Below are 68,233 nucleotides of genomic sequence, written 5' to 3'. Positions count from 1 at the left end.
CAAGAAATATAGAATAATGAAATAAAATCTTTTAAATGACATCGTTCTTTATGACCATTAAGTGTATGCTTTACTCTTCGGCTTGTGTGTGGGTTTTTTTTTTTTTTTTTGAAAATCGGTTCCTGTTAAAAATAGGTGGACGCTAAATATAAAAGAAAATTGGAGTGGTTTAAATAAATGTTTTTGTTGAATAAAATGATAAAACAATGATCAATAAAACGAACAATGAAAACATAACAAACAATTTTGATGCTTTGTTAAAAAAAGGTTATACTCTAAGGAGTTGATTTTTCATTGTGCCAAATGTGTCATTGGAATTGAGAACATCAAAGCATGGGTAGAAATTGTGCTTTGCAGATTAACATGGGTGAATAAACGACAGTAAAAATTGTCATTTACATTTTAATATTTTGTGTTTGTTTCACTCTGATGAATGTTTAGAACTGCATGATAAACACAACAGACAACAGAACACATACTTCATTTTTACAACAACGACATTCAGAAATCAAAGGAAGAATGTGATCAAAATGGTATATCCTTCTACGAGAAATTAATATGATGTTGTCTTTGTGATATGTTGTCAATATGTCAATAGATATGTATTATTTTATTTACTGTATGTTTATGATTAACTAGTTTTTTTTAATGAAACTACATTTTCAATTTATAGGTAAAGATTAAATTATTTTGTCTTTAGAATTTTATTATCAACAATTTTAGTCACAGATGATTAATATGCACTATTCGGATAGATTTATGGATTCTACAGTTATATACCAAATAATTATACTTCATTTTCAATTTATAAGTAAACAGGTAGATTATGTTTTCTTTGGAATCTTTTTGTCTCTTAAATATGCATAACAAATGTACATCGTTTTCATTTCTTTTGTTAAATGACTTGACCTTTAAGCTAAGGTGAGCAAAACACTATCAGTACATTAATTTCTTAAAATCAAAAAAAAATTCTCATTCTTGAATTGGTGGAGCAAAAACTCACAAAAATATTTATGGTTGAAAAAAAAAAAAAACAAAAAAAAAACGAAATTTTAAGAATGAAAAATTCCTACAAACAATACAAATTTGTGAATAGGGCATAGAAACGGATACCTGGAAATTCCAGAGGTAGGATCAGGTGCCTAGAAGGAGTAAGCAGCCTCTATCGACCTGTCACACCGCCATGAGCCCTATGTATTGTCATGTATTGATCAGGGTGACGGAATAATCCGTAGTCAAATTAGCATGAAAACAGTTGTTTAACAATTGGTAAGAAATATGTCCTTAATTCAAAATGCTAACATGAAACTTTATCAAGTTGGTATATTTTTATTGCATGGGTCACAAAGTTGCAGGCGCAATGATACTTCACTCGTCCCATAACATTAAACGCTTTGGATTCATTGTGCAAGATTTAAACATTTTTTTTTTCTACCCTTGTCTTAACATGTTCTGTACATTGCTGGTTATGTTTTCCAAGAAGTTCAAGGTCATTTAATGTAAACATTACAAACAGTTGACGCTATGCCACTTAGTGCATACAAAAAAATCATAATTACTTTCTTATTATCGTTTTGATGTAATTGGTGATAATGAAATATGACAGTCAAACTGTGTTACGTGGGCACCCAGAACATTTAAACTCCGACTAATTTGTCTGAATATTAGTCACAAGACGCTCGGAAGGATTTAAGATAACGGCTGAAAAGTATAACAGACGTCATGTAATTAATTATTCCCTACTTGAAGAAGTCTTTATTGTGTTGGAAAACGTTTACGGTTTGTCATTTTTGGATGTCTGTCGGTCAGGCGTACTTTAAAAAAAATCTACACGACTTCAGTTTGTTGGAATAGACATAATAATAATAATTAAAGTCTCATTTTCAAAGCTATTACAAAGAACAAAAAATCAGACATTCACAAAGAGCATCATCAGAAGAGGATAGATATTCTGATATCTACATTTTCAGCCTTAAATAATACTGACATTCATCTGTTACATAGAACTTATAGAAATTACACAGTCTGACATGAAATATATACAAATGTAACCGGTACTTAAAAAAACGCAGTCAAGAAATTTTTTTGCTTAATGTTTCAAAAATATCAAATAGAGAAAGAAATAGAGGGTACTGGATATGTTTATGTCTGTTTTACGGTTATGGTATTTATTCCTGCCACATGGCACTGATAATATAGCAGACCTGATAAGAAATATACTTTCTAAATATTTGGACCTGAACTTTCAGTGATGAAACGTTTAAAATGTTTAAGCTGTGTGATTTGCAAATACTTATTATAGAGAGAGAATATTCAATGTTTTGTAGTTGGATAAAGAATTTATTTCACGAGTGGGACATGATTTTTTTTTTTTAATATTTCACGAATTCGAAAATCCGTCTCACGAGAGAAATAAATTCCATATCCAACTACAAAACATTGAATGTTCTGTTTATTACCTATTCTTTTGTTCCCTTTTCCTCTGTCTTTTCTTTACACATTGTCGTAGGCTGTAATTTCGTAGTTGAGCAGTTGAGACATCATAGCGTAGCAATATTGTGAGATTGAAAACATTGTAACATGGATTTTAGCATCATATTTGGGAAGAAATTAGCAGTTTTAGTCTCCATCAAGATGGTTAATTTCTATTCCTTTCTTAATATGAAATGTCAGAAATTATTTTTGCTTTCTTTGGAATCCTTTCACACTGTGACAGAATATCACTTGGTATCCTTTCACAGTTTGAAGATGATATCATTTTTATTCAATCAATCAATAAATCACAGTATTTCATTGTTGAATATATATATATATATATATATATATATATATATATATATATATATATATATATATATATATATATATATATATATATATATATAATATTATATATATATACCCGCCTCACGGATTTTAAGTTCTTTTATAAAATGTAATTTTGTTTTTTTTCTTTAATGTCTTCCTCGTGTATTACTTGCATTTGAAATATTTCTAGGTTAATTCCCACCTCATATATTGCTAGAGGCTGTTTAACTTGCGTTTCAGTCGTCTGGCAGTTACAAAGCACGATGTCTGTGGTTTTGTACTAGCATTCTAAGAGATAATCTAACCGAGTAAGAAAATTGTGGTTAAAACGATAATTCAATCTCCATTGATGTATGGATATAGAAGTTCGTCTCAACAGATCAATATATCTTATGAAAATGTACATAAATACCACATCAAACGTTTCCACATTTAGAGATGAAGGTGATTTAAGTACGAAATATAATCAAGATATGCTAAAAATCTTATTATAGTTGCATACATGCATGCTCCAACAGCTGTTTTATGAAATGTTTACACATTTTTTTTTCTTTACTCTCAATATAGATATTGTCATTCAATGAACCAATACTGAGATGTAAAATTATACGCATGGTAGAGAGTTGCATACAACAGAAAATAACAAGGAATATTACTTAAGAAACATACATAAATATAAGATGATTATACATATATGAAGATTGTCCCAAAAAGTCGTAGACAATGTTTATAACTTTGTAAACATTTAAACAATACTTACCAAATTTTACATAATTTATTCAATGTTCCTTTAACTTGTGCATTTTTAAATATATATCTTTAAAAGAAATACATGTAATATCATGACGATTTATAGGAAGGCCGACATGGTCTGTCGGCGCACAAACAAAATCCGGAATAATTTGTGTATGTAACTATTCCATTTGCATTTGTTTCTTTGGTAATATGTAAACGTCAAATTCAAATTCATATAAATGAAATCAGAAACAAATTATTAGTATTATGTCAAATTTTCACGTAAATAGCATAAGAGACATAGGATTGGTGGCGTAATTTTCAAAGTGTTGTTGACGGCGCATGGGGATGAAATAAAATTGCTTCAAATATGGTTTGTCCACTTCAGAGACGGAAAAAAATCATACAGAAGTGAAATAACAAGGTAAAACGCTTGTAGAAAAGTTGTTTTTAAATATTATAATTAAGAGATTCTAGGACGGTTTTTACCTCCCTACTGAAATAGGTACGCCTATAAGAAGTAGAGTTCAGACGATTAGAAATGTTAGGGGTTAAGTTTGACATCAAGCGTTTTGTATTCTCTGCTACCTACATGTACAATGTATGGCGTAGTACAGTTATAAGTAAATTTATATACTTGCGATTTTTTGTCTAGTTTAACTAAAATGCCGACTTGTGAGAATTTGCACTGAAATAGCTTCAGAGTGTTCTTTAAACGGTGTATCTACAAGTTTTGACCCGATAATAAGCACTCATGCAAATCAAAACAATACTTCAAACGGAAATACGTCATAAAGTGGAGGTATCCCATACTACCTTAATGAGTTCCTGAGTCAAAAGTGGTTTCCGCTTAAAAAATAAATAAGAAGCTTAAGAGACGCATGTTAAACACAACGAACAGTATACTTAAAAATGATAATGACGTTTTAAGAGAAAATTACGTTTGCTTTCGCGCGCCGATGTACACTTATATGTTTTCTTCATTTTTAAATTATTTTCTAATTAAATGTGTTATAACCATGAAACTTGAAATTTATGATCATAAAATGTTGCTTTATAAAAAGAAAAGAAATTTAATTTAGCAAAGAAAAACTTAATTGTTTTCCCTGTCTACAACTTTTTGGGACAACCCTCGTATGAATTACACCTGTCAGTACATTGTAATAAATTGTTACCTTTTAATAACATAATAAACCGGTAGCTCGATCGATATAGAGCGCTCACTCCTTAGTCGAATGGTCGCGGGTCGCTTTCCGACCACGACAATTTTAAGTCAATAAAAAATAGGTAGTAACTGTTTTTCGCGTCACTAAAGTAGTGAAAGTTGTTCTTTCGAATGAGGGCGGTCACGGTGGTAGTGGTAGGGCATTCGCTTCGTGAACAGAATGTTTCGGGAAGATTCGATTCGTGTTCGCCGCGCAGCGTCAAACCTAAGTCGCAAACATAAGTAGTGAATGTTTTCTTCCTCAAACGCCCGGCCTTAAAAGTAAAATTCACAAGTCTCTCTGATGAGACCTTAAAAACCGAGGTCCCGTGAACACGTTAGGTTTTTGCACGGTCAAGAACCCTCACTGCTCAAAGAGTCATGGGTGCAAAGTAAAGGTCTAACTTTTGAAGCCCTTCACCGGTATATGGTGATGTCTCTATTTAAGTGAAAAAATTTGAATGGGACGTTAAACAATATACAATAAATCAATTTTTCGAATTAGACGATTAAACCGAGTCTCCGTTTCACGGCAAGGTTTTACAGCTAAAGAACCCTCATTGCTCATTGGCCTTGCCGAGTAAATTTGAAGCCCTTCACCAGTATATGTTGACGTCTAATATAAGAGAAATAATCTCTCAGGGGGCGCAAACAATTCTATTTTTCAAGCTTGTTAAGTTTGTCTTAGGCAAGAGAATCGTCAAAAAAGGAGAAGTATTTTTCTATTCTACCCTTCATATTAGTTGAGCATTAGGTTTCAGCATCTCTTTTTCCAATAAATGACGGCAACACAACAAGATATTGAACCTAATATACATCTTTTCTAGGAATAAATGTACTATTTCTGTCGTTTGTAAATACATTCTGTAGCATTAGAAATTTACATCTTAAAACACGTTAAAGGAAATTCAAATAAAATAGTTTTCTTTATTTTTTTCTGATTCAGAAGACAAAGAAGTCTTCTTAAAGAAATATTCCATTGCTCCTTAGTGTCAAAACATTGAAAATAATTGTAACTTTTATCTGATCTGAGCGAAAACGCGTGAGCTGTTGCACATTTTTCCATTTTTCTAGCTATCTCAAAAACATGGTTAAATAAACAGTTTTTTTAAATGAGGATCATGGTAATATATACCACCTTGATTAATATATTTCTGTTGTCAGTGATAAAACATTCTATAACTCTTCTTATGAGAAAAAAATCAGGAGGTCATTACTTAAACTATTAATAATAAAACCAAAGAGCCCTGTTGTCATTCAAATATATAAAATAGAAATCTTCATGACCACATCTCTATTTTTATATTACCACAATATTTTATTTTCAAAAAATAAACCATTAAAATAAATTGCAATAAAAATGAAAACAAAATCAGCCAAACCCAAAATCAATCATCTGCATTGCAGACGGTGGTATATTCGTTTAATGATCTCTTCTTACTTCAAAGCGTGCAAACTCGTGTTTGTTGAATGATAACTGTATACCACCGACAGTGTTATCGAAATCTTAACGATCAAAAACTGAGCGCCCCGTCACAACCAATCACAAAACAATTTTGCTTTCATAAATTGTGTTCACCTCCAGCGATGCGCGTGTTAACAGGTTCTCCTCATCGACTGTCGTCTGCTACTGATAAGGTCACGTGGGAGGCGGTCGCTGTTTGTCTGCTGCTCCGCAGCAGTTTACCTCCTGCTCAGGTAACAGTGATATAGATATTATCACGGTGAGTAGATTTCACGCGTTCATCTTCCCGCCGTTTTTTACGGCAAGATTATCAATTTATCAATTGTCTGCACTGGTTTACCGGGGGAATGGAGGGTAATAAAATACTAGAAATCTCTAAAGCATGGTGGGTATGAATGTAAACAATAAATGATAGTTTTGCTAATGAAAAACAACAAAAAATGAATACGTAAAAGAGGAAATGCTGTGGGCGTTGTTTTTATATCATTCTCATGACATTAACCAATAATGACCCTGGCCGGACAAACATCTGAATCAAATCGCAAATTCCCAGACTGACCTATGATTATGTTGTTGTTGTCAGATTCTTTATTTCCAGAAAAATGGATATAACCTTGACAATGTAATCAAGGTTATTCCGACTCGGTACATCTTCACAGGAAAAAAATTGAAACACATTTTTTTTTAAATTTAAGCTAAATCTAAGAGAGAGAGAGAGAGAGAGAGAGAGAGAGAGAGAGAGAGAGAGAATTAACAGATGTATATTAAGCAATTTCAAAGTTTCCAGAAACAAAATCATAAATAACGCATGGTATTCAATATTTGATATAAAAGACATATAAACAAACGCCGATAAATGATGATTTGTTTCTGTATGTTTAATGTAGTTTAAATAAAGATTTTTTCGAAGAAATGAAGACATGTTTATAAAACATACATGATAAATTGATGTCACACTTAACATATTTTATTGTTAGCATTTTTTATATTATTATCCTAGAGGGACCATTTATTCGTGTTTTCTGATAGACTTTGCTTTGAATAAAGTTAGTTGATTCTTTGCTGTATCGGTCTTTCCAAGATTTACATATTGATGCATACAAATAATTAAAAAAAAGATCCAAAGAAGGCACACATTACAACATCTCAAGAAATATTCCCCATTGCATGTGTAAAGGCGTGTTAAAGGATTTTAGAACTTGCTTTTAAAAGTACTAAAAATTCAATTCACGAGTTTGGAAAAAATATAATTCTTAACTTTCATTCTGTGGCTATCTTAAATGCATTAAAATTTAACTTTCATTTGATCATTCGTCTTGTGAGTGATTTGATTTGGAAAGGCAAATGAACCGATTGAAAGTTAAATTTGAAAGATTTTTGATTTGAAAGGTTGTTAGATTGTGACAGTGAGAGGTTAAAGAATTGACTTTTTTTTAAATATATTTTTCTATCAACATCTAAATTGATTTCGTCTTTTACAAGTTCTAATTCTTTTATATACTTAAACAATGAAATGTTTTGATGAGATTTTCGAATGAATGCCATTATTTCTGATATTACATAAACTCTTGCTCTAATTTTACTTTCCATTAAAATGAAAAATCCATGAATTTAGCTCATTTCTCTTTCCACCTTTATGTATTATCAACTCTATTGTAAAAGTTTCTTCTATAAATGGGCTTACGAAATTTTTTTTTGATTTAGGTGTCCGTAGTCATTTATACTTGTATTTTTTTTTTTTTTTTTTTTTTTTTTTTTTTTTTTTTGAAAATTGGTATTCTTGTTCTTACTGTCTTCAACGACCCCACCGAAATATGGCTGAAATGGTGCCGACTCGGCATTAAACAATAAACAATCAATCAACTACTAGTTTTTTTCTTTATTTCTTTCATTCAACATTTTATTGTTTAGGCATAAAAAAATCTATAAAAAATAATAAGCAAATAAACTTTCAACCAATCAATTTATCATGTTCATACTACAATATGCAAGCGTGTATATACTGTTTTTAATGCATAAATTAAGTGGATAACCTTTTCCAAATAAAGTCTAGTTTTTTCCCCAAAGAGATTGTAACGATTACGTTACAATTTCTTTGGAAAGAGAATGTAACGTAATCGTTACAATACTGAATTACAACTCATTACTATACTAAATTAAAGTAATTTCCTTTTAGTCCTCCTTTATCATACATTCAGTATTTATCAATGTTGCATCATAAAGGCTTCATTTTAAAAGAAAAACAGATCTCTTGATACTTATGCAGATTGTAAGGGGAAAACATATATCTATCGAAGAGAAAAGAAAATCTTTTCCATGAGTTGCCATTTCTATCGTCAGTGAATATAAGCCTCCCACCCACATATATTTTCATAGTGGCATTTTCTTCCGTACCGATTCTTTATCAGTACTGATATGTATCAAATGTTGACACATTACTAGTGGGTGACGGACGATGACCATGAGTTAATGACCTTAAGTGCCCTTCTACACAAAGGTAGCGATATAAATAATTATAATTTGGAGTCCTTTCTCTGCATTTTAGATAACAAGACGTCATGGACAAATCAATGATTAATTAGCCTAATTAAATGATTGGAATTAATACCCCACAAGTGAAGTTTTTAAAAAGTTTTCCCCCTAGGTAATACAAATGAAAGTAACATTACAATAAGAGTATGTAGCAATTATAATGACTTAAGACTCATTGAATCATCCACAAATGAGACAAATTTTCGTTCACTAATGATAAAAATAAAGACATGTATCATTAACAGATGCAAACGCATTGAATAATGCTACGTTCTATCATGAGTGGATTATATAATATATAGTTACTACAATTGTTTCATTTCACATTGTGTTGCAACCCCTAACCACAGTGTAGTAATTTTTTTTTTGCATTATAATATTCTATTCCAAATTATCACTTAAAATATTGTTAGAAACAAAACAAAATTTAAAAAAAACATAGATCCCTTGAACGCTTTCAGTCAAGTAACTTCTAATGCAAAAATGTCTTGAAACAATAAATATGGATAAAGGATACCCAAATATAAATTCTTAGACAGACAGACATATTATTTTTCATATTACAACAATTCTGACGATTAAAATATACATCAAAGATTGATTGATTAATTGAATGTATGTTGTTCCATTCGAAAATTCTTTACTCATATAGAGACGTACCTATATGCCGGTGAAGGACTTCAAATTTAGACCTATACTCGGAACTAAGGGTCATTGGGCAGTGAGGGTTCTTTATCGTGTCAACGTCTACCGTGACACGGGACCTCGGTTTTTAAGGCGTCATCCTTCTAGTGCCGGTCGCTTCACGAAGGAACAATCACTACCTATGTTTCCGTCTTAGATTTGACGCGAACGAGAATCGAAGAGAACGTCCTTCCACTATGCTACCGTGACCAGTTGAATACATAATCACATATCCACAACAAGGCTTCCAATAATAATTTTAAAGATCCCTCATCTCCGAAAAAAGTGGTGATCGAAATTGTCTAGGTCTAGCACGCCTTTCTTTGCATGGTCGTAATTTCAAAAACATAAAAACTCACTCATAAAAAAGAAGAGTGTAATTAAATAATTCCCCCTGAGGCCAACTTTAAAAAAAATTGTTTGTCGACCGACTGGCTAAATATGGTTCGACTGAAATCTTCTTTTAAACCCCAGAAACAATAATGTTTTCATGCATTCCGGAAATACGATTTTGAAAATTTCGTTCTGATGTTGACTTTTTTGGAAAAAAAACTTTCACACATACCTTCCTTCCCTATTGTTTCATCCTGAGTCGGGAGAGGGCAAAAACATCATTTTAAAGTTGGCCTTGATCTTGGAAGGCTCAAATTATTTTATTTTAGAAACACAAAAAAATTTTCTATCCGAAAAAATTACAGTTTTAGAAGTTTTTATTTACTACTAACAATAAAAAATTATTACAGAGGATTCTGTAAATTGCCTGCGTCGACGAAAGTATTTTCCTCATTATAACTAAAAATATTCATTTTTTTCTATTTACTTACTAGGGTAGACGAAGTAAGTTAAACTTATGCGATCTTCTAAGAATATATTTATATGCATCTGCCGCCAAATCATTTTATTAAAATTCTTATAATCCTCAGCAAAAATTTTATGCAAAGATTATTTTTGCAGCTCACAATGTAAAGACCCTTCCATAAATTTTAAAACAGAAACAGTTGCCAAAATAGTTCAAGAAAGAGGATCTTTCCCCAATGTTTGGATAAAAAATAAAAATTTATGAATAAAATCATGATGATGATGATATGATTTCACATTATTCGGTTGACCTGATTATTGCTCTTGATAATCATTCTTTATATGCATAATTGAACCAAATATATCATAGTATAAGACTCAGAATTTTAAACATATTTTTTGCGTAATTTTTCTGTTTAAGAAACAAAAATGAAAAACTCATTCATGCTTAATATAGAGATGCTTCTGGTTAAGTCTACTTTGAAGGCTGCGATGAAATTATTATGATTATTCTTGTGTGTTGAAATTACTAATTTTTCTTTCTTTATATTAATGATTTTTCTTTTGCATTACTCGTTGCAAAAGACGTAAGTTTACTTAGTACACTGTAAAGAAAACCGTGAAGATGACGAACAGGGATCGATCTAAAAAAAATCAACAAACAATACAAATCTGTGAACAGGGCATAAAACACGGGGCCCCGGAAATTCCGGAGGCGGGATCAGGTGCCTAAGTAGAGTAAACATCCCCTGTTGACCAATCACAATGAACGATATAATCTATATATAATTTTAAATATTGTAAACATAGAAATGGCAAGGAACATTTAAACCAAAATGATTATTGGTGCTCGAAAACATTTAATGTTAAAAATTCATTCATATCAGAGTGTAATTATTATTATTACTTCATACAATTAATACTGTAAAATAACATATTTATATATTATTACTTTATACAATTAATACTGTAAAATCCCATATTGGTATATTATTACTTTATACAATTAATACTGTAAAATCCCATATTCGTATATCATTACTTCATACAATTAATACTGTAAAATCACATATTTCCATGGGGTTAAATTTTTGTGGTGTATAATAAAATTGATTCATGAGGATTTGAATTTGTTGCGTTGGAGAAGAATCAAGATACTGTAGTTTAAAATTTAATATTCTTATAGATCTCTTACGAGGAAATCAACAAAAACTAACCCACAACGAAACTTAAAAATTTCATAGTTTATTACTTCATTTAGGTGATATGGTCATATATACATCTGAGAACTTTGAAGACTATTGAAATATTTGTTTATGCTATTAAAAAGGAAAAAAAGGTTTGGAAAAATTTATTTTAATGTCGACATATGTATAGACATATTATGTTCTACAGGATAATGTTGATGAGCAAAGTTTTTATGAATTTTCATTGTAGAGAGACCTTAGATTGCAGCAGGTGTCACCCTTCCGACCAGTATAGGTGAAACTTGATGAAAAAACCCCAAGGTTTCGTGTCTCATGAAATTTGTTTTTAAATTATATAGTTACTGGACTTTTTTTAGTAACTGGTGTTCTGCAGATGCTTATGGAATGTTTTGATCCTTCATTGTCATTTCTTTCCCATCACATACCGTAAACCATACCAGATAATACTGAATCTCCTTTCGTAACATTCAAACCCCCATGGCAATTTGTTTTGAATCCAAAAGGCTTCCATTACATGACATGTAATAGAATTGCATAATGCCAAAATGTTTCTTTAAGATACACAGTGGGAAATAGATAATTTATTCAATGTACCTCGGATTTTATATGAAATTTATTTTAGATATTACGAGGTAAATTCGACTTTTTAACTGTTTATTTTTTCTTTGGCACATAATTGTTGGTGTTAAAATCAGTGAATATGTGTTCAGCGTACAAATGTATATAAATACCTCTTAAAGTGATCCTGTACTTACTCTTGGTATTTTTTTTTTTTTTTTGTTGAAAAATTGGTTTTTACTTAAGATGTATTGATATTCGTCCAAGAGTACATTTGTAAGAAAATGTTCATTAAGTGCTATTTTTTTTTTTACACAACTTTAAGCAATAAAAATATAATTTGGTAGGTTCATAAGCTAGTTGTGTTTGCATACTAATTTCGACCGTTCGAGCACTGCTTTCTGTCGAACTTCATGACTTCTTAACCTTTTCAATGACTAACGGTCAATCAGATTGATCAGAGCATCAAAACACGAGATCTACTATTTCTTACAAACATCGTATAGACTTAATGAAATTTCTGAAAATTTGCCAGCGATCAGCATCTAAGCCACCCTTGTCGAGAGAATGCACGCGCCAAAATCTACGCTATCTTAAAGAGATTAATGAACGATCTTCATACATTTGTCTCGGGATATTTCATGTTTTCCCACTTGGAACAACCTAAACAAACTTTGAAACTAATAAATAGTACATTTTCTACACGTTGATCACCACATATATTCAGAATATATTAAAATATAACAATTACTTCTCTCTGATTTTCAATTTTTGTATCAATGTTAAACAGAAGTTTTAATCAACTTTACCAAAGCAAAATCATATTTTTGTTAATTGCTTAAGGATAATATTAATATCAAATGGTTTTCTATTTCCAATGCATTCTTATTTATTATGCTTAAGACATAAGAAAACATAAAAGACATGCGACAAAGTAAATAAAGAGAATTCTACCAAAATAATATTGCTTGTGTAACTTTTAGATCATATTATCTCTTCATACTATTTTCTACGAAAAAGGGAGCTTGAATATAATCTCAAGGAGCAGTGTACTCAAATAACACAAAAACCTCTCTGAATAATCTATAAAGTGCAAATCTCTGCTGTCTGGGAGTGTAAAAGTCTAAATAGCTTAGATAAAGATGAAAACATTCGATCTTATTTACGTCTCAGACACAACAAACCTAAAATAAAAAAATAAAAGTAGAGATTATTCCTTTCTTTCTCGCAATTTCAAGAGAAAATAGTGAGGGTTTACTAACCTTCCTGCGTCAGACACATTACGTTTGTGTGTGCTGCTTTTAACAATGAAATGGACTGTTAATTACTGTCGACTTCAGTTGTCCACTGTCTGCTGAACTTTTGATTCCAGGCTTTTAATTAAAAACAAAATTAAACGGTGCTATCAAAAAAAAAAAATTATATAATTTTTAATAAATTGTAGCATAAAACTTATGACAAACATTTTTGATCTGTTAAAATCAAAATCTCAAAGTAATGAAATGAAATTTAAAAAATATGACTAAGTGATGAGAATTGTTTACAAACATCAATAACTTTTACGCAGAAAACACTGAAGAGAATATATATATATATATATAAGACGTATATGTATTTGCACTAAAATTCTCTGTTCCCCAGATTAAACCTTTTATACAGATTAAACAGACTGCTGTTATGATATAAAAACAAACGAAAAAGAATGACAGATCTTGTCAAACTTTAGCCATTCTTCAGATCTTAGTTGGGTCTTGGGTTAGAGCCTGGGAGATAAATATTGTAGATAGTGCAACTATTTAATTCACTCATGTTAGTAACATACAATGTTTGAATATATTTAGAAATTAAGGTTTCCTTTTATTTGAATTTTTAAAAATTTATTTGTATTTTATACATGTATCTTGAAAGATTTTTCAGTTTTTCTACAATGCTTTAATTTACATCTGATATTTATGAAGAAGTACGACAAAATTAAATATTATTTTTAAAAACAAATTAAAACTAAGAAAATTTCTCCTCCTTTTATTCTATTAAAACTATTTCGAAGGTATTCAAACCAAAAGGATGATGCAACAAAAATGATGCAACAATTTTTCTTAGCAGCAATCCGAAGAAAAGAAAAGCTCGTCAATTTCCATACTGCACCACTTTTTGCTCTAATTCAGGAGTACACAATGCAATATACAGCAATTTCCTAATTCACCTGCACCGTCCGCCCTCATCATCACCCGCCAAGGTCAAATCCTATATATTACTGTTATTTCCCTACCACACGCCAGACAGACCACTACTCTATTGACTAATTCCAATGAAGCACTGAATAGGGCGGGACGTTTTCATAAGTTTCTGACCTTTAACCTTTAATTCGCACGTGTGGTGGGATATAGAGGCGGTAATTACAACGCTTATTCATTTGATACTTGAGCAACTGTATTGAAAACAGTGTGAGGAAAAATCATAGCGGTTATTTGTTGAATTTTGCACCACTCATTGACATTTGAGTTAAAGAAAAGACTTGGCAGTGAAACCAGCGATATTCAGAAATCTTTTTGACATATATTTCTACTTTTATACATCAGAGGAGACTTACGTTATTTCTGAGTAAACATTTCATTCCTTTATGATGCGGTGTCCTCCTCTTTGTAAGTTATTGGTGGTTGTGATATTTTATTGTGTGACCCTGCATCGGTTCGTGTCTGGGAATACAACTGAGGAGCCAACGGACCCAGAAACTCCTACAATGTTCACCAGAGAACACATATCTAGAATGCATCAAAGGTACTTCATGTGCGTGTCGTTTTCTTCCATTTATTTTCCTTTTTAAAAAAAAAAAAAAAAAAAAGATATGACGAAAAGGTACTCATAGTCAATAACAATTGAAAGATATATTTTTGAATATTCTAAGATATGACCAAATTATTTAAAGTTTTTATTTTTTATTTTTGAATGTCTTGCTGGCAAAAGTCGGCAAACAATTGTTATAGAGCTCCATATATAATATTAATTGTGTATATTAATCCAAATACTCTAAAATCGTTATTGATCTCTGAATAAAATTCAAGTCTATTGTTAATGACTTATGAGTATTAGAAAGCGATATCTTTTGGATTCCAAATCAAATACTCATAACATGTATTTTACAAAAAGATGTTTTTGTTACATGTAATACTGAACGTTAACTTTATTTGATTTTATCTATTGATTAAGAAATCATAAAAAAAATAATGAGATGTCAAAGTTTTTAAAATACAATTTTTCAATTGAAATTCTTTTCTTTTTACTTAATCTACAAAAGATATCGATCATATCTTGATTATGCATGCTTTAAAATTCTATTCTATCTCTTAAAGTTTAATATTGTTTACTTAATTTTTTAATCGATTTATCTATAAAATCTATCTATAAATTCTGTTTATTTTGTTATGAAAGATTTTTCTCAAGATATACAGTATGAAAGTTTATCTTTCTTTTCTATCTATTTTCATGATTTCTGTTTATGTATATACATATTACCTTAACTTAACATGAAATGTGTGCTGTGGTCTCAAATAAAAGGTTCTTTATACTTTCCTCTTAACCTATCATTCACATGCCTATCTTTTAACAATGACGACGACTATTCTTGAATTATGATACTGTGTATATTTTACTCTTTGAAATCGTTATACAATGTAAAAAGGTTAAGATTACGATCAGTAATACTGAATGCATGCAAGATTACACTTGTCTACATTCGAAGATTTTTCCTCAACTTATAGTTTTTTATATAAAAAAAAAATTCAAGCAAAACTTAGTTTAAGTGCGGGTAGTCGCAATAACGAAAACAATAACACAGAGAAAGGAATGAGATATCTAAATGTTGGACAAATATCTCTATTTGCCTGACAACTCAACATGGGTATGGTAATACCCACCACAAACATCCAGATAATTTTGACATAGACCTGTCATTTTGCAAATTTTAAAATGACATATGGTTCCCTGTCTGAATGTTGACCTAGATAATGATGTATAATGTAAAAAAAAAAGTGCAATATGTACTATTTTTAGGCAGACTTTGCAAATATATGGAAATACAACTGTACTCCAACAAAATGTCTAAAAATATTTACAAAATAATACTGTCTGTAGCATATGAATGAAATATTAAATTTTGAGTGCACTTTCTGCATACCTCATAATTGATATTTTCCTTAAATATGTTCCCTGGGGTATTTCTCTTTCACAAAATTTATTTTTATACATGAATATCATTCTTTAAATTTCCCACTATAATAACCACTTCTTTTGTTCTTGGTGTTGTAATTGTAATCATCATAATATATAGACAAGCTCATACTATTCTCATAGATACTTATAATATTTAAAACTAGAATTAAAAAGAAAAAAAAGGAATTTCCTAAAAACTAAAATAAGTAATTGTAAGTAAAAAATAAGTGCAATAACCCCTAGAAAGCATAAGAAGACACGGCCTCGTTTTCATGTTACAGATCACGTGCTTACAGGAGACAGGAAATCAGAGCCAAGGTATTGGAGTTCCTTGGTTGGACGTCAATTCCTCAAATCAACCCCCGAGACAGAGCGATCATCAACAGCACTCTGGCTAATATTTCTTCCATTAGGATCACCGAACGACAGTGCTTTTCCGCATCCTGTAAGTATAATTACTTAAAATATTCTAAAAATAAATGCTAATAGTTAAAGGGTTAAACTATTAATAATTGAGGATATTTTTGTAATTTTGTATGTTCATAAATCTTTTATCTTATTAAATTCTTTCTCAAACTTTGAAAAAGAACCTAATGTTTTTAGTTAGTTTTTGATACCCCGACTTTTGATTTACTATCATTTGAAACCTCCATTGGTTTGTTTTTATAGTAGAAATTTAGTACTGATGCATAATCTGTCAGGTAATGTTTCAGGTGACTTACCTAATAGAATAGACGAAACCCTGTGGAACGATTCGACTTCTGGAAGTCTTCGGCTAATGTTTGATGTGCTTCCCTCTGATAGTTGGACAAATGCAGAAATTGTAAATGCAACTTTAATGTTACATTTAAAAGAAAGACCCTGTAAGTATATTTATTTTTATCTACATCAAGTCAACTGAGAATCTCTCTTTTGTTTGTTATCTTTTAATACAGTAAAACACGATGTTAACAAATTATGAGGGACGGCCTAGATAAACGTGATGACTTCAACTTTTATATCGCCAACTTCCCTTATTTATGTAGCAATATACCCTTATCACCTGCATATTAAGATTATGTCTCCCAGTTCATTCAACACGCTAGAGCATGCCTTACGTGAAGGTACGAACAATTTCAAAACCTACGCAAGCTATAATTGAAAAAGTAATGACAAACAAGTTGATGAAACAAGGATCAACAGTCTTGTATGAAGTAAACTTTTCACAAGTTCTGCGGCCGATACAATGACCTTGTTATCAAATACAATCTATCAGAAAATGCTGACTGACGTTTTTCATACTTATTATCGGGCCATTTTTTACACACTGAATTGTCTACGGATCTTCCCGTTTGCTCAGTCATGATAATGAGCACACGGCGGATGTGACCGGTCAATAGGGGATGCTTACTCCTCCATGCCACCTGATCCCACCTCCGATGCTTTTAGAGGTCAATGTTTGCTCTGCTCCCGATTTGTATTGTTTTAATGGACTTTTTAGCTTGATTACTTTTCCTTATTTCCATATTTCATATAGCTTCTTAATTATATCTCCAGTTAATTACTTGTAATTTTCTAGTATTGTGTATTTAGTTCATTGTATGCATCAGTTCGGGATATCCCTGTTAACTATAAATATGGTTATTTGTATATTTTCAGTGTGTAACTGTGAAGATGACCATGGAACAGAAAGAATATCAATCAAGGTTCTACAGTACTTGAAGCCTCTTAGACGAAGAAATAGGTCAAGAGGAGGAAGGACTAACCGAAGAAGTAGTAAGTATGCAGCCATCATTTTTAAAATTTGATTAAAGGGGCATGAACTGTGAAAGTGATGGCAACCAATTTTTTTCTTAAATATCTCAGTTGCATAAAAATATATTTTAGTGACCAGTAAAAACAATAAGATCATATAAAAAAAGAGAGACCTTTAAATATATACTAAGTCAATTATATGATTGCTTTTAGTTAAAAGAGATGTATAAGGAAAACTATTACCGTTCAAACCAATTATTATTTAGTATGTGTACATTCTTTGAAGCTAGGATAAAGTGTTTAAAATCATCAAATACTGTTGTCATTAAAGACATGTGTCAGATGGAGCATTTCATAGAATTAAATTTTTGTGAAAAAAAGCCTCTTTTCCCTTTAAATGTTGTAATAAGAAATGATGTGAAAGCATAAGAATATTATGAACAAGCCGAAAAGTTGATAGTAAATGGGTTCTATGGAACATAACAATTTTACATCATTTTATATTAAAGCTGTCCGTCAAAGGATACTTTGGACATCAATAGTTAATTGGACACCAAATACGTGGGTAGCCATTCCTGTCCAGCAGGCTGCTAATGATTGGATAGTAGCAAATAAACGGAACCACGGCTTTGAGGTGATGGTGATTGACCAGTATAATCTCCCTATAAACGCAACCAACGTGTTTTCAAGTATAGAGTGCAGACGTCCTGCAGGTAAAATGATACATACAATTATGTACAATATATTATGTGTAGTTATTTTTCCGCTTTATTTTGATAATATTAATAGCTAATGATAAAACTTGTACAAACATAATGATGCCCATCGAATCCATGAATCTCTACTATAACGTTTGATATGTACAATGTTTTGCATAATTGATGAATCCTTAACTGACAATTTTGTAGATGTTGACTGCATAGATACGATATTTAGGACGCCATTATACGGAGGCACTTCACCCTTTCTTCAAGTTTATAAAACAGAATCGCCATTTGTTAACCAAAGAGCAAAGCGTGAGGCAGGTAGGGAAAGGTATGAAGAGACACTTCAAGGAAGACCAGAGTCGACACAAAAGATAGCTAGGTACATACGTAAAATGTTTCACCAAAAAAGACTTTAAAAATATAAAAATACTTTATGCAACTCCGATAACACTGAATGATATTTTTGCTTGTCATAAAGAAAGTCAATTTGCTTTCGTGTTTGAGAATTTTTTTTTCCATCAGACTGGTGGATTTCTCTTTCACAAATTTTGATTTTTAAAAGTTGAAATAAGTGTAACGTCTTGTATTTATTTTAATTTTCAAAATAAAGATCAATAAACGACAGATTGTCAAAACTGACATATGGATTCGTGGAGATATATATATATATAGTTAAGTCTATATATAAGAACTTTCTTTGTGTAATAGAAAAAAAATTATACTGTATAAAATTTACAAATTTTCATGACTTAAGGAAAAAGTATAGGTTTGTGGGGATTTGATTTCGGGGATGAAGAATTGTTAAATAGTAATATATGTGAAAAATACATTTTGAATTGAACATAAATTCTAGGGTCTCCTTATACATCGAAAACAACGAAAATTAAACCTCCACGAAAATAAGTGATTTCACAGCAGTTTTAATTGTAGGATTAATCCATTTGTCACTTAAGACCATTCTCTTCATTTTTATATGACTTCAATTAGGAAATATATACTTAATTGATTTTCTCTTTTTATTTCAGTGTGCAATAAAGGAGAATTAATTGGGTTGCTTTTACACAAGTAAAAATATTATTAGGAGAAGAGACTTTATGAAAGGCCTATCGCTGCAATTCCTGATAAAAGGAGAAGAGGAAAAGCAACTTAAAGAAAAAATCCTTTATCAAATTACAAAACAAAATGGACATTAAGTGTCTAGCTTATCTTATTTATATTGATAAAAATGCTTAATATTTTAAATTAATTTTTACATGTATATCAATAATGCTAAAATAGGAGCTATCACCAACGTATACAACTTAATCAAAATGTTAATGGTTAGAAATTTTTTATCGGGTCCTTAATGATCCGTTTTTCCGGCAGCTAAATTTATGCCTATATATATATATATATATATATATATATATATATATATATATATATATATATATATATATATATATATATATATATATATAATAAAATATATTATTATGATATTTTAATTAGCGTAATGTCGAGGTAATCTAAAGAAATTCATAAAGCATGTTCAATCCATTAAGTAACCTCTGTGTTAGAACCTCAGAGTATTCGTGTATGTTTAAACTCTACCTCATGCTATCATTATGTAAATCGCAAAGGTGTATATATTTTGATGATCATTTTTATATTTCAAGATTATTGTAAAGAATTGAATAAAATTTGTGAAAAAAAGAGATATATTATTAAAAACAGCACTTGTATATTTTTCCTCCTTGCTTTCCATGTACTTTTTGTTTGTTTTGTTTATTGTTTAACGCCCCTCCTTAGAATTTTTCACTGATATGGAGATGCCACCACTTGCCGGTGGAGGGCTGCAAATATTTACCTATACTCGGCACTCACGGCCATTGAGCAGTGAGGGATCTTTTTTTTTGTGCCAGCACCTACTGCAACACGGGACCTCGGTTTATTCGGTCTCATCCGAAGGACCGGCCTCCACGTCCCGCAGTGGATTCGAACCTGCGTCGCAAGGATTAACTCCTTACATCGCGACTCGAGAGCATATTTTTTTTTTACATTGAACATTTGCCTAATCGACACATATATAATATACAGTTTTTCCCGGTACAGTGGAATTGACAAATGTTTTAGTGTCATGACATTTTCTTGCTCGAAAACTTATTTCCCGACGTGCACTGCGCACCATTTTTTGTCAGGATATTTAAATGTTGGTGAATACAATGATGGCCGAAGAGGATGCAACAGAAGCGGATCAAATAATATACAGCGATTAACTATCATAATTATTGCCTAGAATCTATTTATGTCACACAGAAAACACAAGGACAAACAACTAACAAATTACCTTCTTCCGAAAGTAATATCAAGTTCATATCTGTTCCTAATGGTGTGAACCTATAAGGATTTAGCATGTATTTTAAGGCATTGTTTTCCCCTTACCTGTCAAGTGACCTTAACGCAAAAATTAAAGAATTGAGAAAACTAGGGTCCCCAATCATGATATTGATTTATTTGATATTCTTTTTTTTATCAAATATCCTCAGTAAAGAGTATATTGTTTTTGCAAAAGATTTAAGATTTGAAAAGGATTTTTAAGTTCTGAAAAAGGAAACACATTTAAAATGCAAATATTTAAGTTTGGTATTTTACATTAAAATTTCGATTATTTCATTTATTGCATTGATATCAAAATAGAATTTACGAGCATGATTTTAAAATTGGTTTCAAGGAGCAGATAAATCGAATTTAAATATCTTATATTTTTCTGTTTTGTGGAGGCATGCTTGGAGATCGGAAACGATGACAGTCTAAACCAAACACTCGAACACACTTGATATACATGTTTCACGATTTTGTACAGAACAAAAGATTGTACAAATCATGAAAGCGTTTTCAGTTTTAAGTCTTTAACCTAAATCTGAGTGTCATAGTTTACCTGTTTCCTAACTACAAACGCTTCAATTTCGTATAAAGATTTAAGATTGTTACTAATTTGCAAACAAGTTCTATATGTCCCGTCCTTTGATTATTCTATATGTAACTCTACGATGATGTGATTTTTACAATTTTTAACTATATTGGAATTAGCAGAGGAAACTAGGGCATAAATGTATACAGTCAACAAATACTAAAGAATTCTTAGATAATTCTGTGACATACTGTTGTAAAATATTTATTAATCATATGCTGAAAAAGAAAATACATACATAACCGTTTGATAATCAGAACTGAATTTTATGCACATTTTATACGGGTAACTAGTAAATCTGAAATAGGAGACATGACCACACCACCGATGCAAGAACACTCGAAAATTTAGCTAATGTTTCATCAAGAATACAGAAGTTGGCAAAAAGATTTATTAGTTAGACCAAAGATAGGTAATCAAAAATGACAACTACCTAGTACTGGGTTTCTCTTAAAAGAGCATAGCGGAAGGGATGTCAAACTTATTAGGTACAACTAACATGAGTTTGTTTAATCAATAACTTAAAAAGTGGACCTGATGAAAACGATACTTTTGTGTGTATACCGGTTCAATGACCCAAAACATTCAGCTTCAGTTAATTATTTTATAGCTTGAATGTCAACACGTATATTATAAAATATTCTAAAAATAAAGCATCATATTAATTAAATCGGACGAACTATTATTAAAAAGACAAACAGAAAACATTGAATGATCAAGAACATGATAGCTATCCAAAATATAGACCGATTTGCTGCATTTGTTACGTCCATCCATGTGATAGTTTCCTCGTTTTCAGGTGTTCCTTGAGAACTGTTGTCCTCCATCACTTTATCATCTCTCCCTTTGACTTCTTCTTCTAGGGGACGTATTTTCCGCTGTGATCTCCTGCAGCTTTTGGGAGTAGTTATACGCACAAAAGCCTGCCAACCCCATGATACTGGCAGATCTTTTTGTTGCTTCTCGTACATCCAAAGAGTCAGTATCGTCATCCATACTACACAGCTGCTACTGCTCAGTTGAATAACAACATTGATGTTGAGCAGACTAACTGGAATAGTATTCGGTAATCGATCAGCAATCATATTCAGATACAAAATCAAAGCAAGAAGCATTGTGACTGCATAAGAAATTCGCTCTCCGGAAGATTCCGGAAGAAGAAACACAAAGAAATTCAAAAAGCACAGATACGCAAGTGGGAAAGCAAAGTTCATGAAGAGATACATTGGGTGCCTGGACATGGTAAAAGAAAGAACCATTCTTGAAACGCCATACAATATGTTTGTATCACACTTTACGTCTGTGATTTCCCATTCTTCGTTTTTTATTAAAACTTGTGGGACGTTTGACACGAGATTTTCCTCTGAATTTGGCCTCAAAACCACATTTTCGATGAGTTCATTACTTATAAAATGTATTTCACATCTTTGCACATCCATTGGATAATACAGGATATTGGCATCACACTTGGTTTCAGATAAACCCACAGTGCTTAAACGAATTGTTCCGTTAGGAGACAAAAACACTGTCTGATATTTGTCTTCACTGGTCTTTAAGACAGTTTCCTCAGTAACTGTATTGTAAATTGAAAGCTGTGGACTCCAAATCAATGATATCGGGATGGGTATATCAGAGGTTACCTCTTTTGAAAAATCTGCCTTTATCAATTCATCCGTCCACATCATGCTAACGATAATTAAGGATGAAAGCTTACCAGATCTGTCGTCATAAGAAACAACTGAATGAAGTCGAAGATCAATGAATATGGTTATGGGGAGGCTCTGGTTCCTTACGGGTCGAATATATGACATGTGGTCTTCCTTTAAAGATTTGTAAAATTCCCTCAAAATGTCAATATCTGACGATATTGAAGCTGGCACGCAGAGAAGCAATATAGAACACAATAAGAAAAACATTAAAGGACTTCTCGAACTGCTCATTTTAGTGTTATGGCTATCAATTGTTTGTTAGAATTCCAGCATTGTAACAAATTGTCAAATGTACTGATCAAAATTCGGTTTATATGTTTATCGCTAGTCACGTTGGCGTTTTTGAATTAAAAGAGATCTTTGAGCAGAAAAGGAAATCAATGCATTTTGAAAATGATGAAAGAGAAGAAGCTTGTCCATCGCTGAGGAGGACGGAAATACATTTGAAAAGTAAATATGAGGTACTTTCGTTTAAAACAAAATGTCGATCATCTTGTTTTGCACTCCTTAAACAAAAAGGTCATTGATCTAGAAAAAGTCTGGAAATGCTTTATACTAAAACAGGTTGGGTACAGAGAGGAGAAAACAAAGCAGTCGATGACTGGATTGTTAGCAAAACGGAAATTACAATAGTCATTCTTTTATGTTCGAAAGTAAATTAGAAGAGAGTCATATTCAGTTAATATTTCACACCAATTTTCAGATATACCAAATATTTGATTTTCAATTTTAAAAAGGCTTTATTTTAAAATACATTTTGATTTATATGAATAATATCATTTGAAACAAAGAACAATTATAGATAAGCTTAGATGATATTTGTCAAATCAAATCATCTCAGTATATATATGCTTGGTCTCAGACCAGAGTTCTCTAATTGCCAAATATGGAAACTTTTCGTGCAAAATTTTTTAATTTTTACATTTTTTTTTGTTCTTTTTTGTCAAAAAAAATGTAAAAACGTTACTAGTATTTCTAGTTACTATGAAGTACGAATAAATAAAATGAAAAATAAGAAAATCGAACATTCTATCTACCGGTAACAAAAATTTGCTTCTGTGTTTATTTTTTAAATGCGCTTCTGTTTGACTAGTATCTGGAGAGTGTGATCAACCAGGACCGACAAACACTTGTTTAACAGAAAAAAAAATCGCAGTCTTTTATTGTATGAGTACGTGATCACAGAAGTTTGACAAGGTCACGTGTAAAGTCAAATACGAAATTACGCATCACCTTTTAGAGATAATTATATACTTAAGATGTGCGAGTTTGTCCAGTTTGAAATTTTCTCCGGTAGAGTAGTAAGGTACAATTGCATTTTTAAAGGATGTCAACCAAAAACCCTTGTAGGCCTCTACTACTGCTATTTTCACTACTTTTTTGTGTGGCCTTTTCCATTTCGTCAGATATTGACACTTTAATGGAATTTTACAAATCCTTGAAGACAGACCCTTTGTCTCACATTCGACCTGTAAAGAACCAGAGTCTCCCCATCACTGTCCTTATGGATCTGATTCTCCACTCAGTCGTGTCTTACGACGAAAAGACTGGGACACTTTTATCCTTAATTATTGCAAACATGACTTGGACTGACGAATTGGTGAGAGAATATTTTTCAAAAGAGGTCGTTGATGAAGTTCCCATTCCCATGTCTTTGATTTGGAGTCCAGGTTTCTCTATTTACAATACAGTAACGGAGGACACAACCCTAAAAACTAGTGACAATCAATATCAGACAGTCATTTCATCTCCTGACGGCACAATGCGAAATTTGATTTTGGGTTTATCTACTACAAAGTGTGACGCAGATATGTTCTATTATCCAATGGATGTGCAAACATGCAAAATACATTTTGTGAGTGACGAACCATTGAACAAGGTGGTAATTCAACCAACATCAGACGCATACCTTGGAAGGTTAACTGCTCTGCACAAGAACGAAGAATGGGAAATAACACATGTGATGTGTGAAACAGACATGATTTCTACTTATTCCAAAATGATAATTTCTTTCAAAATGACCAGGAAGCCGATGTATCTTTTCATGAACTTTGTGGTCCCACTCATGTACCTGTGCTCATTGAATCTGTTTCTTCTTCCAGAATCTTCAGGAGAAAGGGTGTCATACGCAGTTACAATGCTTCTAGCTCTCATTTTGTATCTGAATATGATAGCTGATCGCTTACCAAATACTGTGCCTGTCAGTCTAATCAACATCAATATTGCCATTCAATTAAATACAAGTTGCTTTGTTGTGCTGATGACAATCTTGACTCTCAGGATGCATGAAAAGTCACAAAAAGATCAACCAGTACCATGGTTTTGGCAAGTGTTTGTGTCGATAACATCCACTAATTGCCTTCGAAAATCACGGAGTAAGGTACACACCATAGCTGTGAAGGAAGCAGAGGTAAAAGAAGAAAAGGAAGAAGAAAATGACGATGAGGGAGTGCAAGGATCGCCTGATAACAAGCCAACAGTCTCATGGATTGACGTATCCCGTTCAGCAAATAAGTTTCTTTTCTGGATGTTCTTTAGTTTGTTAAGTATTCAGTCTGTTGTATTTTTCGTTCTGATAATGTGTCGTCCTATGTAATTGTATTTCAAGTCAAGTTATGACGTTGTATGATCAGGTGTATACTCCGACACATGAATAACATTGAATCACAACTCCTAGTTATAATGAAGAACATTTTAAGCGTGTTAGCCCAGGAAACAGCTATTTTTCTAACTTGAAACATTGATCAACTGGTTATATGGAGATGGAACAGAAGCAGTCCTTTTCCGTATTTATACTTACTGCTAAAAGACACTTCCTTTTAGGATGCAATATCCAAAGCTTATTTAGACTCTCATAGTTTACTTTCTGTTCTTGAGATTTTTTTTGTTCGTTAAAAAAATGCAACTATGCTCTTGAACAGACCTTGTCATTGACTTTCTTCAAACATAAATTATTCAAACTTTTTTTTCTATATACTTATCAACTTTTATGTTCAAAAAGGAAAATTTAAAGTGTTACTATTTCAGAAATTCATTACTTGTTAGAAAAGTACTTTACTGCTTGATATATTTTTAATGAAGAAAGAAAAATACATTACCATGGTATTGAACTTGTAAAACATTTTGTATTACCTATTGTTTTTGTATTGAATTAGTGCAAAATGGACAAAGTACAATCTAACATGGCAACACCGTTTCTTGGGTATTAATATTTATACATATATATATAGCCATGATGGAACATCCAACTGAAGTAGAAGATACATGTACCTATTGATTATAATTTATATACAGCCATAATCGAAAGTCCAACTGAAATAAAAGACGCCTATTTTACATTGAAAAATGTAAAATTTCAATATAAACCTGTAAGGGTTGTGCAAAAAACTTTTTATGAATCACTGTTCATAAAAAGAAAAAATGCTGACGAAGATAATGGCGCATTAGATTGTGAAACATTTACAATTCAGTTAAATAAAATCTTTAATGTTTTGACTGATTCTAAATTACCTGCCCATTAAATGATGAATTGCACCAGTATCATGGTCCTATAGAACATTAACCAGTTTGAGGATTAAAGACTCAGCTAACTTTATATTTTAAATAATCAAAATATCGAATGTATCAGGTCATCTTCAAAAAAGATTTTTAAACAATTTCATTTCAATCTCAAGATTAACACCAAGGTCAGTACCTATGGTAGTGTTCAAAACACTTCATCCTGATGGCTTATGTGATACAATACAAGATTTGACCTTAACATGTCATCTTCAAAAGAGATAAAGATGTTTAAACTTTCTAGTAATGAGGTCAAAGTTCATAATCAAGGGTAAGGTAAAACCCAAAGGCAGTTTTTGAAGCATGTCGTTCTGATATACCTAATTATACTTGTTAGATTGATTTATTGTATGTTGTTTATTGTCCTAATCGAGATTTTTTCCTCTCATTTAGAGACGGCACTTGCCTTAGGCCACAGACTTTTACTTTTGCATGTCTCAGTAAGGGCTCTTCATCGTGCACGCGCCTACCACGGAACCTCGATTTTCAAGATCTCTTCTCAGTTATTGGAAAAAGACTTTGAAAATCGAGGTTCCGTCGCAATTGCAAAGACCCCTGACTTTCACTTCTAATGCTTTGGCAATAGCGAAGGAACAGTCACTTCCTATATTAAACGTCTTAGGTCTGACGCGACCCCGCAAACGAAAATCGGACGCGGACCTACTGATCACGAAGCAATCGCTGAATCATTAGCTAGCGCGACCAGCACTGTAGATCGTATGGATCAATGTTCGTGGGTAAGCAAAATTTTGATGGTTCATGGAGAAGTAATTTCGTGGATAACTGGTATATACAATAGATTCAATCAATAAATATCTTGACAAAATAATTGTTCAGGGGGATGTAAATTCGTGGATATAGGTGACCCACGAATGAACATTGATTGTTCCTCTGAATTTGATTCTGTTAGAAAGATATTCATATTGGGTCATCCTAAACAGAAATTTTCCATTTCCAGACTTCATGGTCAAAGTTCAAGGTTAAAGTTATCTCCCCTTGGTGACACTCAACAACAAAAACGTTTCATGTAAGAAGAAAATGTTCTGTATAGGTACGCTTTTCACTTACAAATGGCAAGTTCAATCCAATGGAATCATTTTAAAAAAACCTCTTTTACATGCATGTAAAGTTTTTAGATTTTACTTGAATACTGTGAAATCACATATTTTCGTGGGGTCAATTTTTCGAGGTTTGAAGAAAAATTATTGGTTCGGGGGTGGGTGGGGGGATTTCATGGTTTGGGACTTGTTGAGTAGTTATGTATATGAAAATTTCGTGGTGGACATGAATTCGTAGATCTCTTCATACCTCGAAAACAACGTGAATTGAACCCCCACGAAAATTATTGATTGCATAGTATGTCACCAACAATAAACTCAATACTAATTAGGTTATCAAGTAACAAGGTTCACTTAGGGCCTTTTTTGGCCCTGTGAATTTCAGAAAAACTAACACTGCTTGGTTTTAGTTAACAATGCAATAAATATCATTTAGACCTTTTATGACTGCGTATCTATCAAAAATGAAGTAATTTTCTGGCTAGTCAATGCATTGTGACGTCAAGAAATGCGTCATTTTCCTCATATCCTGAAAAATTCTACAAAACAGCTAATTTTTAAAACTTTTTCGATATTTAATATAGAGCGCAACCTCTGATCTAAAATATGCAACTATTAAATGATAGAACTATTTCTGAAGATTACAAAACATGTTTTATTTTTTAGATCAGAGAGTGCGCTCATATTATTCTCTTCTGTGAAAGTACTCAAATATACTTGTTTCCTTAAAATTCAAGAAAATTGCAATACAAATATTACAGTATAGACTTTAGAGGGTTTCATATTATGGGATTAACATATGCAGGCATCATTAAATTAAACCTATCTTGACTGATAACCATCACAGGAAAGACTAGGAACAATTATAGTGTGACTGTTATGCAAGTTTGTTTCATTCTTGTTTTGGTTTGCTTATATGAATAAAAATTTAACTTTCCTCTGTAGAGGTTAGACTACAATTGCTGTTGTCTGTAGTTGTGCTGACAAGGTTATCATTTGGTCCTGCTATATTGCTAAGAACACCTGATATACTCATCGAATCAGACATTTGTAATGTTCCTGAAATATTATTTTGCGTGTCACGGGGTGTGCTTTTTCTATAAAATCACTCTTTTTCTCAGAGAAAGAGAGAGAGAGAGAGAGAGAGAGAGAGAAAGAGAGGGGCATATAACTACATCACATATCATAAGCAAAAACATCTGACATTTGAAAGAGCTTATTATAATTTTGAAGGATATTTTGTTAGATTTCAAGCTTAAATGAAATAACTGTTACAACTGGAGCAAATTTAAAAAAAAAGAACAACAATAACAAATGAATAAACAAATAAATAAATTTAGATTAGCTTGCACTTGATAATCAAGTACATATGTACAATTTAAAAATCTATAGGCTAGCTGATAGATAATTTAACTTTTGGCACAGAATTGTAACGATATCTTGTGAACATATTCTACCTTTAATTCTAGGTACAAATTGTGAATTATGTATGCAACAAAGGCTTTCATATCACATTATTTTCACCAAATACACAAACTTCATCATAATCAAGTGGAAAAAATTCATTTTTCAACTTTTTAAGTACACATGTTAACACATCTATTTATCTTTAACAACTCTTATACCACTCTGTGCCATTAATGAAAATCAAAATGGTTATTGTAACTGAACAAACATTTTATAGCAGACAGTTTTTTTTCAAAAAGAAAATCCAACATTACATTGTACATAATAGAAGAATCTTTAGCCAGCCCACAAATGAACCTGCATGAGCAACTTCAGTGAGCTGAGCATTGCAATTTAGAGAAAAACACCGGTATCACATTCATATATATATTCATATATATATATGCAACTTATTAAACAGTTTTTGTGAAGACCTAGCTAATTCCCGTGTTTCAGTCATACATAACTCCTCATTCCAAGAAAGATAATGCCAAGATATACAGTGTCTGACATTCATTCATAAAAAAATTAATTTTATTGTCTCTGCCATATTATATATGAAAGAAACTTAATAAACACACTAGACAGAATGTAAATCCAAACAACCATTTTAACTACTAGTAATTTGACTAAAAAGCATACTATGCTGACAACCTTAATTAAGTTCCATTATACTAAGAGTCATGTTAGCCATAGATAGATGTACTGATTTTAAAGTCTTTGATTGACTGCTGGTTCATTTGATTTAAGCATTCTACGCATACACTACATGTACTTAACTTTAGTAACCACACATATCTAAATCAAAAGCTTCTTGATGAATACAAAAACTGCTAATATTAATGATCAATATTCATTTTTCATATCATTCAACTTGGACAACAATTTTTTTTCATCTTTTTTCAAGTAAGATCTGTTATTAAAAAAGAAAAAGGGGGAAAACCATCTGATGGTGCCAGAGGCAAGGCTAAAATGTATTACATTAATCGTAACTTCAACTTGACCTTTAACTTATCAAAATCTTACATCCATTCTTGAATAGTTCATACTAAACCAAGGCTTTTGTTAAGACAGAGATAATGCCCAAAACAAATAGATCTCCAATATTGTACATGTATTTTACATTGGAAACCTTAAAAACAATGCTTAAATCTTCATCTTACAGTTTTATATACTTATTGAAATGATATGTTCCTTTTTTGTGTCTGGAGAAGAATTGGCAATAATTTTTCATCAGTCTCTTTCTCATGTTTCTTCATCAGTATCAATCATTATGCAATGTGTAATTAAATACAAATATTACAGTATAGACTTTAGAGGGTTTCATATTATGGGATTAACATATGCAGGCATCATTAAATTAAACCTATCTTGACTGATAACCATCACAGGAAAGACTAGGAACAATTATAGTGTGACTGTTATGCAAGTTTGTTTCATTCTTGTTTTGGTTTGCTTATATGAATAAAAATTTAACTTTCTTCTGTAGAGGTTAGACTACAATTGCTGTTGTCTGTAGTTGTGCTGACAAGGTTATCATTTGGTCCTGCTATATTGCTAAGAACACCTGATATACTCATCGAATCAGACATTTGTAATGTTCCTGAAATATTATTTTGCGTGTCACGGGGTGTGCTTTGGTCATGAGTTTGACTTTGAGATGTTTCTTCAGTATCATAATGAAGTCGATTTATTAAGGAGTTTACACAGTTTTGGTCTCCACCAAAGACCTGATCAGGCATACTGTTCTGAATATCTCTATAACTCTGTGTACTTGGCTGATTTGCCATATCATTCTGCAATTCCCTGGCTTCCATCTCCAAGTTCTTTGCTCCTGATTCATCAGTGGGTTGGACTGGAACTGTAGTGGAATTAACTATCTGACTTCCTGTCTGTTCTTCTCCTTGTCCTCCAGACCCGGATTCTACAGGACAGGATTGGAACAGGTCAGACCCAGAGCTGACGGTTGAGTCCGGGGCAGCTATGGGATTCCCTTCCTCTGTAGAGCCAGCTGTCAGCACCGGAATATTTATAGAATTTCCTGAAGGTCTTGTTATATTTGATGCATTTTCTTGACTTACTTCCTCTAGTTTCTCCCTTAACTCCTTTGCATCTTTGCTTGACCCATCCTGATATGAATCAGATTGTTCATTTTGAACTATGGGTCCACTTGACTGGACTGGAATGTTCATAGAAATTTCTTGAGGCCTTGGTATATCTGATGTACTTTCAAAAGTTTCGTTGTCTAGTGCTTTTCTAAAATCTTTTACTGCTTTTGTAATACTTGACCCCTCCTGATTTGAATCAGATTGTTCAACATGAACAATAGGTCCCCTCTCCTGTATGTTACTAGGATGAAATGTGCCAGCTAAACTCGTCTGCTTTGCATTTTCTTCTGGTCTTGACAATACTGACCCAACATCAAGATTTGGAGCTCCATCATCTAAGCCACGAGTAGTCTCCATCTCTGTTCTATGTCCCGTCACATCTTTTGTACTTTGAATTTTTTTATATAAATCTTCTGGATGATTTAAATTATCATCTAGAAAACTAGACTTTGGTGATGTATGATGGAAGGCTTCAATTTCACAACTGGTAGGTCCAGTCCTGATGGTACTCTCAGTTGATTTTCCTTTACTTTCATCTTCTCTTATTCCACTACCTTTCCTTTCATTTTCTCTTTGAATTTCTTGCTGACTTCTTTTAATGACAGGACTGATATTACTACTCTCTGACTGTACTGATATTGTTACAGATGGAGGCAGTTGATTGTCTTTCTGGCCAGGTATTTCTTGGTCACAAGATGTGAAATCACCTGTTAAAGTGATTCCCGCTGTAGATGACTTCTCTGATTCTCCTGGAATATTTTTTCCTAGAAATTTGTCAGATTTGGATGAAGAGGCTATTTTGGATTGGCTATCAGAGCTAAATTCTTGGGAAAAACTATTGTTCTGTGATCGAGTATATAACAGAGTGTTTTCGTTATTTTGCAAGTTGCTTGTAGAATCATTTCTTGGTGGATATTCTGTATTGTCCTGACCTCTTTCTTGCTGACAGGATATGTTGTCAAGGTTGTTATAATCACCTACAAAATATGTTTCATTTGCTTTCCTATTGAAAGGAATAAAAAAAACAACAAATCTGAGGAAAGTATGGTGTAAGACATGTTAATATCAGAATGCATATCTCAAACAAAAGGCCCATGGGCCATAATGCTCACCTGAGTCACTATTGTCCATATCAGTTCTTCATGATCATCAGCATTTCCCTTCTCCCTTTCCCATTTCCCTTTGTAAAATTTTAATCGCTCTCTATACCACCCAGGGCTCATGATTTTGAGCGAACTTGAATCTACACTATCTGAAAATTTCCATATCAATATGACTAATCATATCATGGCTTTACCATTCTTGAGAGAAAGATTTTTCCTATATATTATCACCCGTTGTGGCTCCTTTCTCTCCCCTTCTACCATCATCAGAACAAACTTGAATTTACACTTCCATACAAATATAACCAATCATAGCCATGCTGTTCAGAGAAAGAAGAAGAATGATTTAAAGATTTTTCATATAAAACTTTGATCCCCCATTGCAGTCCCACCCTATCCCTGGGGGTCAATATTTGAATCAACTTGAATCTACACAATCTGAGGATGCTTCCATACCAATATGACTACTCATGACTTTTCTGTTCTTGAGAAGAAGATTTTCAAAGATTTTTCCTCAATATTCCTATGTAAAATTTTGATCACCAGTTGTGGCTCCTCCCTTTCCATCATGATTCAGGAGTCATGATTTGAACAAACTTGAATCTACACTTCCTACAGATGTTTCCACATCAATATGACTAATCATGGTTTTGCTGTTCCTGGAAGAACATTTTTAAAAAAAATCCTGTATTTTCCTTCGTAAAACTTGGATCCCCAATTGTGGCTCCAGCCTATCCCCAGGGGTCATGATTTTAACAAATTTGAATCTACACTACCTGAGGATGCTTCTATATAAATATGACTATTCGTGGCTTTGCTGTTCTTGAGAAGATTTTTAAATGACATCACCCAATTTTCACTATTTCTTAATTATTTATTTATTTTATCTCCCCTTAGAAGAGGGCAGGGCCCTTCATTTGAACAAATTTCAATTACATTCACCCAGGATTCTCTGTGCCAGGTTTGGTTGAAATTGGTCCAGTGGTTCTGGAGAAGAAGATGAAAATATGAAAAGTTTATTACAACAACGCCAACAACGAAAAACAACGACAGACAGCAGATAAATTTTGATCAGAAAAACTCACTTGAGCCTTTGGTTCAGGTGAGCTAAAAATGCCAGCTCAAACAATGAATTAATTGATCCACTTTTCATATATACATGTACTTTTCATTACCTACATCCCTTCTGATTTGCTGAAGTAGATCTGAGAACATACGCTCTCCTTGTAAAAGTTGCATTAAATCCCTAACCCGGAATCCAGGATTTATTTCTGCAATTAGGTCAAGGACAGCCTCACCTGGGTTTGATTCTGCTTCTGTAAATACAGAGTGAAAATATTAACCTTAATTGCCTCAGTAAGCGTTCAGGCCACTTACAAATTTGGAAATTGAGGGTAATTATCTTTAATAATTCCGTTTTCATGTCAGATCTAAACATGGCTTACAAAGTACATTTGAACAGTCAGGGGGTGAGACTGAAATTCATCATTTTTAAAAATGAAGATTTCTAGTCATAAAGTTGATTTTTAGTACTGACTAAAATTCATCATTTTTTAGAATAATGATGAAAATCAGTCATACCTATTTGGAGTTTATTTTTAAATATAGAGTTACCTGAAAATAAATATGACCTTTTTTCATCATTTTTTATCAAATTGGTAGGTCTGGGCACACTTAATTATCTCATTAGTTTTACAGCGTGCACTTATTTATTTTGGTTTCAATTATTTGTCAAGTTGAATCTCTACACATGGGTCCATGGCAGGATAGTGTACTATATTGTTATTGTATCAAATGGGTTGGAAGAATTAACTTAGGAATGGAAATATGATGAAAGCAAGTCATATTTACAAAACTTATAAAAATAGATACATTATGTAGTTAGCAGAAATGACAATTATCAATCATTTTTCAATATGATGGATTTCAGTCTCACCCTTGACTGTTGAAGACATTGAGGTTTTTATACAAATAGGTTTTTATTTCTCAGTAAAGACTGTTACCATGGATACTGGTTATAAAAACTAGTTAATACAACGTATTAATTAGATTTTCAAAATCAGTTGAAATGGCACTTTTTTTAGTTTGAAAATGACAAGAGAGAGTGCTTTAAATTAGGGACAACAATTAATACTTATGGGACAGTCACAGATACATGTATCATGCATTGTTTAGAACTCTTAAAGCAAAATTGCATTACATGTATTTATCTTGGAAATCTTATTTTACAAAAGGAAATCAACATTGTTAATTTGTTCAGTGAATACTAGTAATGGTATGAGTTTATAGACATTGATTCAGAAGTATTATGCAATGTATGTCTATGTGTTACAAAAGGAAATCAACATGGTGGTGTTCTATATCTTTTTTATCAAAACAAATGTATCTGACCACTAGTTGACCATTAGTTGAATTTCATTTATTTGTCATACATGTACAATTTCAAGAAATTAATTAAAATCCTGGGTTCTGAATTTGTGCACAGCTTTTTCATGACATATTAAACAAGCTCACAGGCCAAAACACTCGTCTCAGTCACCTTGTTTGTTCTTCCTCAGATTCTTCCCCCTCTTTATTCCCATGAAAAATTTTGACCCCATATTGTGACCCCCCCCCCCCCCCAACCCAAGGGGTATTAACTGAAACAAACTTGATTCAAGACATGATGCTTCAGTATCAATATCACTAACATTGTAGTAAAATGGCCTTGCTGTTCCAGAGAAGAATTTTTTTAAGGATAGTTTTCCTGTATTCATTAACTATGCTAATTAAAATTTGATCTTGAGAAGAATTTAGAACATTTTTTTTAATATCTTCCAAAATAAAATTCTTACCCCTACTTATATCCCCTACCCCCAGGGTCCTGATTAAAAATAACTTGAATCTGAACTGCCTTTGGATTAACTTGCATAACAAGAGGCCCAAGGGCCTTGAATCGCTCTTCTGATAAACTGTACAACCTACCACTTCTATTTGAAGCCTCTAAGTATCCTGTATATTTAGATAAAACCTTGAAATTCCAATTCACACTCTGAGAACCCAAGATGATTCTAAGCAAATTAGTACCTGAGAGTTGGTCATGGTGACCTACTTATCACTTGTCATTCTCTGAGGACCCATCAACTAAGTTTGATGATTTTAAGCCAATTAATACCTAAAATATTATTTAAAATTATAACCATAAAATTTTATAAGTAGGTCAAAGTGACCTACTCTTCAGTTGTTGTACTCCAAGGACCCAAGATGCATCAACTGACAAAGTTTGATGATTCTAAGCCAATTAGAACCTGATATATTTAATTAAAGCCATGAATTTTCAAAAGTAGGTCATGATGACCTACTTTTCAGTTGTTGTGCTCCAAGGACCCAAGATACATCGACTGACAAAGTTTGATGATTCTAAGCCAATTAGTACCAAAAATATTTAATTAAAGCCATAAATTTTCAAAAGTAAGTCACGATGACCTACTTTTCAGTCAACCTACTTCGAAGACCAAAGATGCATCGACTGACAAATTTTGATGATTCTAAGTCAGTTAGTACCTGAAATATTTAATCAAAGCCATAAATTTTCAAAAGTAGGTCACGATGACCTACTTTTCAGTCGACCTACTCCGAAGACCCAGGATGCATCAACTGCATGTTACTATGACTAATCATGACCCTGCGTTCTAAGAAAGAGGATTTGTTTAAAAACATTTTTTTCCTATACATTCCCATGCAGAACCACACAAATTAAAAAGAATCTATGTGTGCTAAAAGATGTCAACAAATTATGATTAAAATTTTTGAAAATTTCACTTACGTAGCTCTTTAATTTTTTGCCTTGTAAGACGAAATTTCTGACCCAATTTTCTCCAGAGTTGACCTCTATTGAGTTCAGAAGCCCAACAATCATAAATGGAATCTAGCACCTGTCTCAGCTCTGTCTCTGAAAACAATTGTGATGATCATATAAAATTTCATAGAAATCATCTTCTATAGCTATAGCTACTAACATGATTAAAGAAAGTTTATATTCAAAGTTTCATCAGGAGAAAATGCAGTATATTGGGCTACAGTGATATTTTTTTTAAAATCATAGTTGTGATTCAGATAGCCTGGATATATGGACTGGTGAAGGCATCATTCCAAATATTACACTTAATTATTGGATCTCAATGGACTGATTAATTCTGTCATAATTATTAATAATATATTCAGAATTTCTGAATATAATACTAAACAATTTGTACCTTCTGTTAATGGCTCAGGAGTAGTAGGTTTTGCTGTGTATTCACTATTACGAGTCTGTACAGATGAATATGAATCTTCTTGTACAACAACTCTTGGCGCTGGCGGTGGTTCTACTCTGAGTGCAGATTGATTTCTTGTGCCTGTCAGTGCAGCATTAATATATGGTCTTGGCAACCACTCAGGTTGAATACCACCTATCTCAATTATTTCATTAGCTAAATCTTTGTATTCATGTTCTCGTAAAGCGACGAGAAAACTGTAAAAACATTTGCGGTCCCTTCTTCTGAGTGCATCATACAATCTATCAATAGCTGTCATCTTATTTGTATTGTGCGCAGCTCTTATGCTCTCGATGTCATTATCATTTAGTCCTCTTATATAGGGTATCAATTCTAGTGGTTCTACTAGTCTTTCTCGTAATAAAGGCCATATTTCCCTTAGTAACCTAAAATGATCCATTCTCCTTCCAGATCTTCTGTCTGTGAAATCCGGATCCTACTTTCGTTTTTCCGCCAGTCAAACTCGGCAGGCGTTAAATGTAGTATTGCTGACTCCCGATTCTCTTGGATATATTTTTTTCGTTGATATTCTCCACATCGCTTAACAAATTCGGTTCAAACTTTTCAGGCACATTAACTATGCTGAATTAAATTCACAAAAATAAAAAAAAATATCAAAAAGTTTACGAATGGTGGCGTTTATGGACTAAATTGAACAGGTATCCTTTTTTTGGTTTCTACTTTTATAACTTAGAAGTAGTTTTATAGATGATGGATAGATGATTTATATATGATTATTGTATTTAAATGAAGAAAATGTGTCTGGCAAATATGAAGCGAATCTATACAACCAACAGAGTCGGGAGTCAAAAGTACTAGCTAGTGTTATCGCTAGCCGATGAACTCTTTTGTAGTGAAGGAGCAATTAGTGTACATAGAGGGGTGGATCAAACATGGAATTACCTCAGTCAACCCTAGATGCTTTAACTTTAGCTGGAGACTCCGTTCATGTACCTGATGCACTATTTCCCAATTTTCTGGAGGTAGCTTTTAGAGGTGTCATCAATTCTAGCGACAGAAATGCCATAGAAGGTATCCATATATATATATTTTTTTTCTTTTTTGCAATGCATGGAATACCAGGTTTTTAGTCACATGATTTCCATTTGAAGTTTATCAGGTCCAGTACAATCAGTACATTTAGCTACGTAGCTAAAATTACCTACCGTAGCTTTGTTTACCTACCTCAGGGAGCTTTATTTAGCTATTTCAAGGCAACTTTTCACAATTTTGCTTTTTATCTTAAAAAGACAAAAAGTCGCAAGAAAATGTCTACTAATATTTATTCTAGGTATCATTTACAAAGCAATCTAAAGCAGAGATAGTTTTAACATTGCTGCGTTTGATCACATTTAAGGAAAATATGTATTCCCATTGTTTGAGTAACTGTACACACCTTGTGCGAGATGAGGCATGGATAAGTATGATTACTTCACATTGTGCTCATGTTAACCAAAACTGGTTTTCTTTGTTATTACACTCAAGAAGTAACTGTTAGGTCACAAATTAACTGTTGTATATAGCCCCATAACTTTTAGAACTTTGATTGCAATTGCGCAAAAAAAGACACATCTCCAAGAGTGATTTTTTCATGAATTGTTTTCAGATGAGTTCAAAGTTGAAAATTATCACTGCATCAAAGTGCAATTTTCTGCACTTTCTGGGAAAAATTCATATTTAAGAAATAAGTTTGATTTAGTAGCTAAATAAAGCTACTTCAAGTAGGTAAATAAAGCTATGTAGGTAATTCAAGCTACGTAGCTAAATCTAGTGATTGTACCAGACCTGTTTATTGCATATCTATCATCTATGCATGTCATTTTTATACTTGCACTAACTATAAATTTAAATTAATTTCCAGTGACTTATTGTGTAGGCCAACAACAAGATTTGTATTTTTTTCAAATTTTATTAAATCCTTAGTCAGTTAGAATCTAGTGATCAGGTGATCTTTTTCATTCCACTGTCACATACCACTACCAACAATGATTATATTCTGTATAGTATGATAATTATAAAGTCAATCACCACAGACTAAGCATATATATGTATATTCTAAGGGTTTGATGTATAAATAAAATATATATAAAATGTTCATTCTGAACCCTATATAGATTGATAGATTTACAATTAAGTGCTTGTAGAAATATAAGATTTATGTATCTGCAAGCACATGTACAGTTATAATCCTAATTATTTATGTCTCTTGCATTAATTCTCTTATTCTATTATAATTCTATTATAGTCTCTTCAATAAAAGATATTAAATTATCATGCTTTAACCTGTGAAAAATAAAATTGAAAAGTGTATTACCATCTAATTAAGGTCTTCCGTCTTCAACGGAAGACCTTATTGTTTTCGTTCGGTTTCTTTTTCCCTATTATTAGGGTCTTCCGTCTCCAACGGAAGACCCTTCTATTATTGTATTGTTTCTTTTTCACTTTTATTATTATTATTATTATTCCACTTTTTCTTTACAATTTTTGTGCAGAAGATATCTCGCAAACGGTTCGATCGATTTTCATGAAATTTTCAGGGGTAATGCCTTTTGATCTGAAGATGATCCTTTTTTGTTCAAATCCTTAGAATTCACTTTCGGTCGGAAGTTATCGCCCTTTAATCGATTTTCAGATAACCATTTTGTCGACACAAAATCTAAAAAACGGCAAAAGCTAGAACGCTGAAATTTTCAGCGATTATAGACGACATGTTGAAGTTTTGCACCTGGGTTTTCAAATTTTCCGGAAGTACCTAGTATGGAAGCTCGGTAGGGGTCAAAATTTAGGACATGAATCAGGAGTGAATTTTCGAGACATTTTTTATCATATCTCTAAAACTGTGGAGATTTTCTAAAAACATATTGAATAGAAATTGTGTAGAATTACAAGATCTTTTATATGATATCAAAGAAAAAGGGCTGACTCATCATATTAGGGGCCGAGAGGGGCCAAAAGTCTTTAGTCAATAGCTCTTTAACAATCAAAATTTTGTAATGCATTACTGAAGCAAAAATGTTTATCTCAACAATTTACAACTATATATTATAATATTTACATCATATGTTACATAATTAGGGGCCGTTAAGGGCCAGAATGTAAAATCTTTGACGCTTTTTATTTCAAAAGTGGGAAATATTTTGATAAGCAATATTGAACAAAAGATGTTCAAAATAATGTTCTTAAGAATATGCAACCTTTCATTTTTCTCTAAACGTCCCCATTAAGGAGTTAAAGGGCCGGCCCCTAAATACTTCTTTTGCAAATATCTCGGAAACGAAAAAGAATTTCTGACTAGTTGTTGAACAAAAAGTGTTCAAAATCATAAGAGCTTTAAAGTGGTATGAAGAAAAAGGGGCTGGCCCCTCAAAAAAAGGGCCGAGAGGGACTGAAAATCTGTAATCAATAACTCATTGACAATCAATATTTTGTAATGCATTACTGAAGCAAAAATGTTAATATTAACGATTTACAACTACATATTATGATATTCACATTATATGTTACATAATTAGGGGTCATAAGGGGCCAAAATGCAAAATCTTTAACGCTATATATCTCAAAAGTGTGAAATATTTTGATATGCAATACTGAACAAAAGAAGTTCAAAATAATGTTCTGAACAATATGCAAATTTTTATTTTTTGCTTAACGTCCCCAATAAGGAGTTAAAGGGCCGGCCCCTAAATGCTTCTTTTGCAAATATCTCGGAAACGAAAAAGAATTTCTGAATAGTTGTTGAACAAAAAATGTTCAAAATCATAAGAGCTTTAAAGTGATATGAAGAAAAAGGGGCTGGCCGCTCAAAATAGGGGCTGAGAGAGGCCGATAATCTTTGATGAATAAATCTTTAATGCTCAATATTTTGAAATTCATTACTGAAGCAAACATGTTTATCTCAACAATTTACAACTATATATTATAATATTCACATCATATGTTACATAATTAGGGGCCATAAGGGGCCAGAATGACAAATCTTTGGCACTCTATATCCCGAAATTGGGAAATATTTTGATAAGCAGTGTTGAATAAAATATGTTCAAAATAAGGTTTTAAACTATATGTAACCTTTTCATTTTTGCTAAACACCCCCATTTAGGAGTTGAAGGGCCAGCCCCTAAATATTTCTTTTGCATATATCTCGGAAGCGAAAAAGAATTTCAGAATTGTTGATGAACAAAAATGTTCAAAATCACAAGAGCTATAAGAAGATACCAAAAAAAAAAAAAAAAAAAAAGGACTTGTCCCTCAAAATAGGGGCCAGGACGGGCCGAAAGTCTTTAATCTATAACTTTTTAATGATCAATATTTTAATACACACTACTGATGCGAAATTTTCGTCTTAATAATTTATTTTTATCATTTTATTTGAACAAAAATCTCAGTCAAATTCTGATCTCATCTTATCAAAAATCGGACGGAAGACCCACTCGTTGCTTGCAACGAGATCTCATCTAGTTATTATTATTATTATTATTATTATTCTTTTTTTTTCTTACCGATTTTGTGCAAGCGAGTTCTCGGAAACGGCTCGGTCGATTTTCACGAAACTTTCAGATCTAATAGATATTGATCTGAACCTTATTGGAAATTTTTTATTTTGATGACGTCACTTCCGGTCGTGAGATATGGACGATTTTCCGATTTTCAGAGGGTCGGCTTGTCCTGGCAATCACTCCTAAACGAATAGAGATATTGAGTTGAGATTCACAGTGAAAGTAGAGGAAGGATTGTAGATGTGCTTTTTTGGGTCTATATCTTCCAAGCATAAAAGGCGCCGAAGCTCGCCAGGGCTCGATAAATAGGATCATAACAATCTCGCAAAATTTAGCACTTTTTCTTTCATGTCTTAATACCTGTAAATATTTTGTTAAAACATATATAACAAAAGTTGTGCACAATGATAAGAGCTTTCATTTAATATAAAGAAAAAGGGGCTGATCCTTCAAATTAGGGGCTAAGAGGGGCCAAAAGTCTTTCATCTATAACTCTTTAATGGCCAATATTTTGTTATCAATTACTGAAGCAAAAATGTTTATCTTAACAATTTGCAACTATATATTATAAAATTTTGATTCTATATTGCGTAATAAGGGACCAAAAGGGGCCAGAATGCTAAATCTTTGACGCTTTATATCTCGAAAAGGGGGAATCTTTTCATAAGCAATACTGAACAAAAGATGGTTAGAATAATGTTCTAAACAATATGAACCCTTTCAATTTTTAACAAACGGCCCCATTAAGGACTAGGTGGCCCCTAAATATTTCCATTCAGCATATCTCCTCAAGGAAAAGAAATCTCTGAATAGTTGTTGAACAAAAAGTTTTCAAAATCACAAGACCTTTCATTTGATATCCAGAAAAAGGGGCTGAGCCCTCAAATTAGGGGCTAAGAAGGGCCAAAAGTCTTTCATCTTTAACTCTTTAACGATCAATAATTTGTGATGCATTACTGAAGCAAAGATGTTTATCTTAACGATTTACAACAGAATATGATAAGATTCTGATCATATGTTACGTAATAAGGGGTCACAAGGGGCCAGAATGCTAAATCTTTGACGCTTTATATCTCGAAAAGGGAGAATATTTTGATTAGCAATCCTAAACAAAAGATGGTCAGAATAATGTTCTTAACAATATGCACCCTTTCAATTTTTGTCAAACGGCCCCATTAAGGACTTGGAGGGGTTGCCCCTAAATATTTTCATTCAGCATCTCTCCACAACGAAAAGAAATCTCTGAATAGTTGTTGAACAAAAAGTCTTCAAAATCACAAGACCTTTCATTTGATATCAAGAAAAAGGGGCTGACCCCTCAAATTAGGGGCTCAGAGGGGCCAGAAGCCTGTCATCTATAGCTCTTTGATAATGTTATATAAATCAAAAGAATGTAATCTAATTAGGGAAGTCTATATATTATTATCTTTTAACAAAGATCATAGTCAAAATCATATCTCATCTTATCAAAAAATCAGACGGAAGACCTACTCGTTGCTCGCAACGAGATCTCATCTAGTTAGGGTCTTCCGTCTCCAACGGAAGACCCTTCTATTATTCTATTGTTTCTTTTTCACTTTTATTAGGGTCTTCCGAGCTTCCTTCGGAAGACCCTACTGTTATTCTACTGTTTCTTATTATTATTTTATATTTTTTTTCCCGCCGATTTTCAGCAGGCGATTTCTCGGAGACCTTTTGTCCGATTGCTATGAAACTTTCAGGGTAGATACAATGTGTTATTGCCTAAAAACGGTTTTTTCAAATTTTTGATATCTACCCCTGTTCATGAGTTATTGCCCTTTAATCGATATTTGGAGGGTCTCTTGTCCAGTAGAATTCTCAATAACGACACATGATATTTGCATGAAAACTGGAGAACTTGTAACTAATACATTGCAGATGCGCAGAACATTAAAATTGTAGGCTAATTTTTTTAAGTTCGGAAGCTATGTGACGGCAAGTTTTAAGAATTATTTTTCCATGAAATTTTGCTGCTTTTTGTTTAATAACTTTTAAACTGATAAAAATTTGGTAAGACATATAGAATAAAAGTTGTGTGTAATTACGAGAGCTTTCAGATAACATCAAGAAAAAGGGGCTGGCCCCTATATTCAGGGGACAGCAGGTCATAAAAGTATTTTTTGGATAGCTAAAAATATGAAAATATTATGAAAAATTTTGAATGACATAATTTCTAACATATTAAATCTTGTCATGTGGTATAAAGAGAAACAAGCTCCGTGCTATATTTTATTCTATTTTATATAATAATTATTCGAGAATCGTATAGGAACAAGTTGTCTACAAACCAGCCACGCCTTTTAGGGCATCGTAACACATGCTTGTACGGTTTTAGATAGTTGTTGTGTTTTAAATAAATTGTTTTGATTCGATTTCTCTGTTTTCTGTTATATAAATCGTTTATAAATGCAAGTTATTTACACAAGTAAAGGTAAATCAACATTTTCAAATGCATCCGTATAGAAAGAGTCTTAATCGGGGCCTCTTGTTTGTAACCTGGATGTAAACAATCACGAGCGGCATTGTGGGAAGAAGACACTAAAGACCCGATATACGAAAAACGTGAAATGATCTGATGGTTTGTTGGCAAATATTTAAAAAAAAGTGTAGTTTAGTATAGCATAATGCTTCATAATCAATAATTTTTAAAAATAAATCATGTATAACACTCAATCTGATTATTTTATTTTTTGAAAAATCATCAGGTCGAATATCAGGTTCCTTAGTATATCAAGTCTTTAGTACGTCCCCGGAAGTAGCCATGCAAGTCGGAATTACAGACAGAAAATGAGAAGAAAATATGTGACAGTTGTACATTTTCTTAACGTACGAGCCGTATGTAGACATGCACGTTTAATCCACATCTACGAAGCACATAAAATCCTTGGTTGCGTACAGGGAGCATTAGTTTTAAAGGGATATATATATTCTTGCGCAAATTGTTTACGAGGAAATTCTGACGATCACATTAACAGCGATGAACAGTCTTGTGTCGGAGTTTTCTGTGATAAATGTAGCGAGTGATGAAAGAGTTCACGGTGACATTTTAATATATGATTGGCGTGGACCATGGAAATGAAGGTTAGAATTTTTCTTATCTAAAATTTAACAGCTGCTTACAGCACTGATGTTACATGTATATGCCAGCAAATGTATAAATGTACGCACAAACACTGATGTATGTTATCTATTTTATGGTTCAGTCTGTCTGTTAGCCCTGACATGACATTGTCAAATCCCCATTGCTTTACCTTATATTTAAATGCATGAGAGCATGTAATTTCACCAAGACTTATTTTTTTTATTGAAACAAAAAAAAAATGCAAAAATTCAACAATACACTATCTAACATACTACATGTATAAAAATGATAATTATTGTTATATATTCTTCAACAAGTGTGAATAGCTGTTATAGCTAGGGCCTTAATTAATATTATAATTTGTTATACCTTTAAAAATTTGTTCTTATATAAATCTATACCAGTGTACACTCAAAATGTCTAACATTTCCAAGGTTTTATGAGCAATCATAAAAAATCTATGTTGAACCGCAAAGTGAGATATTGAACCTGTCGATGAGATCATTGGACTGCTTACATATTACAGTATGCGCGGGATTAGTTAAATCTCATTTGCATTCGTTGGTGTTCGAAAGTTACGGAATTGACAGAGTTTTACCTCAGTGCTGGTAAAGGAAATTTACATCACGGAAGCCACTACAAAATACATGTATGTCAAACAAAAAAAGAAAGTAAAAGATATAACAAAACATTTATTGACCGTGTTCTCGGGGTAAAATGCAATTTGCTGACCCCTTGAACCAAACTGTTTCCCTTCGGCCTAATGGCCTCAGGCAAACAGTTTGGTTCTTGGGTCCAACAAAACACATGTTGCCCTCGAACCCAGTTAGTAAATGTGTATTATTATTGGAAAATCTCAAAAATGTCACTCAGTTAAATTGCAAAAGAAATTTGGAAATATATTTATACATAAAAGTTTGAATTATTTCTGTGATAAGACTGCAGGATTGATTTGTGTTTTGTTTATTGCCCCTTCAAATTTTTTTTAGTCATATTATTATGCCACCACTTGCTGGTGGAGGCCTGCAAATATAGACCTGTACTTGACACTTACGGCCTTTGGGAAGTGAGGGATCTTTTTCGTGCCAGCACCTTCTGTGACACGGAACCTCGGTTCATACGGTTTCATCCGAGAAACCTATCTCCACTAGTGTTAAATCTAAAGCAAACTAGCATGGCGCGGCGCCATGCCCTTTTCTCTCGGCGCCATGCCCTTTTTTCCAGCGCCATGCCCTTTTTTCCTTGCAAAAATATATAAATGTGCCTAGCAGAGGCAAGATGGATTAGCGGCTTTGTTTATTCAGTGCATGCTGAGTAGCCCCTTTGTTTATTTAATGCACGCAAAGGTGTGAATTCAGGACAGGAAATCACTTCTCGCTTGAACGCACACAGCCACCTGGCCAGGTAACATGCCTCAGGCTGTTAGGGTATAAGAGATAACACGAGAAAATATCATTTGATTGCATTGATTATGCAAGAATTAGCCCAATGTCAAAGATAGATTAATTTGTAAATTAAAATGTTACACATTTTAAATCAGGATCGTTTCTTTTTAAATTGAAAGTAGAAAAAACAGAGTTGATGAAGAAATGTGAAAAATAAAACTGCTGATGAATTAAGTCAACTTACAATGTACAGTACCAAAAAAAACCTGAATATTATGTGTGAAATGGGCTAGGAAACAACAAAGTATGAAGTTAGTTTCTTTCAACATGTTCAATGATTCTGTGTTCTACTTTTTGAGTTGACACCCAGAGGCTCAATGTTTCTAAGCCAGAAAAAAGTTTTAACAAATTTATATATTATTTCAAGTTTAATTTTTTGGTATAATCAGTTTTCACTTGATTTTGTTGATAGATTATTTTCAAAATAAAGAGAATGCCCTCTACATTTATTATCCAAGTAGCCCCCTCCCCCCTTTGCAATTTTGTTCTGTTATTTACCTCATACACAAATAACAATATTAAAGGAAGGGAAAAAAATCATACCCCAGACTAAAATAATTCTTGAGCAAGTGACAAAAAGATTCACACCTATTACTTTTTAATCATAACCTTGATAACCATACTAATTTCTTGATTAAAAAATTTGAATTTCAATTTTGGCAATAATTGCCCTCTCAGTGTGTATTAAATGAATTAAGCTGACAGATTTATAAATTTTTCTTTTAGATACTTGTATAACTAAAGATTTCAGTATTAAATAATAATTTAAGTACATAAACATGATAAAGAAAATATTTATAATCTCAAAGACGTTAAAAAAGTGCCCTCATGAAAACTTGTCGCGGCGTAAAGTGCCCTTTTGATTATTGGATTACCATGCCCTTTTTAGGGTCTGGATTTAACACTATCCACATCCAGCTGTGGGATTCGAACCTGCGACATAAGGATCAGCTTCTTACTGACACTTTGATTGATTGTATGTTGTTTTACATCTTACTTGAGAATTTTTCTCTCGTATAGAGACATTACCACATACTGGTGAAGGGCTTCAGACATAAACCTTAATACTTGGCACTAAGGCCCATTGAGCAGTGAGGGTTCTTTATTGTCCCAACATCTACTGTGAGGTTTTTAAGGTCTCATCTGAAAAACCTTTGACTTTCATTCTAATGCTTGGCGCTTGGTGAAGGAACCTTCATTACCTGTATGTTTATGTCTTAGGTTTGACACAGCAAATGAGAATCAAGCCCAGGCCTCCTGATTACAAAATGAATGCCCTACAACTAGGCTACCATTACAGATAATGAACTAGATTAATTACCATGTAAAACATTGTTTAGTAAAAAATTAGTTCTTGAAATTAGAAAATAGAATTTTTTATGATTGGGGTATGTAAACTTAGAGTGGTATTTGGGTTATACAGTAAAACACGCTTACTGCGAACAGACTTAAATAAGGAATTGAAGCGTATAGTGAAGTGATTTTCATTCCCTGTGGTTTTAAAACATACTGAAAACTAAACTGAAAAATGAATACATTTATAATGAATCAAAATTATTTGTCCCTGGCACTTATAAGCATGTTTTACTGTAATGACAAAATAATGGGGATTTGTTTTCACAGTGGCTGTATATTGTGAATAATTTAATAAGGCCAAATAAAAAAATATGTGTGGTTCCGGTTACCCGACCGTCCCTATTTTATACCCCCGACCCTAAACTTTTTTTGACAATTTTCAAATTTCCGGAATTTTCCCCAATTTCCCTCATTGGCTCCAGTATTAGTTTTAGTTTCAGCAATGGTGGCCTTCTTTGACAACATCGTTTCAACACACAGTACAAGTGTTTTGTCAGTTACAAATATCACCACTTGAAAGAAAGCAATAGTATTATCTCACCAATATCACCAATAGTTAATTCAAGAACATTCAATGATATTTTTGACGTTAAAAAAACTACCTACCTACCCTAATTTGTTTGGAGATGTAACCGGAACCACACATATTTTTTTATTTGGCCTAAGTCGATAGCAACTTTTCAGTTTTAAACTAATCTTGTTCAAGCAGATGCTTGTCTGTCTCCATAAACTCCAATGAGCAGGAGTTTATGGAGACAGTCAAGCATCTGCTTGAATGAGACTAGTTTTACACATGCTATCTGCATGATCTAAGTGGTAATTTTTTTAAAAAAATATGTATACTGGTATATTATTGAAAAAGTACATATACAAAAAATACCGACTAACCGGTTATGAAAATCATAACCCGTCATCCCATACTAAACGGTTACTATATTTCTGACTGATTAGATGGTTACCCAGTTGACCATTGCCATCCCTAATAAATTTTTTACATGTATAATTATGTGCATTTCCTTTGTGAAATCATGAAAAAAAAAACTCCTAATTAATCCCTATTTTTATATTATATTTTGTAATTACATCCTCAAAATTGACTGCATGTAAACATCTATTTAATAGAGTACTTTTTACAAATAATACACGGAAAATGTGACAGTATCTTTAAACTCTGTTTGTGGTTTCATTAGGGGTGTCAATGAATATTTGAGTACTCGACTATCATTCAATCATATTGACTATCGACTAAAATTTGTTAAATTGGTTGTTCGTTTAAAATTTGCTACTCTTAAATTCAATTTTAAAAAAAAATTGGATCTGCTCAGTTCATTTATTAACGTATCAGTGTTCAAACTCAGGGAAAGGCTTAACCAGTCTTTGTTAATTGTTCAAAGGAATTTTGTTGTTCGACAAACATGCATTGGCATACTTTAAAAGATGTCAGATCCAAATTGTAAAGTTTCAACCTGCAATTTCGTAAGATCTCAGATCTCATATAATGCAACTACCAATTAATGAAGAATAATAAAACTTTATAAATACATGTAAATTGGGGAATGGTTATGAGCATAATTCAAAGGTGTTTCTTTCTGATATTAATATCAATCATTTTTAAATTGTATTGATTGAATGCAAAAAATCTCATAATTAAAATTTTGTTTTTATAAGAGTTACACTTTAATTGTTTAACAATCACGGGTCACTGATAAGACGCATTCAAATGGCTTCAGGTAAGAAATCAATAACGGGTACATGTACTAGCAGCAGGAAAAGAAAGGATGAATACGAGCATTTGATGTTCTGTATATAGATAAAATGTGCAGTCAGTGATTTTTTTAGGGCCGACTTCAGGGTTGGGGCTGAAATTTGGCCCCAGTCCCAATTGAAAATATGCCTGTATTTTCCCAAAATGTAAAGTTTTCCCAAAGAAAAACTTACAAAATATGTGATCAAATTTAGTTTGTTTATTGCATGTTTTTCAAGCAGGTTTTGTTGTTCAGGTGGCAGGGGATAGTTTCGTACTAAAGACCCGGTCAAATTTCTTAAAGAATTGAGATATCCCCTGTTTGATGTGATATTTTATGTAGAAAAATGATTAGAATAATTATGGGACACATTTGCAGTGTAGCAAAGTGCTTGCTGAAAAAAATGATGTGCAACTTGTAGGTGTCACTATGACGCTTATCATATACAGAGTTGTAAATGCGAACCTAAGACACGTGGTCCGTTGCAGAGGAAATTCAGCTGAAAAGCAGTAGGCCTTAGAAGAAGGTGTGTATCTCAGAGGGAAGGTGAATGGCCCCATATCAATTGGTGAATTTTCATTAGGGCATGCATTGATTTACAGACTACTGGGTGTTTTATCCTGCTCGCTCGGGCCTGGGGACAGGTTGTATGTGTGCGACTGAGGCCCAAATTTTGGAAAAACAAGCCAAAATTTGGGGAGACCCCAGGTGTATTTTTGGTACATGTGCACTCTACTAGGCAAATTACATGTAATTTGTTGACGTAATTTGTGAGCCATGGGCATATAAAGTGTAATTAATTAGCCCCTGGAAAACTGTCCCCATGTATATGTTTTTATGGATCGCATGTATATGTGTACCCCCTCGGCACATGTTCGGCATTTAAAAAAACTATCCTCTGCCACCTTCAAGAAAACACCAATTTTCAGAAATATGTAATTTAGTCTAATTCTTCTCTAAATAAGTTTATTGATGTATGCCATTTTCAAAACTCACCATATTTCTTTTATTTGACTCTTATTCATTTAGGTAGAGAGACCTAAACACAAGGGGGGTAAACCTTTCCCAGTACACATTTTCAAAGAGTTTGAAGCATCAGCATAACAAATCTTAACAGAGTAAGGCAATTTTTGTCTGAGAAAAATTTATTTGTTTGAAAATAATAGTTTGGGCACTGTCACATATATTTTATCAAATTTTGATGCAATCACTTAGTATTAATTAAAATTAAAGGGGCTCAGTTATTGCGATATCACTGAAATTACAAATTATAAACTTATTCTTTTTTAGCTCACCTGAGCTAAAAGCTCAAGTGAGCTTTTCTGATCACCCGTTGTCCGTCATCCGTCCGTCTGTCTGTCCGTCCGTCCGTCCGTCTGTAAACTTTTCACATTTTCAACTTCTTCTCAAGAACCACTGGGCCAATTTCAACCAAACTTGGTACAAAGTATCCTTAGGTGAAGGGGAGTTTAAATTGTTAAAATAAAGTGCCAAGTCCCCTTACAAGGGGAGATAATCAAGAAAAGACAAAAATAGAGTGGGGTCATTAAAAAATCTTCTTCTCAAGAACCACTGGGACAAAAAAGCTGAAACTTATGTGGAAGCAACCTGGGGTAGTGGAGATTTTAAATTGTTAAAATCATGACCCCCGGGGGAAGGGCGGGGCCACAATAGGGAATCCAAGTTTTACATTGAAATATGTAAGAAAAATCTTTAAAAATCTTCTTCTCAAGAATCACAAGTCCAGAAAAGCTGAAACTAATGTGGAAGCATCTTGGGGTAGTGGAGACTCTAAATTGTTAAAATCATGACCCCCGGGGGTAGGCGGGGCCACAATAGGGAATCCAAGTTTTACATTGAAATATGTAAGAAAAATCTTTAAAAATCTTCTTCTCAAGAATCACTAGGCCAGAAAAGCTGAAACTTATGTGGAAGCATCCTGGGGTAGTGGAGATTCTAAATTGTAAAAATCATGACCCCCGGGGATAAGGCGGGGCCACAATAGGGAATCCAAGTTTTACATTGAAATACATAAGAAAAATCTTTAAAAATCTTCTTCTCAAGAATCACAAGGCCAGAAAAGCTGAAACTTATGTGGAAGCATCCTTGGGTAGTGGAGATTCTAAATTGTTAAAATCATGACCCCCGGGGGTAGGGCGGGGCCACAATAGGGAATCCAAGTTTTACATTGAAATATAAAGGAAAAATCTTTAAAAATCTTCTTCTCACAAACCATTAGGCCAGAAAAGCTGAAACTTATATGGAAGCATTCTGGGGTAGTGGAGATTTTAAATTGTAAAAATCATGACCCCCAAGGGAAGGGTGGGGCCACAATAGAGAATCCAAGTTTTACATTGAAATATAAAGGAAAAATCTTTAAAAAATCTTCTTCTCAAGAACCACTAGGCCAGAAAAGCTGAAACTTACGTGGAAGCATTCTGGGGTAGTGGAGATTCTAAAAGATAAAAATCATGACCCCCGGGAGTAGGGCGGGGCCACAATAGGGAATCCAAGTTTTACATTGAAATATGTAAGAAAAATCTTTAAAAATCTTCTTCTCAAGAACCACAAGGCCAGAAAAGTTGAAACTTATGTCGAAGCATTCTGGGGTAGTGGAGATTCTAAATAATAAAAATCATGACCCCTGGGAGTAGGGCGGGGCCACAATAGGGAATCCAAGTTTAACATTGAAATATAAAGGAAAAATCTTTGAAAATCTTCTTCTCAAGAATCACTAGGCCAGAAAAGCTGAAACTTATGTGGAAGCATCCTTGGGTAGTGGAGATTCTTAATTGTAAAAATCATGACCCCCGGGGGTAGGGCGGGCCCACAATAAGTATTACAAGAGGGGAAATCTGGTTAAGAACAGCATGGCTAAAGTTACTCAGGTGAGCGATGTGGCCCATGGGCCTCTTGTTACATGTATTTTCACTAAATATCATTATTTTGAGAAAAGAATGAATCAGTATGCAAAAATATCAGTTCACAGAACCACATTTATTCAAAGAATTGCTGTGCTTTAATTTTTTTTTCAAATTAGACCCATCTTACTATTGATAATTACATAAAAAAATACCCCCCTCCCCTTCATTTTCCCCCTCATTTGTCTTATATAATGTGATAGAACTTAATTTTTTCATTATTTTCATATAGATAATATATTTTTTTTTTAAATTGTAACAAAACAGATGGTCTTTTTGCATATTTAATGAACAAAATATCAGAAATATGTACATTTTCATGTAATTATTGGATTCTACTAAACACCTGAAATTTACTCACAAATGCCAAGTAAGGACAGGATGATCACTTTAATTATTCAAGGGAATCAAATGCATGTATTTGATCACTCAGATACATTGAAATTGAATGGAAATATACTCAGAAAAAGGACAGTCAGTAAAATCAAATTTCCACAGTATATTTTCTATAGAATCAGGTAATGGTTGGAGGGGTAGGGTAGATAACTGCAATTTTCAGGACACTTCTTCTTGAACCTTTGATGCAAGAGGGGTTTTTGTATATTACAATAAATATCCTGAAAAATAGATTAGGTTTTCTTTTTGCAAACAAGCTATAGATGTGTAAATTCAAGCAATTAAGAGGTAAAATGGGATTTCTCAAAATAGGAGAGTATGTGTTTCATGTGAGTACATTTCATCAAGGCATGCAATTCTTATTGAATTTTTTATATGTAGCTGCATTTGAAATTGATGAAAGTTACCATTAAACACTGTTTTGATAAGAAATAGATTCTTTTGGATTGTAGGAGTTGGTCATTTTTGAAGTAACACAAAGAATATGGGGTTAAGGTGGTTGACCGACAATTGGTGGGGTCACTTATTTGCCTCTAACTTTTTTATTTTTCATTGAAATAAGACATATTTAGTATATTTTTACTCAGAATTGATTGCACTTTCTAAATATGGAAAGTTATTTTAATTAAAAAGCAAACTTTGAAAGTTAAAGGTGGCAGGGGATAGTTTCGTACTAAAGACCCGGTCAAATTTCTTAAAGAATTGAGATATCCCCTGTTTGATGTGATATTTTATGTAGAAAAATAATTAGAATAATTATGGGACACATTTGCAGTGTAGCAAAGTGCTTGCTGAAAAAAATGATGTGCAACTTGTAGGTGTCACTATGACGCTTATCATATACAGAGTTGTAAATGCGAACCTAAGACACGTGGTCCGTTGCAGAGGAAATTCAGCTGAAAAGCAGTAGGCCTTAGAAGAAGGTTTATATCTCAGAGTGAAGGTGAATGGCCCCATATCAATTGGTGAATTTTCATTAGGGCATGCATTGATTTACAGACTACTGGGTGTTTTATCCTGCTCGCTCGGGCCTGGGGATGGGTTGTATGGGTGCGACTGAGGCCCAAATCTTGGAAAAAGAAGCCAAAATTTGGGGAGACCCCAGGTGCATTTTTGGTACATGTGCACTCTACTAGGCAGATTACATGTAATTTGTTGACATAATTTGTGAGCCATGGGCATATGAAGTGTAATTAATTAGCCCCTGGAAAACTGTCCCCATGTACATGTTTTTATGGATCGCATGTATATGTGTACCCCCTCGGCACATGTTTGGCATTAAAAAAAACTATCCTCTGCCACCTCAGCCAAGTTGGATTTCTTCATAATTAGATAATTCATACCACTATTGTTCTTGATGCAAGTAATTAGATAATCCATACCAAGAATAGTCTTGATTAGTTATAACAATTGTTTTTTAAAGTAATACAAAGACAAAAACAAAGCTTTTTGACAAAGCTTTTTAAGTGATTGGGCTTTCTGGGAGATTCCCAATTTAGCCTAATTGATGCTGAAATTCCCAATTCTGATTGCCCCAGCCCCCAGTCTCAAAGTACTGAAAAAAACCCACTGGCAGTAAATATTATATTTGAAATCAAATACATTTGATACATATATTTATTACTACGAAAATGTTAATGATTCAATAATTTGTTGTATAATGGTTATAACGTAGTTTAAATATTGTACAGGCTAGCAGTCTCTTAAAGACAAAAAGGAAAATGACATGAAAAATTAATTTAAATTTCAACGAGTACTCGACTTTCATTTGACTAAAGCCTCTGACTGTGCGACTTAGCTGTCCGAGTAAAATTAACATCGCTATTTATCATTTATAAGTTGTACAGTTTTTTTTTTTATTTTAAATGAGAAATTTCAATTTCTTTTGGATAGGTGTGACTGCCATCTGATAACTGAAATTTGATACCAAGCATGACCATATTTGCCAGAAGAGCATCTGTTTGGAGATGACGAAGAAAAAGCAGCATAGTGAAATTTAAACAGTCACACAAGGATAAAAGTCCTTCCATCTAGGATTATGGAAACATCAAGCCTTAATACATTAAGAACTTGTAATATATGTATTTTTACAAAAAAAAATTTAGAGAGAACTGCTATTTTGGCATATACAACAACAAATGTTAACATATGTGCATATTTCAAATGACTTCAGTGCTAAGGGCATGTAAATGAAGAGGATTGTTAGAAAAGTTTGCGGACACATTGATTTAAGGAAAATTTACCGTGCACTTTGAAAAATGACCTGTCTGAAGAAATAATTTTTTAATAGCTCAGTGATCTCCAAGACTTTCAATGACATTGCAATTCTCAACTTTGTGTTTTCGCATTGATCATCTATAATTAGCGATGAAACAGTCATAACCCCTCTAATTTAATTCAAAATTTTGCAACATGCCCTCTCTTGAATATTGTAGGGACATGTAAAATATCATTAATTTTTTTGCACTACAACAGTGCAATTTTTTATTTCAAGAAATTGGTCTGATTTCATTATAACTTTGATTACAAATAGACAACTCTAAGATACATAATTCTTTTTATCTTTTTAGCTCTTGTGAGCCAAAGGCTCAAAGAGCTAATGCTATGGCCATTTGTGCGGTGTACTTAAACTTTTTAGCTCACCTGAGTTGAAAGCTTTAGTGAGCTTTTCTGATCACGAGTTGTCCGTCGTCTGTCCATCTGTCTGTCTGTCTGTCCGTCCGTCTGTAAACTTTTCATATTTTCATCTTCTTCTCAAGAACCACTGAGCCAAATTTAACCAAAGTTGGTACACAGCATCCTTGGGTGAAGGAGAGTTTGTTAAAATGAAGGACCAACCCCCTTTACAAGGGGAGATAATCAAGAGAAGACAAAAATAGGGTGGGGTCATTAAAAAATCTTCTCAAGAACCACAGGGCCAGAAAAGCTGAAAATTATGTGGAAGCATCCTGGGGTAGTGTAGATTCTAAATTCTTCAAATCATGGCCCCCGGGGGTAGGGCGGGGCCACAATAGGGAATCAAAGTTTTACATTGAAATAGATAGGCAAAATCTTTAAAAATCTTCTTCTCAAGAACCACTGGGCCAGAAAAGCTGAAACTTATGTGGAAGCATCCTGGGGTAGTGTAGATTCTAAATTCTTCAAATCATGGCCCCCGCGGGTAGGGCGGGGCCACAATAGGGAATCATAGTTTAAAATATATAGGCAAAATCTTCAAAAATCTTCTTCTCAAGAACCACTGGGCCAGACAACTGAAACATATGTGGAATCATCCTGGGGTAGTGTAGATTCCAATTTTTCAAATCTAGGCCCCCGGGGGTAGGATGGAGCCGCAATAAGTATTACAAGGGAGGGAGGGTCTGGTGAAGAACAGCAGGGCCAAAGTAACTCAGGTGAGCATTGTGGCCCATGGGCCTCTTGTTAGAATATGGGCCATAACTCAAGAACCCCTTGGCCAATTATTGTCAAATTTGTCACAGTGTATCCATGGCCCAAGGGCTCCCTTTTATAGTAAACTTAGGGTTATGACCCTTAAACAAGGGGAGATAATTAGGTAAATAAAACCAAAAGTACTGGTTGCTAAAAAATCGTCTTCTCAAGAACCACTAGGCAGATTATCACCAAACTTTCACAAAAGGATGAGGATATATTGTAGATTAAAATTTGCACAGGGAATCGCTCTGGGACAAAGGGCTTGGTCTCAAGGTCACTTCAAAGTTGACCAAAAATTACATGGTATTAAAATGTTGATATTTTGCTTACTATAAGGACTAGGATCATCAAATCTCAGTTGATGCATCTAAGGACCTCGTATCATGTTGACTCAAAAGTAGTTCATGGTTACCTACTTTTTAAATTTTGCAGCCATTCTATTTCAAAATGATTTAGAGGCATATTTTGAACAGTTTCAGGCCTATTATCATCAAACTTTTTCAGTGGACAAATGACAGAATGAGACCACTATTCTTTAAATTTGCTTGTTGTGTCTTAGGCTCATAATTCACATTATATCTACTGCAATCAACTTCAATGGATTCAAATATTTTTAATGAATTCTTATTAAAAAAAAATTACTTGAATATATGTGTAATATACAAAAATTTAAATATATGTGTCTTTTTCCCCCCTTGTAAAACATTTGAATAAATGAACCCAAGAAGTACAATAAAACCATTTTTTCTCAATTTCAACTGGACCAAGATTAAACATCAAGATATCCAATGACTCCAAATAACCATGCAGGGTAAAAAACTTAAAGAATAAGGGGTTGGGAGTACCAACTCACTTCATCATATAAATGGTACATGTATTTAGATATCGGTTTTTGAGATAATTAAGTTTAACTTTTAAGTTAAAGGCTAAAAAAGATGTTATGTTAAAATTTTCCACAAGTGACACCGTGTCTTACTGAAATCATCCCTGTGCATTTCTTGTAAGAGTATTTTTCTACTTACTGATTGTCAAAGAATAGATATCCTCAATCAGTAACACATTTGGATTACATACTATGTAGTTATGCTGTGTAAATGTTTTGTCAAGAAATTATTATGTCAGTGATGTAGCAAAACACTGATGATTCTGTAGTATGACACGTGTTACTAACATGATTGCATCAAAGATGTTAGATGAATAGAAAAGTCTAGAAATTAAAAATCAAAAGTCAAAGTTCAAGAAATGAGGGTCTGGGGGTATTAGTGTTTTGGATACAATTTCAGGAGTACTGTTGGAGAGAGTACAGTTGAATTATATATCCTCATGCTCACTCCAGATTCAGAGTTCCGGAGATGAGGTCTCTTGATATTTGGGTCAAAGAAGAAAGAGAATGTTAGCAAAGTTGACAATCTAAATAGAAACATGTAACCTTTAGGTGGAAATTAAACAAATATTTATCCTTTCATTACGACGTCAACTTACAAGCTAAGAAGGAAGACCCACTCGTTGCTTTGCAACGAGCTTTGCTCTAGTTATTATTAATTATTATTTTTTTCTGTCCAAATTTTGTGCAGACGATTTCTCAGAGATGGTTGGATGGATTCACTTGAAATTTTCAGAGATGATGTATCATGATCTAAACCTTATTCATTTTTTTTTATTTTTTGGAAATTCACTTCCGGTCGGAAGTTATCGCCCTTTAATCGAATTTTTAGTGACCATTTTGTCTACACAAAAACTCAAAAACGACAAAAGCTAGAGTGCTGAAATTTTCAGTGATAATAGAGGACATGTTCTAGTTGTGCACCTCAGTTTTCAAATTTTCTGGAAGTGCCTAGTATAGAAGCTCGGTAGGGGTCAAAATTTAGGACATGAATCAGGAGTGAATTTTCGAGACATTTTTTATCATATCTTCAAAACTATGAATATTTTCTTAAGACACATTGAACAGAAATTGTGCAGAATTACTATATCTTTTATACGATATCAAGAAAAAAGGGCTGACTCATCATATTAGGGGCCAAAAGGGGCAAAAAGTCTTAAATCCATAACTCTTTAACGATCAATATTTTGTTATACATTACTGAAGCAAAAATGTTTATCTGAACAACCTACAACTATATATTATAATAAAAATCTCATATGTTACATAATTAGGGGCCATAAGGGGCCAGAATGCTAAATCTTTGACGTTTTATATCTCGAAAGTGGGAAATATTTTGATAAGCAATATTGAACAAAAAATGTTTAAAATAATGTTCTAAACAATATGCAACCTTTCAATATTTGCTCAACATCCCCATTAAGGAGTTGAAGGGCCGGCCCCTAAATATTTCTTTTGCATATATCTCAGTAATGAAAAAGAATTTCTGAATAGTTGTTGAACAAAATGTGTTCAAAATCATAAGAGCTTTAAGGTGAAATCAAGAAAAAGGGGCAGACCCCTAAAAATCGGGGCCAAGAGGGGCCGAAAGTCTTTCATCAATAACTCTTTAACGATCAATATTTTGTAAAATATTACTGCAGCAAAAATGTTTATCTGAGCAAACTACAACTATATATTATGTTATTCAAATCACATGTTACATAATTAGGGGTCATGAGGGGCAGAAATACTAAATCTTTGACGTTTTATATCTCGAAAGTGGGAAATATTTTGCTAAGCAATATTGAATAAAAGATGTTCACAATAATGTTCTGAACAATATGTAACCTTTGAATTTTTGCTAAACGTCTCCATTAAGGAGTTGAAGGGCCAGCCCCTAAATATTTCTTTTGCACATATATTGGAAACGAAAAAGAATTTCTGAATAGTTGTTGAACAAAAAGTGTTCAAAATCATAAGAGCTTTAAGGTGATATCAAGAAAAAGGGACTTGCCCCTCAAAATAAGGGCTGATAGGGGCCAAAAGTCTTTCATCAATAACTCTTAAACGATCAATATTTTGTAATACATTACTAAGGCAGAATAGATCATCTTCACACTCCTTAACTATATCACGTTGTTGGCATCATATGTTTCGTTATAAGGGGACAATAGGGGCCAGAATGCTAAATCTTTGATGTTAAAAAGGGACATTAGGGGCCAGAATGCTAAATCTTTGATGCTTTATATCTCGAAAGTGGGAAATATCTTGATAAGCAATATTGAATAAAAGATGTTCACAATAACGTTCTGAACAATATGTTACCTTTCAATTTTTGCTGAACGTTCCCATTAAGGAGTTGAAGGGCCGGCCCCTATTATTTCTTTTGCAGATATTTCAGAAACGAAAAAAAAATGTAGAATAGTTGTTGAACAAAAAGTGTTCAAAATCATGAGAGCTGTAAGAAGATAGCAAGAAAATAGGGCTGGCCCCTCAAAATAGGGACCAAGACGGGCCGAAAGTCTTTAATCTATAATCTTTAATGATAAACATTTTGTTATAGATTACTGAAGCAAAATTGTTTGTCTTAACAATTTATTTATATCATTATATTTGAACAAACGTCTCAGTCAAATTCTTATCTCATCTTATCAAAAATCGGACGGAAGACCCACTCGTTGCTCGCAACGAGATCGCATCTAGTTATTATTATTATTATTTTCTTTACATATTTTGTGCAGACGATTTCTCAGAGATGCTTGGATGGATTCATTTGAAATTTTCAGGGATGATGTATCATGATCTAAACCTTATTCATTTTTTTCAATTTTTGAAAATTCACTTCCGGTCGAAAGTTATCGCCCTTTTATCGAATTTTTAGTGACCATTTTGTCTACACAAAAACTCAAAAACGACAAAAGCTAGAGTGCTTTAATTTGCAGTGATAATAGAGGACATGTTGTAGTTGTGCACCTATACTTTCAAATCTTCCGAAAGTGCCTAGTATGGAAGCTCGGTAGGGGTCAAAATCTAGGACATGAATCAAGAGGGAATTTTCAAGACATTTTTTATCGTATCTTCAAAACCATGAATATTTTCTAAAAACACATATAACAAAAATTGTGCAGAATTATAAGAACTTTTATATGATATCAAGAAAAAAGGGCTGTCTTATTACATTAAGGGTCAAGAGGGGCCAAAAGTCTTAAATCCTTAACTCTTTAACGATCAATATTTTGTTATACATTACTGAAGCAAAAATGTTTATTTTAACAATCCACGACTAAATATTATGATATTTACGTCATATGTTTCATAATTAGTGGCCATAAGGGGTCAGAATGCTGAATCTCTGACGCTTTATATCTCGAAAGCGGGAAATATTTTGATAAGCAATATTGAATAAAAGATGTTTAAAATAATGTTCTAAACAATATGCAACCTTTCAATTTTTGCTAAACGTCCCCCTAAAGGAGTTGAAGGGCCGGCCCCTAATTATTTCTTTTGCAAATATCTCAGAAATGAAAGAGAATTTCTGAAAAGTTGTTGAACAAAAAGTGTTCAAAATCATGAGAGCTTGAAGGTGATATCAAGGAAAAGGGGCTGGCCCCTTAAACTATGGACCGAAAGGGGCCAAAATTCTTTAAACTATAACTCTTTAACGATCAATATTCTGTTATACATTACTGAAGCAAAAATGTTTATCTTAATATACCACAACTATATATTATGATATTTACGTCATATGTTTAGCAATTAGGGACCATAAGGTGCCAGAATGCTAAATCTTTGATGCTTTATATCTCGAAAGTGGGAAATATTTTGATAAGCAGTATTGAATGAAAGATGTTTAAAATAATGTTCTTTACACTACGCAACCTTTCAATTTTTGCTAAACGTCCCCCTAAAGGAGTTGAAGGGCCGGCCCCTAATTATTTCTTTCGCAAATATCTCGGAAACAAAAAAGAATTTCTGAATATTTGTTGAACAAAAAATGTTTAAAATCATGAGAGCTTTAAGGTGATATCAAGAAAAAGGGTCTGGTACCTCAAACTATGGACCGAAAGGGGCGAATAGCCTTTAATCTATAACTCTTTAAAGATCAATATTGTGTAATACATTACTGAAGAAAATATGTTTATCTTAACAATCCACAACTATATATTATGATATTACGTCATAGAGGTCATAAGGGGCCAGAATGCTAAATCTTTGATGCTTTATATCTCGAAAGTGGGAAATATTTTGATAAGCAATACTGAACAAAAGATGTTCAAAATAATGTTATCTTTTAATTTTTACTGAACATCCCCATTAAGGAGTTGGAGGACCGGCCCCTAAATATTTCTTTTGCAAATATCTCGGAAAGAAAAAAGAATTTTTGAACAGTTGTTGAACAAAAATTGTTCAAAATCATGAGAGCTTTGAGGTGATGTCAAGAAAAAGGTGCTGGTCCCTCAAAATACGCTAGAGGGGCTGAGAATCTTTAATCTATAACTCTGTAATGATCAATTTATTGTTACACGTTACTGAGGCGAAGTTGTTTGTCCTAGCAATTTATTTATATCATTATATTTGAACGAAAATCTCAATCAAATTCTTATCTCATCTTATCAAAATTCGGACGGAAGACCCACTCGTTGCTCGCAACGAGATCGCATCTAGTTTCTTATTATTATTAAGGTCTTCCGTCTTCAGCGGAAGACCCTTCTATTATTCTTCGGTTTCTTTTTTACCTTTATTATTAGGGTCTTCCGTCTCCAACGGAAGACCCTTCTATTATTGTATTGTTTCTTTTTCACTTTTATTATTATTAGGGTCTTCCGTCTCCAACGGAAGACCCTTCTATTATTCTATTGTTTCTTTTTCACTTTTATTATTATTATTATTTTTTTTTCTGTCCAAATTTTGTGCAGACGATTTCTCGGAGATGGTTGGATGGATTCACTTGAAATTTTCAGAGATGATGTATCATGATCTAAACCTTATTCATTTTTCTTAATTTTTGGAAATTCACTTCCGGTTATCGCCCTTCAATCAAATTTTTGGTGACCATTTTGTCTACACAAAAACTCAAAAACGACAAAAGATAGAGTGCTGAAATTTTCAGTGACAATAGAGGACATGTTCTAGTTGTGCACCTCAGTTTTCAAATTTTCTGGAAGTGCCTAGAATGGAAGCTCGGTAGGGGTCAAAATTTAGGACATGAATCAGAAGTGAATTTTCGAGACATTTTTTATCATATCTTCAAAACTATGAATATTTTCTTAAAACACATTGAACAGAAATTGTGCAGAATTACTAGATCTTTTATATGATATCAAGAAAGAAGGGCTGACTCATCACATTAGGGGCCAAAAAGGGCAAGAAGTATTAAATCCATAACTCTTTAACGATCAATATTTTGTTATACATTACTGAAGCAAAAATGTTTATCCGAACAATCTACAACTATATATTATAATAAAAATCTCATATGTTACATAATTAGGGGCCATAAGGGGCCAGAATGCTAAATCTTTGACGCTTTATATCTTGAAAATGGGAAATATTTTGATAAGCAATATTGAACAAAAGATGTTCAAAATAATGTTCTAAACAATATGCAACCTTTCAATATTTGCTAAACGTCCCCATTAAGGAGTTGAAGGGCCGGCCCCTAAATATTTCTTTTGCATATATCTCGGAAACGAAAAAGAATTTCTGAATAGTTGTTGAACAAAATGTGTTCAAAATCATAAGAGCTTTAAGGTGAAATCAAGAAAAAGGTACTGGCCCCTTAAAATCGGGGCCGAGAGGGGCCGAAAGTCTTTCATCAGTAACTCTTTAACGATCAATATTTTGTAAAATATTACTGCAGCAAAAATGTTTATCTGAGCAAACTACAACTATATATCATGTTATTCAAATCACATGTTACATAATTAGGGGTCATGAGGGGCCGAAATACTAAATCTTTGACGCTTTATATCTCGAAAGTGGGAAATATTTTGCTAAGCAATATTGAATAAAAGATGTTCACAATAATGTTCTGAACAATATGTAACCTTTCAATTTCTGCTAAACGTCTCCATTAAGAAGTTGAAGGGCCGGCCCCTAAATATTTCTTTTGCATGTATCTCGGAAACGAAAAAGAGTTTCTGAATAGTTGTTGAACAAAAAGTGTTTAAAATCATGAGAGATTTAAGATGATATCAAGAAAAAGGGGCTGTCCTCTCACATTAGGGGCCAAGAAGGGCCGAAAATCTTTAATCTATAACCCTTTAATGACCAATATTTTGCTAAACATTATTAAAGCAAAATTGTTCGTCTTAAAAATTTATTTATATCATTATATTTAAACGAAAATCTCAGTCAAACTCTTATCTCATCTTTTCAAAAATCGGACGGAAGACCCACTCGTTGCTCGCAACGAGATCTCATCTAGTTATAATTATTATAATACCTGCTAGCTGACTGCATTAATTGTGTGTAAACTTATATGTGGCATCCAGTTGCCATGATGTAGTGGGCATGGTTTCAAATCCTGGTCTGGACCTTTGCAATTTTTCCATTCCTGTTACACAAGGAAGTATTCACTTTTTATCTTTATAGGTGTGAAAGGACTTTCCAAGAAAGATCACACAACAGTTAAAGAAGCCTATTCTGGTCTTGTTTCCATGGTGATAGAAGCCGCCAAACAGGACAAAGACACGGAATCCCTGAGGTAAAAATATTGAAATCAAAGCTCAACAGTATGTTAGTACTGTAACAGACTAGACTAGGATTTGAATGGAAGCCCCTAACTGTAGTAAGGTGCTCTACCAACTGAGCTATCTGACCACTGGCAATCAAATGTGTCTGACTGCCACATTCTTCCCTCCTTAAATGGATTGATAGCTCTTTAGGGGAAGGGACACAGGTGATCAAATGTGTCTGACTGCCACATTCCTCCCTCCTTAAATGGATTGATAGCTCTTTAGGGGAAGGGACACAGGTGATCAAATGTGTCTGACTGCCACATTCCTCCCTCCTTAAATGGATTGATAGCTCTTTAGGGGAAAAGACACAGGTGATCAAATGTGTCTGACTGCCACGTTCCTCCCTCCTTAAATGGATTGATAGCTCTTTAGGGGGAGGGACACAGGTGATCAAATGTGTCTGACTGCCACATTCCTCCCTCCTTAAATGGATTGATAGCTCTTTAAGGGGAGGGACACAGGTGATCAAATGTGTCTGACTGCCACATTCCTCCCTCCTTAAATGGATTGATAGCTCTTTAGGGGAAGGGACACAGGTGATCAAATGTGCCTGACTGCCACATTCCTCCCTCCTTAAATGGATTGATAGCTCTTTAGGGGGAGGGACACAGGTGATCAAATGTGTCTGACTGCCACATTCCTCCCTCCTTAAATGGATTGATAGCTCTTTAGAGGAAGGGACACAGGTGATCAAATGTGCCTGACTGCCACATTCCTCCCTCCTTAAGTGGATTGATAGCTCTTTAGGGGAAGGGACACAGGTGATCAAATGTGTCTGACTACTACATTCCTCCTCCTTAAGCTCTGTAGGGGAAGGGACACAGTTTTGATTTATTAGGATTCTGATCTCAAGGTTGCAATATGGAGAATAATTAAAAACTCTAGTTAGAACCCTGGTCTGATGCATTTTCTTACACTTCGATTTACATTGATTTTTTTTTTAAAGTTTGTTAGGTAACTGAAATAAAATAAATTTAGACTATTTTGGCTTTGCTTTCTTCAGCTCTCTTCTGGAAGACTGTAAATTCCCTCCAGAAAGAATCAAGCAAGTGTTGGATGTTTATCAGGTAACTTGATCAACATGTTAATATCTATATATTTTAATATTATAGCAAATCAGATACAAATATGTAAGCTATGAATTCTAGGACTTGTATAAATCAGAGAATGTAAAAATATCAGTGAAATTATCTGGGAGTTACTTCCATTGTTTTGTTTTAATGAATTATTGATCAACAAATTATTTGTAGAAAAACAAGGCAGCTCTTCAAATCCTTCTTGGCAGGTAAAGTTTTAGGATCATTTTAGTATTAATACAGTTAAAAATCATAGCGCAAATCATTCATGCCTCATCTACAACGAATATGAAGAATATATTCACTGAGTAACTTTGAATTCTATGTGGACTGTTTTAAGAATCTAAATGTACTTAATAACTGAAACAGAGTTAGTCCATGTACAGCAAGATGTAAGTTTTCACAATCCCCCCCCCCCCCCCCAAATAAAAAAAAAATTATATATAATACCATGTATATCAAATATGGTAAAAAATTACACATAAAATGTACCAGGTTTGTTAAGTTTTCCACGGTCAAAGTCCAATTATGATTATGTTACATTTAGAAAACATTTTTTAAATAAGTTGCAAGTGTTACAAGAATAAAGAATAATAAACAATGTTTTCAACAGAACACAACCCATCAACTGTTCAGATTGCTGTAATTGTATGGGATCTATACTGGTACTGTTTCACAATTTCTTCTGTTTGCTTATACATATTGTTTATCATATTACAGTGTGGGTACGACACCTGCTCATATTGTAGATGTAGACTGGAGACTGGATTACTACGTCAAGGTAAGGGACTGGAAGATAAATGGTAAACGGTTATTTTTGTACAGTTATTTTCTTTCTTTTACACTAGCAAATAATTTTTCCCCATTTGATCTAGTTGCTTTAAAATAAAGATAACTCTGCCTCTGTTGGAATTTGCCCTATTTTGAATTTCAGTTTGCATACTGCTGAGGGCAAAAGGGGCAAAAATAAAATGGGGGCAAAATTTTCATTATGTACAGTATCCAGAGATGAAAGTAACTAAATTTAATGAGGAAAAAATGTTGAACATTTTTTGTTGATTTCTTTGTAGAATAACCATCTTGAGAGAGTGAATGAGGCAGTGTATTTAATAAACCTGAAAACAGAGGTAAGCAATCTATATCTCAGAAATTCACATATCTATTTCATTGAAATTGAGATTGAAATCTTCTTTGTATGTTGTCATATGAGTTAAGTTATATATATTTAAGGGTTTCACCAATATATTAGGCCATTCCAAGTTTTTTCTCTGTTTAGCGTCCACCCATCTTTCAAAAACCTACCTACCTATTCGCAAAAAACACACAAACCAAAAAATAAAACACAAACTTTATAGTCATAAAAATGATGTCACTCAAAGGATTTGATTTCATTATTCTATTTTACTCGTAGAAAAAACTTACTAGTATTCTTCAGCAAAATCAAGGTATTCAATGCGTACAATATTCCTAATATGACATACTGTAGACAAATATTTTGAGAAATTGACAGAATTCAGTGATTTTGACCAAAATATTCAATTTGAGGACTCATGACTTTGTTTGTTTTTTGTGATATGGGTGTCAAAAACCAAGGCTCACACGGACGCTAAACATAGAAAAAACTTGGAATGGCCTTAGAGATTTTAAAACAATCACTGAAATGTAGGAGTATACTATTAAAACAATATTGTGCATGAAAGAATTTATTTTGTCTTATTTATTAAATGGTTTGTTTTTCATCTGACACTAACTTATGACTAAAGAATATATAAAGCAACTTGTACATGTAAGGCTAAGACAAAATATCTTGGGGGGATTGGGGGCTTTACATTCATATTTTCCAAACACAAATGATAAGCTACAAAGTCCAGAATTGATGAATAATTTTTTTTATTGTAGACATAATTTCTAAAGTACATATATACATGTATTTACAAAAATTCAAAACCACCTATGTATAATAGATGCTGAAGGGAAAATGGAGCAATATTATGCACCCACAAATTTAAACCCCTTTATATTGTACATGTACATTACAAGGAAATGTTTGAAAAGCAGCATTTGGATATTTAAAAACTATAAGAGCATAAATTCCTTTTATATACTGTAAATCACTTTTTATTTGTGAGAATTTTATTTATGCTTACATATGTATGACAGTGTGCTCGTGAAAATTTCATTCTCTTGTATATTTATATGGGTGAAGAATATGAAAACGGTAACCAGAACTTGCGAAAATAAATACCAAACATCTATCTTGCAGAAATAAGGTGTCGTAAAAATTTGGTGATCTACAGTAGATTTGTATATTTTTGTTATTGTATCTCAGAGTAGAGCTGTAAGTTAATTTGAGTATAACTGGTTTTGATCAGTATAATGCACTATATCTCGACTGAGACAGATCTCTTTACCCATTATTTGCATTTTTACTTCTTTTTTTTTTCAATTGTAAGGTTCCAGGTAAGACAGAGCTCCAGGAAGTCCAGTTTTCCTGTTCCCAGGAGCAGCTCCAGGTATGACTAATTGCTACAAAAGTTTGTATTTACCTGAATGTATGAACATATCAAATTTCAATTCAAGGTACATACACTGTACATTCCAGAATTTAATTAAGGCTCATGGATAATATTAAGAATATTTAAAAAATACAATATTACATTTTTTTTAATATATGGGAAATTAAGGCAGCTAATTTAAATAATGTCTATCTTTATTAAAAACTGGATTTCTTTAATTTAGATGTTAAATATAGGTCCTTATCTGTAGCTTATGTCCCATGACCCTTATTTACATGAACATATATTTTGCTTATTTTTTTTAAAAAAATTTGAGTGCCATACCATTTTTAGACTGATAATTTAATGAATTTTATTTTACATTTATGGATGTTTCTGAAGTACACCATATGCATACATCATACATATAGTTATACACGTATAAACAAGTTTTTTCCCACTTAAAGCAATTTGATTTACCTTTTCAATAAGATAATAATAGAATCTATGTACAACATCCAAAATGATATGAAAAATACATAATTTTCCTGTCTATACATAAAAATTAAACTCTGCTTTCAGGACTTAGTTGGTAAATTGAAAGATGCCTGCAAGTGTTTAGAGCGTGTCAGTCAGTCATGAAACTAAGAATTCAGTAAATAAATGATATTGATGGGCCAGGATTTCACAACAGAGTTTAACTTAACAAGACATGCTGAAGAAAATGAATAAAAGAGGGACGGAGGCTAGAAAAAAAATATGGGCTATAATACATTATGTATGTGAAAAGCTTAGGATAGTAAAGATTGAAAAATTATATTTTTTATCACATTTTGAAGTATGAAATGTATAAAATAAAGTACAATAAAAATATATTAACTGATGAAAACAACTACTGTTTCTTTTTTCTATCTTGTTTTGTTGATACAGAAATGAATAAAAATTCTGAACATCTAATAAATTGAATTTGTGTTTTTATCAGCTGAACACTAATATATATGAATTATGTGTAATATACTGGAAGGAAAAAGAAACGCAAACATTTGAGGTATTATTCGAATGTTTTTTCCAATGTTGTTAAATATTTTTTTTTTATTTTATCAACAAGTTACCAAAATTTGTGTGATTTTGATGGATATCACGAGTACTGGAAGTAGATATATGCCCTCCCCCTCCCCCCATGTGAAATCAACTGAATCGTCAGTTTCCTCCCTCACGCATCTGTTACAGTCCCGAATCTCCTGTGCATTGAGTTCATCAGTGCATTTATACTCATGGGAATATTATCCCA

At 32.9% G+C, this 68,233-nt stretch overlaps 5 protein-coding genes across 7 annotated transcripts; 3 read left to right on the top strand and 2 right to left on the bottom strand.

The window, feature by feature from the left end:
* The first annotated feature begins 14,225 nt into the window (after positions 1–14,225).
* Positions 14,226–20,013, top strand: LOC133193640 (uncharacterized). 3 transcript variants are annotated; one of them, XM_061329597.1, is made up of 7 exons: positions 14,226–14,770; positions 16,498–16,646; positions 16,915–17,064; positions 17,840–17,956; positions 18,445–18,648; positions 18,844–19,021; positions 19,668–20,013. In XM_061329597.1, the coding sequence occupies exons 1-7, from the start codon at positions 14,613–14,615 to the stop codon at positions 19,675–19,677; spliced, it is 966 nt and encodes a 321-aa protein (XP_061185581.1). In that variant the 5' UTR covers positions 14,226–14,612; the 3' UTR covers positions 19,678–20,013. The 3 variants fall into 3 exon arrangements, with proteins under 3 accessions (XP_061185581.1, XP_061185578.1, XP_061185580.1); XM_061329594.1 differs by having other exon boundaries at positions 16,483–16,646; XM_061329596.1 differs by having other exon boundaries at positions 14,226–14,779.
* Positions 20,014–22,260: 2,247 nt separating this feature from the next.
* LOC133193917 (acetylcholine receptor subunit delta-like) lies at positions 22,261–23,280 on the bottom strand. Its single transcript, XM_061329829.1, has one exon. It carries the CDS (start codon positions 23,278–23,280, stop codon positions 22,261–22,263), a length of 1,020 nt encoding a protein of 339 aa, XP_061185813.1.
* A 1,444-nt stretch (positions 23,281–24,724) lies between these two features.
* Positions 24,725–25,900, top strand: LOC133193916 (neuronal acetylcholine receptor subunit alpha-7-like). Its single transcript, XM_061329828.1, has one exon. The coding sequence runs from the start codon at positions 24,725–24,727 to the stop codon at positions 25,898–25,900; it is 1,176 nt and encodes a 391-aa protein (XP_061185812.1).
* Positions 25,901–29,297: 3,397 nt separating this feature from the next.
* Positions 29,298–37,286, bottom strand: LOC133194038 (uncharacterized). Its single transcript, XM_061329959.1, has 4 exons — positions 36,813–37,286; positions 36,383–36,508; positions 33,753–33,893; positions 29,298–32,451 (listed from the first exon to the last, which is right to left on the bottom strand). The coding sequence occupies exons 1-4, from the start codon at positions 37,270–37,272 to the stop codon at positions 30,839–30,841; spliced, it is 2,340 nt and encodes a 779-aa protein (XP_061185943.1). The 5' UTR covers positions 37,273–37,286; the 3' UTR covers positions 29,298–30,838.
* A 462-nt stretch (positions 37,287–37,748) lies between these two features.
* On the top strand, positions 37,749–67,834 carry LOC133193639 (COMM domain-containing protein 3-like). The gene is made up of 8 exons (XM_061329593.1): positions 37,749–37,904; positions 63,226–63,337; positions 64,375–64,438; positions 64,622–64,656; positions 65,168–65,228; positions 65,518–65,574; positions 66,901–66,960; positions 67,525–67,834. The coding sequence occupies exons 1-8, from the start codon at positions 37,766–37,768 to the stop codon at positions 67,582–67,584; spliced, it is 588 nt and encodes a 195-aa protein (XP_061185577.1). The 5' UTR covers positions 37,749–37,765; the 3' UTR covers positions 67,585–67,834.
* The last annotated feature ends 399 nt before the right edge of the window (positions 67,835–68,233 follow it).

Source organism: Saccostrea echinata, unplaced genomic scaffold (genome assembly GCF_033153115.1).
Source record: "Saccostrea echinata isolate AGI-Se365-2 ecotype Australia unplaced genomic scaffold, CSIRO_AGI_Sech_v1 ptg000028l, whole genome shotgun sequence".
In the NCBI taxonomy this organism is placed as follows: Eukaryota; Metazoa; Mollusca; class Bivalvia; order Ostreida; family Ostreidae; genus Saccostrea; species Saccostrea echinata.
Note: the sequence above shows the minus strand (reverse complement) of the source record. Positions and strands in the feature narration are given on the sequence as shown.

Excerpts from the sequence above, each read along its gene's own strand:
- LOC133193640 (XM_061329594.1), top strand. The coding sequence starts at position 14,613 with ATGATGCGGTGTCCTCCTCTTTGTAAGTTATTGGTGGTTGTGATATTT. Across the intron at positions 14,771-16,482 it reads ATATCTAGAATGCATCAAAG|ATCACGTGCTTACAGGAGAC; the intron begins GTACTTCATGTG and ends TTCATGTTACAG. Across the intron at positions 17,957-18,444 it reads AAGGACTAACCGAAGAAGTA|CTGTCCGTCAAAGGATACTT; the intron begins GTAAGTATGCAG and ends TTTATATTAAAG.
- LOC133193917 (XM_061329829.1), bottom strand. The coding sequence starts at position 23,280 with ATGATGTGGACGGATGAATTGATAAAGGCAGATTTTTCAAAAGAGGTA.
- LOC133193916 (XM_061329828.1), top strand. The coding sequence starts at position 24,725 with ATGGAATTTTACAAATCCTTGAAGACAGACCCTTTGTCTCACATTCGA.
- LOC133194038 (XM_061329959.1), bottom strand. The coding sequence starts at position 37,272 with ATGGATCATTTTAGGTTACTAAGGGAAATATGGCCTTTATTACGAGAA. Across the intron at positions 36,509-36,812 it reads TCCTGAGCCATTAACAGAAG|AGACAGAGCTGAGACAGGTG; the intron begins GTACAAATTGTT and ends AATTGTTTTCAG. Across the intron at positions 33,894-36,382 it reads GCAAAAAATTAAAGAGCTAC|AAGCAGAATCAAACCCAGGT; the intron begins GTAAGTGAAATT and ends CTGTATTTACAG.
- LOC133193639 (XM_061329593.1), top strand. The coding sequence starts at position 37,766 with ATGGAATTACCTCAGTCAACCCTAGATGCTTTAACTTTAGCTGGAGAC. Across the intron at positions 37,905-63,225 it reads CGACAGAAATGCCATAGAAG|GTGTGAAAGGACTTTCCAAG; the intron begins GTATCCATATAT and ends TTATCTTTATAG. Across the intron at positions 65,229-65,517 it reads GACTGGATTACTACGTCAAG|AATAACCATCTTGAGAGAGT; the intron begins GTAAGGGACTGG and ends ATTTCTTTGTAG.